The sequence below is a fragment of the Poecile atricapillus genome, chromosome 3 (genome assembly GCF_030490865.1).
Source record: "Poecile atricapillus isolate bPoeAtr1 chromosome 3, bPoeAtr1.hap1, whole genome shotgun sequence".
Lineage (NCBI taxonomy): Eukaryota > Metazoa > Chordata > Aves > Passeriformes > Paridae > Poecile > Poecile atricapillus.
In genome coordinates this window covers 57,329,303-57,400,211 of record NC_081251.1, presented here as the reverse complement: position 1 = coordinate 57,400,211, position 70,909 = coordinate 57,329,303, and the positions used below count along the sequence as shown (strand labels likewise).

Genomic DNA, 70,909 nt, shown 5'->3' with positions numbered 1-70,909 from the left:
GAAGGAAGGAAGGAAGGAAGGAAGGAAGGAAGTGGCGGAAGGAAGTGTCGGAAGGAAGTGGCGGAAGGAAGTGGCGGAAGGAAGTGGCGGAAGGAAGGAAGGAAGGAAGGAAGGAAGGAAGGAAGGAAGGAAGGAAGGAAGGAAGGAAGGAAGGAAGGAAGGAAGGAAGGAAGGAAGGAAGGAAGGAAGGAAGGAAGGAAGGAAGGAAGGAAGGAAGGAAGTGGCGGAAGGAAGTGGCGGAAGGAAGGAAGGAAGGAAGGAAGGAAGGAAGGAAGGAAGGAAGGAAGGAAGGAAGGAAGGAAGGAAGGAAGGAAGGAAGGAAGGAAGGAAGGAAGGAAGGAAGGAAGGAAGGAAGGAAGGAAGGAAGGAAGGAAGGAAGGAAGGAAGGAAGGAAGGAAGGAAGGAAGGAAGGAAGGAAGGAAGGAAGGAAGGAAGGAAGGAAGGAAGGAAGGAAGGAAGGAAGGAAGGAAGGAAGGAAGGAAGGAAGGAAGGAAGGAAGGAAGGAAGGAAGGAAGGAAGGAAGGAAGGAAGGAAGGAAGGAAGGAAGGAAGGAAGGAAGGAAGGAAGGAAGGAAGGAAGGAAGGAAGGAAGGAAGGAAGGAAGGAAGGAAGGAAGGAAGGAAGGAAGGAAGGAAGGAAGGAAGGGTATGAGAAAGCAAACTGGCAACTAGCAATAGGTTTGCAGTTTGGAACTGACCCTGTTCCAAGACTTTAAAATGTAGTTAATTGCAAGCATTTATTTTTGCAGTCAGGTCTTGAGACTGTGAGTGCTCAAGAGGTTCCTAGATGACACATATCAATCACATACTTACTGCTGTGCTCAGACAGGGTATCACAGCTGCACAGCACAAGGTGAGGTGTGGGACCATCCCTGGCACCTCACCAGGCTCAGAGCAGGACCAAGAGTGGTGGCAGGGGTTGAGGCTGTCCTGCAGGGATCAGAGCAGGGGTATCCTGTTCCCACCTCTGCAGGTCTCTGCTCCCCATGCTGCTGCTCTGAGCAGCCTAGGAGGAGTGAAGGTGACAAGGGAGCAGCACATCTTATTACTGTTTCCATCATCAGGGGGCTCCAGATTCCTGCTTTCTGGAGGTCTGGCCTGGCCTGAGCCTTTCTCCACCTCCAGAGTGGGAATGGCAGCTATGCAGAGGTGCCACACTGGGAGGGGGAGACAGGGGTGCTTCTCTGAGGGGTGGGTAGCTGGCTGAAGAGGATGGTGACCCTCTGTTTCATCAGACTGGTCTGCTGCCAAGTGTCCTGGCCATGGGAAGACGGACAGGAACAGGGGGCATGAGGAGAGACTGCTCTTCTCCTTTGGGACCAATTGCTCACTGTCAAAGTTCCTTAACTCATCTCTCTGCCCTGCCTCAATGTGTGACAGTCCCCTTTGATTCCTCCTGCTTTTGGCCCAGCCCCTTCAGAAATCCTGTATGATCCTTGAGACAATGGTTATTGGGCAAAATGCCATTAACCAGAGAACTGGGTTGTCTAAACCAGGATAAAATAGAATAAAGGGTGGTATAACACTATGAGAACTGATTTTTCTGAATTTCTGACAGCCGTGCTCCTCATATATATATATATATGATATATATATCATATATGATATATATATATATATCATATCCTTGCATATCATCATGCATTACTGGTGTGAATGTGGTCTAATGAGAGGCAGGCAATTATAGAATTCCCTCTATATCTTCTGGCACCATAAATTGCTCTTTAAATGACAAAAAGCCTGGAATCAGACACAAAACCCTGAACAATAAAGCAGTTAATACTGATATAGAAAAATTGTAATTGGGGATGAATCCAAATTAAGCAAAAGGTTTAAGAAAAGATTTCTTGACTCTGGGTTTGAATATTTTTTTTTTCTGAATGCAAAAGGAGTTCAAATGTATTTCGCAAGCTTGAATCTTTGGGGAGTTAAGTATCATAAGCACACAGCTGTGATGCAGTTTGTCAGTGTTTGTTTATACAATTGTTATTAGACTGGACATTTATGTTTCTAAAAGAGCTTTCTGCTCAGCAGGAAATGAAGCTATTTCTTCTGCACAAATTGCTCTAAAAAACAGTCCTTTTGTAGCTGAGAAACAGCACATTGGCCTGTGAGGTTTCGTGTTTTAAGCCTGATGCCTCTGACATCCAAGGTGTCTGGAAGTGATGTGCTGCCCCAGGAGAGGAGGAGGTATCCAACACTACTTGTCATGGCAGGTGCTCCAAAGTCTTCCCTTCAGGACAAGCTAAGAGCTCTTGCTCTCAACTTTTATTTTCAATTCTTAGCCTGTGTTGTAAGTGTTTGGGTTTTGGTATCTTGTCATTTGGTTTTGCAAACATTTGGGCGTCTGTCTACACTTCTGAGAGGTAATGAAATACACTGATGACACAAATCCATTTGCAGCTACAAGTGAGGTAATACAGACACAATAAATAGAGTTTCTCAGGGTTTTCAAGGGTAAAGAAAACCACCAAGGAGCAATGGCAAGAAGGTGTCAGTAGTTTAAGTCCAAAGGGAACATACAGACCCAACATTTGTAGAGAGGTAATCAATCTTTGGTAGAGAATTTGGACTGAACTCTACCAGCCCATCATGAATGCAGACAGCCCTGCTTCACTTTAGTCCCAGGACTGCTGATGTTTCAGTGGGACTAGCTAAAGTACACTAAGAGAGGCTGGTCAGGGAAGTGAGGGAGTCAAGCATAAGGACTCGAGCTAGCAGGCAAGTTTGAATCCAAACACATACCATGAAATAAGAAATAGAGACCAATGTTTTCTGCTTGAGTCTTCCCATGCTAATTGCTTGTCTGTGCTGCCCAGTGGGCTTTGGTGTTTCCCTTCCTACGGTAACAAATGCCTTCATAGTGGCCTCCAGGGTAAGAAATGAGGCAGTGGGAGGACATTAGTGGTGGAAGAAGCAATGAGACAGTCACCACCAGATATCCTGTTTGGAGCATTGGTAGGTGAGAAGAAGCTGCCCACATGCTTCAGTGAGATGTGATTCTTGAGCACCATAGGCCTGGACAGCTCTTCAACAAGCAACTTTTGAAGTGAAATATCCATGGGAAAACTGAGCCACTTTACAGCTAAGGGAGTGGGTGGAATGAGATCACTTAACTTGGCACTTTGTACGTTTGAAAGATAAACCCAGCAAGGGGACTCTGCTGAGCTGGAGCAGGTCCACTTTTGACTCGGGAGGATTTAGCTGAGTGAAGGCAGGGGAGCTCCATGTGGAAGAGCCACTCTCAGTGGACTGAAACTAAGGCATGAATTCAAGCAATTGACTGCTGAAGCTCAGCCTGTTAATCAGATCAAGACAAAAATAAGGACAAAGTGTCGGCAGCATTCACAGGAGGGGTTGCAGTGGAGCAGCAGCAGGTCCCTGTGTGTGTGCACATGGGGGCGGTGTGTGTGCAGGGGGAGTTTGCAGGTGGTGGCCAAGGGGCTCCCCGTGAGCTGCATGGCCAGCCATGCCCACAGCAATGGTCCCACTCTGCTTTCCTGAGACTGAGGCTGCAGAGCTGGCAGCACAGGCAGTTTTACAATGTTCTCAAAGGAGCGATTTTGGACTGAGTGACCTTGTAAAATGTATGTCCTGACTCTTCTATGGAGCAAGCTGCCCATTCAGTACAAGAGATTACTGATAACTTCTGAATTACTGGGCTGCTCCCATAAATACGAGAGTAAGTGGACTATGAGCGTATAAGGAAATTGTGAGCCTAAATTGTCATTAAATTGTCTCTCTGAGTCCCTAATGTTGAAAGTGGGTGGGCAGGATGGTTAGTCATACCTGCGGAGACCACCCAGGTGAATGTCTATTCTTAGATACACATGTAACAAAGTATGTAAAACACAAAGTATGTAATACACTTACATAACACACAATGATGTATGTAATACTGTTTGGGCCAGGTCATAGCTATGTCACAGCAATGTTAATATTTAACTGCATCTGTCCCTTGGTTAGAGCAGAAGGCACTGTGATCTCAGCTTTCCCTCCTAAATTCAGGGTGTGTTTCCTTTGAGGCCTGCAGCAGAGTTGTCCCATACCAGTGACACCAGTGCTGGTTCTCAGTTCAGACAGCATTCAAAACTGGCCTGAAGCCCAACTCCCATTTCTGTCAAATGAGTACAGAGCACAGGATCTATGCCAGCTCTGCTTTTACATCAGTTTTAAGGCCAGCCCCAGCACTACAGGTCATACCTGTAATAAATTATGGTTGTATTAAAAATTCGGAGTATATAAGAAAGATATGTTTTGTAGAAACAAAACAAAATATAAAGCATGGAAAAGCCTCTCCCCCCAAGTGGGATGAGGCTTTCTGCCGAGGAGTTGCTGATTACCAGCAACGCCCAAGATAACTAACCAAAACCGGCCCATCAACCCAAACAAACACACAGGACACGGATCATCAGGAAAACAATGACACTAGCTCGGGAAATTATCTACCTCCGGATCCAAGCAACGCCCTTCGGATTCCAGTGGGTAGAGAAACTGATCAATCGAAAAAGACAAGTTCTAAAAGAAAAGCTTCGCCAGACTCAAACATCTCTGTGTCGAAAAAGCAATCAGGGGAAACAAAGGAGGAAACCCGGCCAAGATACTCATCGGCACCAACCCGGATTCCACCACCCTGTCATGAAAAACTTAACTTTGCAACACACAGAGTCTCCTTTGCATAAGAGGAGATTCTGGCCGGACACAAAAATAATGTCATCATTCTAGGTCAGGAAATCCATTCACTGGACAATCAAGGACACTTGGTGAATGGAACTTGCCTGGAATTTTGGCCTGAGGACTTAAAAATCCTATAAAACCCCAATCCTGAGGATGCTCAGACGTGGATTTGGGAAACCTATACCTCCGGTATAGACCCCTGTCCACCCAGCGCTGCGCTGTTCTTTTTATTGTGGGTTTTTATCGCTGTTTCTGATTATTATTGTTTATTAATAAATTTCTCTTTGATTTTATCCCAAAATTGCCTTTGCATTTATAACATACCCAACCCACAGGTAGAGAGGGATCTCAGCCATCACATACACTGTTAGGTCCCCTCAATACTTTCTGGTTAAACCATAATCAGCTGAGCATGTTTATGCATCCTTTTTACCCAGCTCTAGAAGCCTTACAGCCACACTGACAAGAGATTCTGCCTGATATTGCTGCTGGTAGTGCATGGACACTCCCGTGCATCAAGCACTTCTGGTGTGTGGGATATAGGTGGTTTCACTTCTTGTTTTCTTGAATGCCACAGGCCAAAGGGAGTAGCAGATAGAAATACACCCATCAAGGACAATACCTGTGGGAAACAGTAGAGGCAAGAAAGCTTTCAGAAGCTGTGAAAATGGGCCTCAGAAAAGAAAAAGCAGAGAACTTAGAGCTAGCTGCAGCTGCAAGGCCTGAAAGTAAAGAAGATACAATAACACAACATGCAAGGACATAAAACAATAGTTGAGTTTTTAGGCTTGGCCAAGATAGACCTTAAGACTGAAGAAAAATATGCTTTCCAAGAGAGTAGAAGGTTTTAAGTTTAAAAACAGAGTATTGTGTATTGTTAATAGAAAGCAAACGAGCCAGCATTGTTTGAAAAAGGTGTACATGCATTTCGAGTGATTGGATAGAACAATTGTCTGTAAGATTTAGCAATATGCTGTTGGCTGAAAAACACATAAAATGTTCTGTAACAAAGAGATTTGGAAGCTGCTTGTGGTAGACGTGAGCTTGTGCCCTCTCCTGTATCTGTAGCCAAGACTGGTGCCCAAAACCAAAGCTCATGATACATCAACCTGGCAGTCCTGCCCCGTTTGTGAGAAAATGAACTTCCAACAAACACCCAGCAGGAGTTTCAGTGAGTTTGGGATGGTAGAGCTCAGCAGAGACTCCTTTCTCAGGGTGGATGTACTGTGTGGTAGTTCACACACGGGCTCTGTGCTTCCAACAGACAGCAGAACCATCCCCCATGCAAAATAAATCTGACAGCTACTGAGCAGACTCCCAAATTCTGACCTTATCAAGAACATGCTATAACATTTATGTGTGCTCTGAGATAATTAAAGGTGGAAATGATTAAGAGGAAAGCTTTCAAGAAAGTCATACAATAGCACAAAAAACTTTATTTAAACTTCAGTTTGTACTGTGGTTTTCTTGGAGTTCCCAAGAACAGTGAAATCTATGAAAAAATAATCCTAATAAATAGCTCCTAGGTCTTCCTAATGAAACTGCTGCATAGCAAGTGAGAAGCTGAAACCTGTCTGAAACTTCTCAGAAGCTCCAAAGGAATGAGCCAAGGTTTTCTAAGCGGGCACCAGGAGTGATCAGAGACAGTGGCTGAAGGAGAGGGTTGGGACAGGAATGCCTCATCCCTAGAGATGACATATGGAGGTAGTGGCAGTGTTAATTCTGCTGCAGCTGTCAACAATGCTGAGTTTCAATTTTATTTATCTGTACTTGAAAGTGACAGCCACTGGATGAGCAATTGTGCTTCCCCTCACTTCTGTGACCTCCTTAGTCCCCTCTTGCTATTTGGCAGTTTATAGTTTGCTATATTTGGCAGTTCTGTACCTTTTTTTTGCACATACAAAGTATTTTCTGAAAAAAGCATAAGAAAGCACGGGTGAAGTCAGAGAAATCCAATAGCCTTTCCAGAATAATGGCTTAGCACAGGTAACATAGACTGCTGTTGCTTGGAGCTTTGCATGGAAAAAGAAACAGAATCATCACAGATTGGATGAGATTGAAAAGCACTTGTGAAGATCACCTGCTCCAGGCCCCCCTGCTCAAGCAGGGCCACCTAGAATAGGTTGCCCAGGATCACTCCCAGATGGCTTTTGAGTATCTCCAAGCATGGAGACTCCACAACCCCTCTGGGCCACTTGTTCCAGTGCTCAGCCACCCTCATGCTAGAAGAATATATCCTGGTGTTCAAAGAGAACATGCTGTGGTTCAGCCTGTGCCCATTGCCTCTTAAAACATGCTTCTTAAAATGTGCTTTAATCCTCTCCTGGCAAAAATTCTGCAGTCTCTGCACACAGAAGTCTGGACACAGACTTGAATTCATGAATCTCCAGAAAATCTTGGCACAGTATGAGCTACCAGGGATCACAGCTGGGACTGTGGTTTCAAGGCCTGAGGCCTCCTTATGTTGGTCACAGGGCTAGAGTTTCCTCCTGGATTTTTGACTTTATGGAACAGGAGAGCAATAGGAGGAGGAATTTCTCATATTGTACACAGAGGTTTTTCAAGTTTCTGGTTTTATCCAGGAGCAAACAGGACTTTCCCAAAAGGTTCATTCTCAGGGGAAGGAAAATGGAAGTGGAGCAGAATAATAAAATAACAAAATATTATGTGATGGGAAAATCAAGAGAGAAACTTCCCTGGATATAGAAAAGTCAGTGATGGATTGGCTGGGAACATCTTAGACTTCCAGAAGATAAACAAGGATCTTCCTTGTGGAAAGCTGACAAATTGCTTAGCAGAGCCACCTGTCTGAGCAAAAGCTGTTACCAGAGAGAATGTGAACGAGGTATTCCTGGTACTTTAGTATAAATTCCCATTTTAATCATGCTGCTGAAAGGAACGACAAAGAATGATTTTGAAGTGGAAGGAGGCTGGTGAAGTTGCCTTTAAACCTCCCCCATGTTGGGATGAAGGCTGGGAGAGTGACAGTCAGCACCTGCCAAGCATGAGGTGTGTGACAGCCTTCCTGAGGTGCACAAACTGCTCCAACATGTGTATCACCTTGCATCCCTGCTCTGCCACCCTGTGCTGGATGGGCAGTGAGTCTGGGATAGGCTCTGCTCCCCCTCACCCCATAGGAAGGTGGTGAGGTCTGCAGTCCTGCTGCAGGTGATGAGAGAATGAGGTCCGTGCTGGTGCCTGCTTGCTATGCAGGAAATGAACGTCTCCTTGGCTCTGCTGGCCCAGGAGCAGTGTGCTGCTGTAACACAGCACTGGAGGAGGATAGTAGTTTGAAGGGTCAGGAGGGTGCCAGCTGCTGGACTGATGCATATATGGAAATTGTACAGTAACGTTGCTCTTTTCATTTATTAAACAAACCCAAAGTAAATAATTTTCGTTTTTCTTCAACTATCATTTTGCTAAAAATACCATATGAACTAATCCTCTAAATAATATTTTCATAAAGTTCATCTCTGAGTCAGTCTCCTAAATGTAAGTTCCAAGGAGCTGGCAGTTAGTCCAGGAACTTCTTGTTTACTGAAATTGGTCCATTCCCCATCTCCTCATCTCGGTGCAGAGGAGCACATATGTGGGACTGGAAACCCTGTCTCCCCTAAAGGATGGATGGTGGGCCTGCACCCAAGGAATACTACCCACCCTAGCAGCAAATGGCACCATCCCAGACTTTACAGGACCTCCCTTTCCACTGCAGCTGGCCAGCATGGAGCTGGGGGAGCAGCGGTGCCATCCCTTGTCCGTGGTTGATAATGTCCCTTCATCATCCAGCAGCCTCAGCTCTTGGCTACTGCATGTCTGCAAGGGCTGAGTCAAGAGCTGCACTCCTTCTGCTGAGACCTGCTGCACCTTTGCAGCATGAAGAACAGTCCCTTCATTTTGCAGATCATGTCCTCCAGTTCCCAGTGCCCAGGGCTGTTCGCCTGCTGCACCGTGGTGACACTGCCAGGCACCAGCTCTCCAAGTTTCCTGGTCCCTGCACTCCCCTTACACAGGGTCCTCTCTCCAGACCTGGGTTTGGTGACTGAAAGCTCAGCCTAGAAATATAGAATTCATCTCAGGGACTTCCTTTGCCACCTACAATATTTTGCCTGGGCCAGCTCCCTGTGATACAGGAGTTACACTTTCTCTCTGGTCACTGCATGGGAAAATGGATACAACTGCTGCACCCTTTTCAGATCCACTCAGCTTGAGAGGCCTTTGTTTCAGTTCACCTGTTTACCCAGGATTTGGGGATCTTAGACCAATGTAAAAAATTTCTTCATTTTTGAATTTGTTGAACCATTCTTGCTTTGCGTCTCCACAGCAGATATTTACATCTTTTGCTTTTTTTTGAATACACCCAGGAACATTTGCTAGGAAGGGAAAATATAATAAATCCTGTGTAATAAATACACTGACATTTAAAATCAAATAAACACTAAAACTTAAGTACCCTGTGGTAGGGCCACATACCCAAAAATGTCCATTTTAAGTAGTGTGTTGAGAGCTGGATCATTAACAGAGAGCATGCTCATCCAGCTAAGAGGCCTGATGGGAGTAGTCTGGTCCCTCTTCCTATTAATAAAGCATGCTAATAAAGCAAGAGGTGAGAACCCAGCTGTGAAAACTTCCTTTGGGTTGGTATTGTGCAGTCAGAACAAAGGACATGATGTTATAGCAGAGATAAACTACAAAAATAGAGTGACTATAAATAGATTGTAACCTCTAAGGGTTTCCAAAAACAACGACAGAGAGAATAGAGTAAGGCACTGAGAAATTACCAGTTCCCATCCATCCTTCTTGGATGACCTGAACTTTTGCTGGTCCATTTGGAGTGTGCTGGGTCTCTGCTGCTGCTCTGAACCCACCCTGGTCCTGCAGCTTTTTTCGTTTCTACAGAGCTGTTTCTCAGTTCTTTTTCAGTGGTGTTAAAAATAATTTGCTGTTGTCTTGGAAAGATAGAAACAAGAAATCTGTTGAGATTAGATAATTTTTCACATAAATATGAAATGTATATTTTTTCTCCCATGTGGACTTTGATCAACTAAATGTTAAGGCTCATGGGGTATTTTGAACCTGAATTCTCTTCTACATCAGATCACACTGCTTTTACCCAAAGCTGCCCATAAGATGAACAGTAGTGGTCTAGGGGAATTGCTCTGTTACTTTCTTCTCATATATATAAATACTGGCATTTTTGTTACACTGGACACCTGAGTGGTCTTTTACATTCCTGAGAGTTCCCAGAAAAAAAAATTCAATAAAAGGACCAAAAAAAGAAGCTTGTTGGTAATACTGAATATGAAAGCAAAACTGAGAAACAATATGAAAGTAGATAATAGAGTCCAATGTTAAAAACCCTGCAAGGGGTTTAATGTGATTTTTTTCTCTTTTTTTTTTTTTTTTTTAATGAAATTGTCCTTTCAGAAATAGATAGTGAAGTATAGCTAGAGAGGGGCACCCTCAGAACTCTCCATTACACTGATGCCATCCTTGATAAGACTTCAAAGTTTCATCTTTATTCTCATAAAATGGATCTAGAAACGTTAAAGCAAAGTCCTTTTATTAGTATTTAGAAATGTTGGCTTCCAAGGTTAATGGAAACTGAGTCATAGGGGAGAGATGTGCAACAATGAGGAAATCATGAACAGAACTGATGTAATTTTTTTCTGACTTTCCAAGCAGAACTTGAAGCATGTGCAGCTGAGAGAAGAAGAAACCTTGTGACTTACACCTGTCTAACAACATGAGAGGAAACATTTTCATTTTATTAAGTCTTTACACCCATCTCTGGAGATAGACCTTGTTTGTTCCGTTGTATAAAATGTCCTCTGGTGAACTTGGCTTGTCTTATCTTATGGCTGAAATGCTTGCTTTTTCTGAGTCATTAGCAAGGATCCTGATAAACATGCTGTGGAATTATTGCATATTTATCTGAACAGGAAAGTAGAGCCTGGTGTAACCTCTTCACTAGCCTCCAGGGTGACCGGGAGAAAAGAAAAATGATGAGGGAAGCCACACATAGACTGTGAAAATGGGTATGTAGGAATCCCTTTTTCCTCTGGCTGCCTTTCCTTCAGCTGGCCCTGAGGGAACTGGTGAGCCCTTTCAGTTCCTGAGCCTGTCTCAGATCCTGAGCTGAAATCCTGGCAAGCAGGTGTTCCCACACCAGTGTGCAGAGAGACATTTCTGCTGCTTTCCCTCAGTCTGCTGAGAGCCGGGCTATCGTCTGCAACCACCATGGGGGTGAAACAGCACTGGGTCTGGGTGATAAAGCACAGGCCCAGCAGGATCCCATTCGCCTTGAGCAGAGACTGCTTCACCCCAAGAGTGAGCCTGTGCAAGGGAAGGTGTGGGGTGTCAGGGAGGGAGACCTGGTGGCTGCAGAGGGGATTAGCCTGGGGGAGCCCCGGGGCTGTTGGCACTTAAACCCCATATGACCCCCACCTTCTGCACCTTGGCAGTGGGAGGAGAAGCTGAGGGTGTGAGAATAAGCACGCACTGAAGATTTAGGATGGCTTCCTCAAAATGACAGATAAAGGCTCTCTTCAAAGTGGTCACTAATGGTCTGATTTTTCCTCTCCTGTGAGGAGAGAAACAGGAACCTCTTTGCTACTGTTTTGCTTTTCCTTTCACTGTCCACGCTTTTTTCACCCCCTCATTTCGATTTTCTCTTCTTTCCCCACGTCTCATTTTCTTCTGCTGTTTCAGCTGCTGTCTTAGCAATGAGTACAGATTCCCCTGGTTAGTGTATTCTACAGTTCCAAGTACTACATTTATTTATATTTGTTCCTGGGATTAAGATGGTAAAAATAGCTTACAGTCCATGGAAATACTGAGGGAGGGGAGTGTAATGTATTGTGCATTGCTTTCATGAATTGCCAAAAGGTGGAAACCCTGTTGGTTGGAATTGACTTTTCCCATGTCTCAAATTCAGCCTACAGCTCACTAAGTTGATCTGGAGGCCTGGGAAAGGACATATTTCAGTGAATACATTTGCCACCTTTTAGAAAGGAAAAGAAAATCTGGAAGAGGAAGAGGGAGATAAAAGAGGAAGATGAAAGTGGATGTGGGAGGAAGAAGAAAGATTATTAAAGTGAAGGGAAAAAAGCCAACAGCAACAAAAGCCAAAATAGGGGAACTGTCAGAGAAAAAGCTACATGTAATTTAGTGTCCTGACCTGGAATGTAATTGTACCACGTGTGGGAGAGGGGAGCCTCAGCATCTCTAACTGCCTCATAAAGCAGTCTCACTCTGATCTTAAAAAACCCACTATTTATTTAATCTCCAAAACTGAGCTCTCCAAAACTGAGCCTTTCTAATTCTTGCCATCTTCTGTTGCGCACCAAGCCCTAGCATTAACATCTGTGCAATGCACTTTGAGCTGCCACTGCCTGGTTCCCTGTTGCAGTCTCTGCTGTGGGGTCTCCAGTGAACAGAGGCTCAAGTAGTCCCCAAATGCAGGGCTGTGGAGATCCCCACCCTTTCTCCTGGCATGAAGAGTGGAAGAAAAGGCTGGTGTAAGCAGTCTCCTGGCCCTGGGTGTGAAGTTGACTGGTTTGCACACTTGCTGCTTAGGGCTATCTAGTCTTAGCAGTTTTGTCTGAGGGACAAATATTTGGTACAATATGATGCAGCATCAAGTGAGACAACAAGCAGGGTGGATGATTTCTGCCCAAGCTTGTTCACAGGTACTCTTTTATTCAAAAAGAGGAATGTGTTTGTATGGACCTTAAGCCTGGGTCATGGTTTTCTGCAGAAGTTTATCATGGAACTACATAATTTTATCACTGCTGTTATGTAGGATGGTGCCCTCAAGTTCCTGCAAACTGGGTGATGTCACTGCCCCACTCCTGACTGTTCTAAAAAGGACTTTGAGCTTTTAAACTTATCATCTGAGGCACTGGCAGAGGTTATCCAGGGTGTTGCAATAAAGTTTTAACTTTCCAGGATTCAGTCAGAGGAGGTATTATCAAAATGTCTCATGCTGTCATCCAAGCATGTATAAATGGTAGTCTAGTGCCACATGTGTACAGGGAGTGTATGTGCCTTCCTCTCTGGACTACATGGTTCTCATTCCATGTCCAAAATAGCTGTGACATTTGGGCTGCTAAACAGAGCTCCAAATGAAGATGCCTGTGATTGTAATTTAGTTGTACTTCTATATCACTTTTTTCTCTGCTCCCTTTCATCACCACTTCTGCATCTGTTCTTTCCCTGCTCCCTTTACACTCTTTCCCCTCCTTCTTTCTGTTCTCTCCATCTATTTTTACAGCTTCTGCTCTTCTCACCAGTCAACATCTTCCTTGGCTTTTCCCAGTAACAAAGAGCATAATTTTTTACTGTATGCGTAGGATAGAATGTTTAAAATGATGACCCAGAGATCTGTTCTCAAAAATGTAAAGGCATTCTTTCATGAAGTTACAGTTACAGGCTTTGTGTACAAACCCCTCATCTTCCTGTCCTTAGATGTGCTGAGCACTCACAGCACATGAAGCTGAAATTCCAAAAAAAGAATGCAGAAGCCAGGAATTGCTTGCTGTAGAATAAATGCAGTAGTGCACACTCTCATGCATCTGTTCCTGTGATATTTTAGATTTCTTTGACAAACTGGAGTCTTGCAATACACTGATATGGTGGCAAATACTGATACACTGCTCTTGGACAGAGAACTTAAAATACAGGTTAACACTGAGAAACCAAGGTTGCCATGACATCACATATGCCAGGTGGTGGAAATGATTTTAATGAATGAATCCTTGCCTCTATGACCCGAGTAGCTGCAGGGAATGTTAGGGAGAATCCCAGAGGTCCTCTGCCTTGACCTCAGCACTAGTCTCTCTCAGGTTTTCTGGCTTCTGCTCCAACAGACTGAGGTGCATGTGCTGTCCATGATTACAGCATAATGGACAGGGATGGGTGAAATTTTGACAATGGGCTACTAGAACATTCTTCTTTTAGGGAAGAAAGCAACTCCAGAAGCAAGGTTGCAACAGTGAACTGAATTCTCCCTCAAGTGGATCTGGTCTAGCTCCACTGATTAGCAAAGAGGCAGCACAGTAATTACAGCAATGGATTTCTGAAATGGGAGGAACCCTTGGTTGGACCTGTGAGAGCAGCACACAGCCTGATTATCAGGCTCTGTCCCTATTTCTTGTCTTTATGGTGTTCCCTACAGGACAATCCCCTCCCAGCCACTGGAAGCTGTTGGAATAAACATTATTGCCTTTTACATCTCAGCACAATTGACTTTCCAGTTAGTCCTGCTGGGATAAAAGAACTTCTCTTGTTTGAAATCGGCCAACAGAGTGTTCCTCATCTCCACCTGGACCCAAAGGCGAGACATTCATGGCCTCTAAGCTTGAGTACTACAAAATAGCTTAACCAGCCATCAAACCAAATTCCCTCAAAAGCATATTCTGTACACCCACCTAGAAATGTACGTCTTTGCTGAGCTCACACCACAGCATCAGTTTTCATGCCAGCTAGCCTGTATAGTAATCAAAGACTTCCTTGACTTGCACCTGTTTTTAAAATTGTATTTTGTTTCAAAACTGTAGACACCCATAGTCAAGGCTGTAACCAAAGGTAACCAAAGACAAGGGGCTGTGGGAGACATCTCTGATAGATGCTGTCTCTGACAGATGCTCCTTCTCCCAAGAGAATAGTTGCCATGGACTTCATGATCCTGAGGTTCAAAAAACCCACTATTGAATCTCTGGTTTGATTCATGTTGTTCTGCACAAGATATACTCATATGCACACAAAATGCACCCTGGACCTGACTCCCCTTCTCCCCCTTCCTCAAACAGCTGAGTAGAAAAGTGACATGACTTGTTTTCCATCCATTTTTGAGAAAGAAACACTGTAATTTCTCTTTTAAATATTTGAGAGATTTTGTGGAACTAAATTTAACAAGGTCAAATAAAAGCCTCCTTGAACAGGTAGATCAAACTTTAAGAAAAAAACTTGGATTTTGGTCTCTTGTACTTTGTGGCCCTCACTCTATTTTTGCTACAGAAAGAAAAGGCCCGTGTGAATTAGGTGTGTACCGACGCTGAAGCAGTGCCTTGGAGAAGTAATTACACTTTGCCAGAGTATCAATTTCTATTTGTGGAAGGAAAGACTATCGGTCTTTTGAAACAACTTTCTTTCTGCCCAAGCCATCCTGCAGAGAGCCTGCATCACTCGCTGATGCTTTTTGCCACACCTCCCGTGCTCTTTCCCATTTAACTCTGCTTTACCCTGGCACTTACTAGTTTATCGCAGCCGCTGCGGGGGCTGGCCTTTGCGGCTCGCCCTTCCCGAAGGAGTTAACCGGCTTTATTACACAAGCTCTTTAACATTCGGGATGAAATGCGCGCCCCTCCTCTCCTACGATCTGTTTGTTGGCTTCAGCTCGCACTCCTCCCCGGCTGGGTGCAAGCCCGGTGCCCATGGCGGTGCCCTGAGCCTCCGTGCCCGGGTGTGTGCCCGGGTGTGTGCCCGGGTGTGTGCCCGCATGTCCGCCCTGCCCCGCTCCGGCCCCGCTCATGCCACCGCCTGCTGTCCGTCCGTCCGTCCGTCCGTCCGTCCGTCTGTCCGTCTGTCCGTGTGCGCACACGAGCGGAGCGGAGCGAGGGGAGGCGAGACCGTCCCGTGTGTAGGAAGCGCCGGCAGCCGATGCGAGGTGTGAACGAGAGCTCCGCCGTCTCTCGGGCTGCTGCAAGCGGACAGACCGCCCCGCACAATGCCGTCTTTTGATGAGGTTTTGAAGGAGGCTGGGGAATTTGGAAGATTTCAAAAGAGGGTCTTTTTCCTCCTTAGCCAGACAGGCATAACTTTTTCTTCCCTGTTCGCCAGCGTAGTTTTCCTTGGGCGAGCACCAGGCAACTTCTGGTGCCGGATCCCCGGGGCAGCTGAATTAAGCGAACGATGTGGCTGGACACTGGAAGAGGAACGAAACTTCACTGTCCTTCCCCTGCACCTGGGGAACGAGTCCTTCAGCGGGGAGTGCCAGAGGCTGGATGTCACTTGGGACACCTCTGCCAGCTGTGCCAGCCCGCTCGCCCGCTCTGGCAATCGCAGCGCGGGCAACCTGCCGCTCGTCCCTTGCCACCGTAACTGGGTCTATGAACAGCCCCACTCATCCATTGTCAGCGAGGTAAGGAAAACACCCACCCTCTAATCAGCGGTGTCTATCCCTCGGTGGGATTGCAGCAGTAAAATGGGATTGCCAATGTAAGGATTGTTGTTTTGCTGGCTGGTTTCCTCTCCAGATTTATTTAATTTTGAGTCACAAGCAAGTCCAGACAATGAGTATGATCAAGTGCCGGCACCAAACTTTTAGGGAAAGGTGAGCTGATATGGAAGATGGCTGTTCAAAGCCAAGTGCCCACGCAGAGTCAAATACCCTGCAGAGATATTGCTCTGTCTCCAGAGGAATTTAAGATTAAAACAAAGACTTAAGTCTTTGCAGCTGAGGCTTCTGGTGCTCAGTGTCGGGCCAGCACCTTTGGTGGCATAAACTCCAAGTGTGCTCTATGACCAGGATCAATGTAGATTATCTCTTCTCTGTATTTCCAGTATTGAATATGTAAGTTTGCAAGTAATAAAAACAACAGGTGGCAGGCTGCCTATCTGAAATCTGGCAGAAGTCAGCAAAAGTGATTGTGCTTACTAAAGAAAAAAAAAAGAAACAAACAAACACACATTTTTGTCCAAAGCTAACATTCAGCTTTTCCTGAACATCAGTGTCAGAGAACAGCAGGCTATTGTCACTAGTGGTAAGTTCTGGCAAATGCAGATTTTTTTAATGAGGCTGCAAAAGGCCAGTGAAGATGCTTTCCTAGGAGGTCCTTTGTGTAATCTGTAATTGTGCTGTGGGTGTGCTGTGGTCTGGCTCCAAAATACAGTTCCCTACACTAGGAGTGTGTATTTTAGGGTCATTCTGACCGTAACTGTCACTCACACAGTGATGAAAAATATGAAGTGTGCTTAGAGGGATTGGATCAGAAATAATCAAGGTGCACTGCAAAATGTGTCAGCACAGCTGAGGGCTCTGCTTCCTCTCTGTCTCATGAGCCTTCTGCTGTGCTTTTTAATTTGGTGCTTGCACTGGAGCTGTGTCCTCCAAAACAGGGAGCAGGGCACAGCAGGCAAAGCCCTGAGCAAACACTGACAAGAGATGCTCATCCTGTCCTTCCAATTCCCTGTCCTTCTCCCATCCAGCTGGGTGTGCTGTATCCACTCTCAGATCTCGGGCTGTCCAGGGCAGCAGCTTTGTTCTCTGAGCAGCTTTAGCCAGGGTCTGTGCTCAGGAGGAGAGAAACCAGAGCACCTGACTGGCCCTTGAGCAAAGGTTCAGATCTGGCTTTCGTGTATGATTGGTGAAATCAGAGGGCTGCAAATGACATGCAGGTGTCAGACTTGGGTCCTTAACAATGATGTGTCTCTGCCCACATTGGCAGTGGAAGGCAGGGCTGGGTGGGCAGGGAGGGAGGGAAAATGGTGTCTGGGAGCTGCAGCCTGGCTCTGGAACAATCCATAGGGCATGGAGGTGGTAAGAACTTTATGCTGCTCCTCCAAGGTACCTCTGCTGGGGGACTATGAGAAGTTAGACCTTAAAATAAAATACAGAGATTCTTTTTCTGTTGTTGTTCCTTTTTTTTTCCCCTTCAGCCTTGCTATAGGTGACAGCATGTAGGCTGTGTCCCTAAGATCATTCTCAGAGTTTGTTTATGGCAGCACTTTGTGTATCTAACAGAGCCACTGTGATTTTCCAGCAGCAATGGGTACAGCTGTAGGAAAAGGAAACCAGCATTTGTCTTGCAGCAATAAATGGGAGTGGAAAGTTCAGCGTTCTAGGGCAAATATCTCATCCATCTTCACTTTTTTGCTCTTCTCTGCTGGGGAGACCCTTCAGGGACAGTGAAGGGAGAAGGGATGATCAGGGAAGCACTCCCATCTGTGCTCCCGAAGGTGAATATTGGGAAAACCATGGAGTAATAGCCTGCAAGGATGGGACTGTCTCTCCCCTGTGCCAGGGCAGCAGGTCCCACCATTGGTGTCACTGTGACTCCTAGAGGCACTCTTGCTGGCCAGGTCCAACTTAGATGGAGGCTACTGGGCTGTGACCTGTGCCACTTGGAACCTCTTCCCAGTTTTGCAACATTTTCTGGATAAATCATATCCCACAAGACTCAATTTCTTAATCTAAAAAGGAGGCTTGTGGCATGCATGTCCTGACTGAATTGCTCTGAGATTAGCTACTAAAAGGGGCTCAATGTCTTGTTAATGAGTTATATACGCAGTAAAGACAATTTATATCCCAGATTTAATTTAGTTTCTTTTCACCCAGCTGAGTCTCTAACAAACCATGACTCAATTTGGGCTTTGTTTAATTAGCTCACCAAAGACTTCTTTTCTTACCCATCTACTTGTAAATGCTTCATTTTGTCCATGTGTGCAGAAATGGTTCCTTCAGCTAAAGATTTCTGGCACGTCTTGTTGAATCAGCAGTGGAAGTGACCAAGGAGACAAAGTTAAAAGGATAAGCTACAAAATAGTCCCAGGATGCGGGTTCAGGGAGAAAGAGAGAGGAAGGAGAAAAAAGTCAAAGTACTGAAGGAGTTCTTCCAGGCCTATGGTAAGCACAGGTCCAGTGTGGATTTGCAGTGTGACAGGGGATTTGGAGGGCAAAAGCAGGCATATAAAGCCTTGTCTGTGAATAGATTTCATATTACACAGGAGGTCTGGCAGCCAAAGCACTGGCTATTGCAATAAGTTCTGAGCACCGTTCAGAAGCTAAAAATCATGTGACTGATTTGTGAGGAGTTGTGAAATGAATGACATTGTGGTACCTGGCTTCACTGCTCATGTTGCTCACTGGCCATTCCCTCATCTTAGATAGTTGTCTTATGCAAAGGTGCTCACAGTAACATCAGCAGAAGGAAGTGAAGGAAAAAGGGGAGTGTGGATTGATACGAAGCACACACTTCTTTGTAAGTATTACTTGGGGTGCCTCTGCATCACCTGCTGCTGCAGGACTCACAGGTCTCAGTGCTGGGTTACAGTGAGGCTCTGGGAGAATGTACAGGACTTTCCTCCTTCAGTATTTGAGGAGAAGAGCAAATTGTATTAAGAAATCATCACAGAAGCAACACTTGGCAAAGCCAGTTACCTTGTTCTACTGATGGGCACCACAGTATTGCTAAAGATTCCCTCTTAAGATCTTTTGGTTCCCAATGGGCTCTGAGAATAGGTCCCTACTTCTGCAGTGACTTAGCCAAGGGTCTCTGTGCTCTGTTGCTTTAGATCAGCCTTTTCTGAAGGCAATTCAGATTTGAGAAAGAGGTGCTACACATACAAACCTGCACTGTGTTGGAGCTGAGCAAACAAGACCTGGGTTGACATAAATGTTTTGAGCTATCATTTTGAGACACAGCTGTGTTGAGGTAGTGGAGCTGTGCAGAGGACCTTGGCACAGTGCAAGCAGCTCCAGTTTAATTGAGCATATCTTGCATATCTCCCTGTGAATCTGCATCAGCAGCAGGATGGGAATGCAGTGGCTTCTCAGATTTTTCTTGGAGAGGGAAGCTGACAGTGTGAATTATCAAGGTAAATCAATTCTCAAATCAAATCAAAACTCAAGACAGCTAGTGTCATCTGAAATGATGCTGGTCCCAGCAGGTGGCTGGCACAGCTCAGGAGGGAGGGCTGGTGACAACAGCAGTTTCTCAGAGGGAAGGGGGAAGGGAAGGACTATGTTTCTGTGCAGCAGATGGAGAAACAAGAGGTGTGCTGGGAGGCTGCAGTGGACTGGGGGGTCATGGCCTCATGCTTTGGCCCAGGGGTCTGGAAGGGAGCCCAGGTCACCCCATGAGCTCTGCAGCACTTGAAACAGAAAGTATTTTGCCTGCCACGTTCTGCTGGGTGAGCCCTGTGGCCCTGGACCCATGTATCCAGGATATATTGAAGTCAATAAACCTAACTTTTCCAGGAAACTGTGCTGAAGACGGGGTCACTGATCTTTGAGACTGCTGGGCTTTGGCACTATGTACTATTATCCCTGAGAGACAAACCCAGCACTTTGTGAGAGGGCAGCTGGAGAGAGTGTGCAGAGAACCATTTTCTTCAGACATTTTTGTTGTTGGTGACTCCTCCAGGCATGGCCATGAGTTACAATTGCTACTGCAGTGAAGTGGCATGAGGTGGTGGAGGAGAGGAAGAGGGAGGTCTGTGTGGTCATCAGCAGCTACAGCACAGATGGGCATATTTTAGACAGCTTATATTTCAGCTTTTGTCAGCAGGAGTTGAGCAGAAGGGACAGATTTCATTATGTGCTGTCTGCAGCAAATCTGCACAGAGTATACCATTTTGAGACCTAACAATACTTTGTTGCCGAAGTGTGGGGTCTGAGGTGGACAAATGATCATCTGAATATGGCCTATTGCACCTGCTGGGAATTATCTTCTTAATTCTCTGCTCACCAGCCATCTCAGAAAACACCAGTCAACATTTACAGAGAAACCTGGAAGGAAACAAATAATGTTTGTCTCATGGTTTTTACAGTCCCTCAGAGAAGGAGATGTCAGTCAAACTCAGGGTGGAAAAAACACAGCTGATCCTGCTGCTATCTTCCTTCAAGGGAATAAACAACTCAATTTACCCTCAAGTTGTTGATCTAATGTGACTGTTATTATCGGCATGGCAGCATATCCTGTCTTATTTTCACTGTCATGGTGGGATTAATATTAATTAGGGGAGGGAAAAGGGCACACAGAGAGCAGAGGGAGCAACAACCGCTGAATTTCTTGATACTCTAAGATTTCTCTGTATGAGAGGGGCTGGAGCAACTGCTTGCAGGGGTTATGCCAGTGGGGCTGTGTTTCTTCCACTCTCACCAAACCCACTGGTACTAGTCGAGGGGTCCATTTTTTTCTTATTATTTTGAGGACCGCTGCTGCTTTCCCCTATTATGAGATGAATTTCTCTACCTCCCTCTTGCTTTGGCCCTGAAGAGACAGAGAAAAAGGAGAAGTACAGAGCTGGCCTTTTGTGTTAGGACACTCAATAAATGAAGTGATCCCAGTGGCAGGGACACAAAGTTCATGGGCCTTCTGTCATGCACAGGAGGGAAACTTTACAAAGCTTTCAAAACTAACTTGTCCTTCAGGCCCTGAGCCCCAGTGCCGTGCCCACAAGGTAGTGACTGACTCCTCTTATCCACGTAAATGCTTGAAACAAGACAAGGAGGACAGCTGCTTCATCCCTTGGCATTCTGCCAGAAACATTGGCAGAAAGTGAAAAAGAAGATAATTTCTCCCTTTCCACTACAGGCACTTGCAGAGGGGTTTGTTGCAGTAAGAGTGTGGGAAAGATAGCAGTTTGAAAGGGCAGTGGACAAGAGAAGAGGAGAACTGCTCAGCAACAAATAAGGAACATGCAGCAACAGTCAGCATCTCCCCAGGTTTCCTGAAACTATGAATATCTCACTAAACCATTTGTCACTGGGAGTGAAAGGGTAAACCAAACTCTTTTTGTCACTTGTATGAATGCCATTTAAAAAGTGTGTCTGGGCTCAGGACATGCTGCTGCAACTGGGCTGGAGAATCACTGTAAAATTCTTTATTGACCATAGAGTTTAATCCATTGTTTTGCAATTTAATTGTAACAGGCAGTAAAGCTCTTCAAAACTCCTCCCCAAGGATGCTACATTTTGAGGAGCTTTTAATGGTGTGCTGTGATTTAAAACAATATATTTCTACACCGTGTGCTGAAGTGAATAAAGGTCTCTCAAGTACCAGGAATTACAAATTTGTGGTTAGTAGGTCAAATTAAATGGAAAGTGAAATGGAAAATGCTTGCCTTGTTCCAAAGCCATGAAGAAGTGAGAAGTTGCCACAGTCCTATATTTCCCAGTCACTAGTCGCATACAAGCTCATCCAGTTGCCACTCCTTACAGTGATTACACCACTGATGAGCTACAGGGAGCCTCTTCCTTCACCCAGAGAGATCTCACTTAGGTGGTTTGCTGCTCCTTTATAGATCAGTGAAGCACCCAGAACGTTCCTTCCAGTCACACCACTGTTCCTGTAAATCTGAGCATCCCCTTTGTGTCCAAGCCTCAGCACATATGCAGGTGCTCATGATAGGGATGTATTTGCAACCAGCAGTGGATGGCTGCATGGACTGTAAGGCTGGCAGGGAGGACAGAACTGTTTTTCCCATCTGTTAAGGACACTAGAGAGGAATGTCTGGAAGGAGCTGGTCCCTGCAGCCTGTCTGTGATGGCAGCACCTCATTTCTGCTTACAATGACAGCTCGTTGGCAAGGCTAAGAGAAAAGCAGTGAGGAAGTGGATAGTTTCCCAATTTGGGCAGCTTTTTAGTCAGCTCCCTAAACAGAAAGGGTCTGTGCTCAGGTGCACAGTGGTTTGTGTCCTGCAGTGGATAGAAATCCTGCAGGTGGGGTCAGGGCTGAAAGCAGAGGTGAGTTGCAGGGCTGTGCTGGGTGCCTGCAGTAGTGCACTGAGGGGCTTGGCTGAGAGCACGGCCAAGCCTGGAAGAGGCTGTGTCCTTAGCTGGAGCTGGCAGCTGGGCTGGGTCACCTGCTTGGTGATTACAGAGAGGAGCCAGCTCGCTGGGCTCCAGCAGGGTCTGATAGGGTGTAGCCAGAGCTGTGCAGAACAACAAACAGGCTTAAGATGAGGGGAAGAAAACCCTAAGGCTTTATTTTATTTTTTCATATCCTTCTCCCCCTGCCCTCTGGCGCTGCAATAAATTCTTTAGCATTTTTAGAAGTGCGAACATCAGGCGGTGCACGGAGGGGTGTGTGAATGTTCAGAGACAGAGAGGAGGTACCGTGCCACCACCCTTTGTGGAGGCTGCTAGCAAGGAACATGGGAGGTGTTTGGGAGTGGTGCCATACAGGAGGACTAAGGACTAACTGGAGGCAATCTGAAAACGTGGGTAAACTGTAGCAGATGATTTTATTCGAAGGGATGAATATAGGGATAACTTTCATGCACAACCACCCCGGGTCACAGCTGAAGCAGCGAAGTGAGTCTGGCAGGCGGCTTGGATAAAGAAAAGGTCTCTGCAGGGTGTTCAATTCTCTTTTAAATGTTACATTCCCCTCTAAAGGTTATGTTTGCAAATGAAAAACCAGACATTAGCAGGGTGATGACTTCAATGCTAGGTGCTACGTCAAGCAAACAGAAGTGCTTATCTATATCAGAATTTATTTAAATACTTAGGAAATGACAAAGTGCAGCCCTAACTTAGAGAACAGTTAGTGTATTTTCAGTAATCTTCAGAAAGGGCTCATAGCTCCTTAGAAGTTTCCTGTATGTTACTATTTTCCAGAATATATACAATATTTGACTATATTGTTAGTGTAGAGATAGTTTTAGCTGCTGCATAAATCACAGGAAATTGCTGTACAGATGAAAGAATCTTCTCTGTTAAAGATATTTTCCCCTTCCTTTCTGGCATGCATTTGTTCTCCTCCTTTCATGATAGTTTATTCCTTGCTTCTTTGCAGTAAAGAGAGATCAAATAATTTAAAAATAAATACAGTTTTTGAAAAGGGGTCAAGGAGAGTCCCATCCTCTGGCATCAGCATAGGCAATTGCATTGTAATTTAAAAAATCTTCTTTCAATGGTCATTCTCATAAAGCCCCACTGTTTTCCAAAGATACATCTTTTGATACTATTTGCTAGCATTGTCATAGCTTCAAAAAGCAAGAGGTTAGGCAGCATTTGAAATCTGAAAGTGCTGCTCCATGTTCAATCTGTTTTAGGAAAGCATTGCAATTGCCCTTGAGTATGACATCTGAGAGAAGGTTTTATCCCTCTCAGAGGTTTCTGCAGCTCTTGTTCAAGATTTACAGAAGTGGAAGCCAGGTGCTCATAGCTTGACTTGGCTGAAAGGTGAGCAGTCAGGCTCCCTGGAGTAATGGGATTGACATCAAAACCGTAAATTAAAGTCAGTGGAGGTGGGATATCTACCGGGTTGGAGACCTGTGAGGTGCCCCTGGTATGTCCTGTGTAGGCACCTCTGAGATCTCAGGCCCAGATAATATTCTGGGCATTACAGCAAGCAGATGGGCTGGGATGGAGCTCAGGCACACAGCACAAAAATTTAGGGTCTGGAGAGCTGTGAATGGCTGAATAGGCTGCTGTCTCTCTAGCCCACCCTGTGCTTACTCCGATCAAGCAGAATGACTCCACTCATCCCCACTCCCATCCCTGCTAGTAGTGCTAGGGAGTTACAGATGCTGCAGTATAAGGAATAGGAAAGTCCGGGAAAGCTACACCAAGAAAATACATATTCAGTGTGTCTGAAATTGACCTGAAATCTGCTTTCAGTTTCCTCAGAGACTACATGTTTTTGCTTTTATCTAGAAGGCCCTAAGAGGAATAACTAAACTGTTTCTATAAGATGCTGTATTCACTGGCAATAGCTGGAACAGACCCTTATTCTGCACCAAACAAAGTCAGGACTTTGCCTTGGCACCACATTTAACAGCATTGTTTGCAGAAGAGCAATTTGCTTTCCAAATCTGGACAAGTGATATATGAAAGGCAGCATCCTCTTGGCAAGGAGGAGCTCTCTGTGTTCATGACCACTTTAAGAGTGCTTACTATGGGCCCACTGATGCTTGTTATTGAGCAATCATTTTTGAGCTTCTCCTTCCCCTTCCTTTTCCTCTTCCCATGTGGACCTTTGCAGTTCTGTCATGTTTTGCCCTGAGGTTGACAAATGACCGGTAACTTTTCTCTAGAAAGTCTTTTTTCTGTTTCTTTGTTTCTGCTGCATCTCTTCTGTATTTTTCTTTTTATTCATGGATTTCTCAGCCTCCTTTGGACTGAATTCTTTTGGGATCCTCCCTCGTGGGGAGCCCTGCTTATCTCAGTCCTTATGATTCGAAGAAAACTCCCAAGCTTGTTAGAATCTTGTTTCTCGTGTTTATTAACAGGTGATCACAAAACTTAACAGGTCTCTCCAGGCTGGTTACACAAGGTTAATCTTTGCAATTTGGTACATTTCTTTCTTCTGATGGTACAAACAAGGCCTTGTGGCACACTTCATGTCTGATACACAAAATGGCCCCGAACTACGCAGTTCTTTTATCTTTATGCCTATTTTTACCCAATTAACAACAGACACGTATATTATTTTTCTTAATGACCCAATGACCCATCACCTCTGTGATGCACTGTGGCATTTTCTATCCAATCACTTACTCTTACCCAAAAACCTCTAGGAGAAGAACATGAAGAAGAAAGAAGAAGGGACAAGGGACAACACCCTAAATCCTCCATCTTGTCTCCTGTTCTCTAAACTAACTTTTTCACCCAGTGATTTAAAAAACACTTTCTAATCTACACACACTTTTAGTTTTTTCATCTAACTTTAACATTTGTTTTCATGTATCACCATGAAAACATGTTCATGAATTTCAGATTATATGAAATTCAGTGTTTTTCTAGATCTTATAACTAAGTATCAGAAACAAGGGCACACACTCTGTATTCCAGACTCCAACATGACCCACCTGGGTGCTTATGCCTTTCCCTTGTTCCCACAGTATGATCTCGTGTGTGGCAATGGCTGGATGCTGGATCTCTCACAAGCCATCCTCAATCTGGGGTTCCTGGCTGGAGCATTCCTCTTGGGCTATGCTGCTGACAGGTACAGTACGAACTCTGCTGTCCTTTGGTTTGTTGGGAGGTGGAACCACCCTCAGTATCACCTGCAATAGCCATGTGTCAAGATTCTCCAGGTTTTATTCTCTTTGGGTAAATATCCCCAAAATGAGTTAGCAAAACCCAGCCAATGTAATTTTTGCTTTTATTCGGGCTGGAAACTTTATGCAATTGTACTTACTGGTCCTGTTTGGACCTTAAAATGCCATGAAATGAGCTTTTCTTGTGGTTTCCAAAGTTTTCTGTGCACATCTGGATCCAGGAAGGGCAGAAGGACACAGAAACAAAAAGGGAAGCATTCAGAGGAGCTTTCTGACTGATGTTTACTGAAGGATGTTCAATAGGCACCATTGATGAAGAAAGCTGTTACCTGAGGAAAGAAGGAAGGGGCTCAGTGTGATAACTCTCTCCATTCACAGGCTGCACTCATGCTTACCTCCGAGGTCATAGCTCCTGCCAACCAGTCCTCAGCCCTGTGTGAGCTGGATGAAACCAAGGGAAGGTCCCTCTCAACCTCACCCATTCTGTGATTCTGTGAAAAGGTGTGGGTGATATTCAGGCTTGAGTAGCTAACCTGCTCCAGAGTGGGGAGTTCCCACAAGCTCTACCTTGCTCTGGAAGTGAAGAAGAGAGCCTAGTTTGTGCTTTGTGCTGCTATTTAACAGTAGTCAACCTGTCCATTGGCTGAGAGCACCACTGAGGGTTTCAATGACAGACCATTTTATTCAGTTTGTAAATTACTTTCTGCCTGGTTTATATTTTCTTTCATATCTGTAGTAACAATAATAACTTAGAGTATGATTTCTTCATAGGCAAACTTATCTGTAATGGCATCTCAGGTAGAAAATTTTGAATCAGCAAACAAAAGCAATTCCAAGGAAAACCTCGTCTTTCCAAGGGATATAATAATAAGGGAAAAAGCAAGGAAAAAAAAAGCCATGGCACAGACTAACTTAAGATATCTCTGCTCAGTGTCTGGCCAGGCAATTGTGATACTAGCACTACAAAACTGTGAAAGAGCAGAGATATTACAGCCAATTATTAAAATAAAACAATACATCTAGGAGTGCTTGTGTAGTAAGCCTAACGAAACTACTGTACAGCTGTGAATGTTTTGACAGAACTGGGGGAATGTGCTGCAACCAGATAATTTCACTCTTGTCTCTTTTTGAGTGCTCAAAAGAATGGATCTGACTGAAAATTTCTTGGGTTTTGTCCTGCATTAATTCTTTTCATTAAACCCTTTGAACAAAATGAACAAACAAATGCTGTTGAAAATACTATATGGTAATATAAACAGCCACATAATTTTTCACAGTTTCTTCTTAAAACAACAAGAACAGAGAAAATATCTAGTTGCGCTCCAAAGACACAATTCCATGAAACTACTGGAACATTTTTTTAAAAATTATGGCTTACCTTGGGCACATAATTATGTTTCTTGTTGGAAAGTGAAACTCCTGAATACATTAGGCACATTTTGAAAAGAAGAGATTTAAACTTAAACCAAGCCTATAATAAATAATAAAATCACATAGAGTAATTCAAGCAGAAATTACTTTCACAGAACTGGCTGTAATTATTATTAAAACACTGATTTGTGGAAACAGAAATTCCCAGCAAAAATTACCTTTATCAAAAACCTGATCAAATTAAAGACCTGAGCTGGAACATATGGGCCGTAGTTTAGGTACAAAAAGATATTTTGTTTTCTAAAACAAAATGGGGGTTGGTGAGGACATCACAAGTTTTGAAATTAGTGATGTAAAGACAGTGATACCTACCACAGAGAAAAGAGTTCTGTATCCCAAGGGCCAATACTACAAAGTTTCAGAGAGCCACCTTTTGGGAAAGAGCTGATCTCAAAAAGGCACTGTCAGATCTAGGATTAAAATGAAATGTTGGGGGAAAAAGAAAAGTCTTTGTGTCTTTTCATGATTTCCACTTTCTTTTCCTTTTTCAACAGATATGGCAGAATCCTCATCTACCTGCTCTCCTGCCTTGGGGTTGGGATATGTGGTATCATAGTGGCATTTTCACCAAATTTTACTGTATTTTTGATCTTCCGTTTTCTCCAAGGCATGTTTGGCAAGGGAACCTGGATGACATGCTACGTGATTGGTGAGAGCTGTTACCTTCTTTTTGTCTTGGTTAGGGAAAGTGAGGGATTTTTGGAGGACAAAGGCTCTGGCTGCATTTACTTGTCATAAAATTTTTTCTTGGGAACAAAGCACTGGAGTCAGCAAACAAAGAGTAACCCAAGTCCATCCTAGTTAATGCATTTGTCTTCCAATGACTAAGAGGTGAAGGAATGGATCATTCATATATAAAGGCTTTGTTATTATGCAGAAGATCACCAAGATGATAAAAATCTACAGAGCAAGCCCCAAATAAACTGGATACAGAAACAGGGACGTGGTTTATTTTGGCAGAGTCTGAATGTCTTCCACAGATGCTCAGAGGAGTTAGCTGCTTCTCACCACTGGGAGGACAGCTTGGCTGGCTGCTTTCATTCTTTAGCTGGGACACTTTTCATAGTGTCAGGCTGGGCACCAGGGTCCATATTAGGATTAATATTTTCCTGAAAAGGGAAAAGAAAGGTAAGTTTTGTTATAAATCACATCAAAACTGCAGGGATACAGAATCTTTGGTAGATTATAATTTATCAGTCTGTATATAGTCTATAGCAATGAAGCTCCTTGCATAGCAAGCTTCCTTCTGACAAGGAGGGGATATTGTTGTGGTGTCTTGAATGGCTGCCAGGTTCAGTAAGGCAGTAATAAAAAATGAAAAGGCCAGACATTGAGGAAGGCATCCTGAAAGAGATGGGATGTCAGATTTACTTAAAAATAAAACCAGCCATTTGGTGATCTATTGTTATAAACCAAAACATAGTTATAATATTGTTATATAGGGCAAAAGCTTGTATCATTGCTGTTGTCTATGAGGCCGGTGACAAGTGTTTAAAATTCCTAGTGGAATTTAGATGAATGGGAGTGAATTACAACCAGACATAAACACTTACAAGGGGACCTGGGAGTACTGTGGTGATGAATGTGCAAACATACCAGTCTAGCCCTCTTAGCATCTAAAGCCAAGAAGAACCTTGTTTTTCTGGGCTGTTACACTGCTGAGCAGCTCCTGTCCAAGATCCAGTGAAAGGACCAGAAGCTGCTTTTCCTCTTACTTTCATGCACACGGCTTAATTTTACACTGAGATCTTATCTTGAAACTTTGGCAAGTGCTCTAACTAGCAATATGTTTTATGACAGACCCATGGCTTCCTTAAAATGTCCAAGCTTTAACAGAAAGGAATGCTTTTCAATGCTCAGATCAGGCTGCCTGACTTTGGGGGAAGATTCAGAGATCCTCAGGTACACTGTATTACTGCAGACGTAAGCAAGGTGCCTAACTCTTGGAAAGAGTGATTCCTTTCAAATCTCTTCAGGGATCGACTCTTGTCTCTTGAGATCACCCAGAGTATTTTCCAGCCTAACATCTTTTGAGAAACATATACAGATCATAGGCTTGTTTGCACCAGGAGGTTGGTTGCTATCAATACGTTTCCAAAGCTCTTGATGTGTGCTTCAGGCTGCCCCAATAACCTCCCTTTGCTTCTACATACAATCCAGCTCTTTTGGGGGCAGTGCTAATCAGCTGTCTTCAGGCAACAGAGTTGCCCCTGAGCTATCCAGACATGATGGATAGTCAATAAAAATGGTCATGCTATCATATTTCTCTGCATTGCCAGCCAAAACAAATTATTGTTACTTGTAAATTTGTGCCTGCTTTAGAAAAATAAATTAATAAATAAATTTAAAATAAAATGTTTTCTGTGTGCTGCAAAAAGCAGGGTAAAACTCTCTGCTTTTACTCTGAAGGTTTTGTAGTGGAGACAGTTTTGGAACAAACAGGAGACACTTTTTCATGCATTGATCACCTCAGTTGTGGATGTCATGGCCATGGGATATTGCCTGAAAAACGAGCATAGGTTTCAGAGCTATTGGACACATTCACAAAATAAAAAAATCTACCAAATGATTAAAAAAACCCCAAACAACAAAAGCTAAGACTTTCCTAATAAATAAACAAACAAACCAGACTGGATCATACCTTACTGTCAGAGCAACCAGCATGATATGGTTAAACTCTCTTCCCCACAGATACCTTGTCCATATTACCTGCTGGTTGCAGCCTCTGCCTGAAGGATCCCTTTGGCTGTGCCAAAACTGCACCAGTGAGAGTGCTAAGGATTTCCCACCAAGCATGATCATGATGCAGTCTCAACCCCCTCTTGTGGCCCTGTGGGACTCAGTAGCAAACTGAGTTCTGCAGTCAGAAACCCCCCTGGCTGAAGAAGGGTGGGTGAGTTGATGAGGAGATGCCACTCATGTTTGCTCTGGACAGCCTCAGTTACACGCCTGTACTGCTGAAGACAGCATGCTGAGCTAGACAGACCTGTGGCCTGATACAGCATAGCCTTCCTTACATTTCACCTCTAATAGTTTTTTTTCAAATTGGGCTTGTTTCTGTGTTATTTATTTTGGCTTTGTTTCTGCTCAGTGACGGAGATCGTTGGTTCCGATCAGCGCATTGTTGGAATTGTGATTCAGATATTCTTTACCTTGGGAATTATAATTCTCCCTGGAATTGCATACTTGATTCCCACCTGGCAGGGGATCCAGCTGGCCATTTCACTGCCCAACTTCCTCTTCCTGCTCTACTATTGGTAATGTTGCAGTCATTGTCATTATTGTTACTGCTATTTGAGCACCTTGAGAGTCCTGCTGTGGCTCCAAGTCTCCAGTTGTAGGTTAGGGAGAAGATACTTGCATATTGTTGACTTTGTAATTTGTAATTCCCTTTTAGTGAATCACAAACATACATTACTTCAGTTTTTCTGCCCACAGTTTGCCTCTCTGATCAGCCACAACTGGCCCTTCACAGAACTCTGCTCTGTTTATAAGGTTAACTTGACCGAGGTTTGTTTTTCCCATCAGCCATGAGACCCCATTTCTGCCTCCCATTATGTACTTAGTTAAAGTCTGACCTTGCCCTCAGGTCCCCTGAGCTGGGCAGTACAGCTGATGAGAAAGCAGAGCTCCAAGCCATGGTAAATACCTGTCTCATTGCAGCTGTCCTGTGGAATGGATCCAAAGAGACAAACCTACAGAGCCTCCTCCTGAACATTGCTTCCTTAAACGCTGTCTGCAGTGAACCTTAAAATAGTGAATGATCTTAACTCTAGGCTAGCAGAAACTGAAACACCCATCAGTGCTTTGTGTTCAGTTTATAAAAGAGGTATATATTTGTGTGTGTGTATCTTACAGTGATGCAGCCAGAAGCTCCCTGATCTGCCTGTATGTGTTAATCTACGTGTTTAGTGTTGGCTTTAATTGCTGCTGTTCTGCAGGAACCTTCTTTGCTTGTAGGTTATACTTTTGATAACCATTGTGCAGATACAACAGTTAGATTTCTGATTTTTCAGCTTTGGAGGGTATTGATGTAGTCTACTTTCTTCTTTCTTGCCCACTACAATCAAATAATTTACAGAAGGCTGACTGGAAAAGCAGTCCTCAAAGAGTTTTTGTGGCCCAAAGTCTGAAAGATCTGTGCTTTGTGTTAATACAGGGTAAAAGACAAAAAACTTAGGTTGACTTATGATGTTACAAGCTTTTGCCTTATTTACAACTTCTGCTCTTACAGGGTGGTTCCTGAATCTCCACGTTGGCTCCTGACACGCAAAAAGGGAGAGAAGGCATTAAAGATCATGCGCAATATTGCAAAACACAATGGGAAATTTCTCTCACCACATTACTCAGAGGTACAGTCATATGTTTGAGCTAGAGGCTTTTTCTAAGCTTTCTTAGGCTTTGGAAGGTTCAGTGGTGTTAGAATGTGTTCTCTTTAAGGGATGGATGACACACTTGAAGAGTCACAGCAGAACAGTTTGTTGTCAGACACACAACTACTTTGTTAATTGCAAGATGGGAAAAGTGAACTGGCTGGAAATGTAGGGGCTGAAATAAGGAATTAGGTTTTCGTTTTGTAACACTACTACTTTAAAAACTTGTGGGAAGTATCAGAAGCTGACCTGAGGGGCAATGGAATTTCATAGAAGTTGCCATTTTATCTGACAGAGTGAGTGGAGATAGCAGGATGTACTTTCCTGACTCTTCTTCTAGAAGTTCCTTTCACAACTCTAAGAGAAAAAGAAATTGGATTTTGAGTACGAATTTGCTTTCGTCCCAAAAGGGAGAAAATGCACTGCAAAATTCACAACTGAGGAAGCTCTGTCTGAGATCACTATTCACAAAGGATATGTGTTACAATCCTTTGGCCAGTGGTCGTGACAGAACTTGAAAGGACTGATGCATTTCAAATAGTGCTGTTGTGACATTGCAGCATTTGGCTTGTTCTGTGCTGGTAGCAAGTGTCTGGCTCTCAGACCATGATTACTGCAGCATTGGACTTACGGTTCAGTGAGAAAAGCTGTGGTTAACTGGAATGATAATTAAGATCCTTTTCAACCCAAAACATTCCATGATTCCTGTTCTGGGACCCCAGAGCTGGAGGCAGCACTCCAAGTGGGGTCTCTGCAGAGGTGCAGAATCCCCTCCCTCACCCTGCTGCCCACACTGCTTTGAATACAGCCCAGGATAAAATTGGCTCTCTGGGATCCAAGTGCACATTGCTGGGTCATGTCCATCTTTCATCCACCAGAACCTCCCAGTCCTTCTGGGCACGGCTGCTCTTGGTGTGTTCATTCCCAGCCTGTGTTGATACCAGGGATTGCCCTGTTAAACCTCTTGTTAAACCTCATGAGATTACAAAAGGACATGGAGCTGCTGGAGTAAGTCCAGAGGAGGGCTGTGAAATGATCAGAGGGCAGGAGCACTTCTCCTATGAGGAAAGGCTGAGAGAGCTGGGCTCACTCAGCCCAGGGAAATGAAGTTTCCAGGGAGACCTTAGAGCTGCCTTCCAGTACCTAAAGGGGAGTTACAAGAGAGCTGGAGGGGGACTTCAGTCAGGGGTGTGAAGGAACAGAACAAGAAGGAATAGCTTCAAACTGAAAGAGGGCAGTTTTAGATTAGATATTAAGAAGAAAATCTTCACTGTGAGAGTGATGAGGCACTGGAACACATTTCCCAGAGAAGCTGTAAATGCCCCATCCTGGACAGTGTTCAAGGCCAGGACAAGGCTTCGAGCAACCTGACCTAGTAGACAGTGTCCCTGGCCATGGCAAAGGAGCTGGAACTAGAGGAACTTTATTGCCCCTTCCAGCCCAAACCTTCTATGATTCTATGAATTATTGTCTTTTGCTGAGGTATTTACACCAGCGTGATTCTCACATCCAGGTCAGAATTAGGCAGTGCCGCTGTTCCCCAAGTAATGCAGCAGGAAGTTTGTGCTGCTTCAGTTTCCCATCCACATTCAGCCCTGCATTCCTACACCCACTTTCTCTCCAGACAGCATTTTCAAAGCATCATGTCAGAAAGATGTGTCTTTCCTTGCTTTTTGTTTTGAGCTGTATTTTTATTTTTTTGCAAAAGTATCCATGCTCATGACCTTAAGCCACTCACAGCTGCAACAGATTAACCTCCACACACCCAGATTTGTGCTGGATCTGTTCCCAGGACCTTTTTAATATAAAATCTGTCATCCTTTGTGCTGTGTTACACACATAGGAAAGAGAGCATCTCCAGGAAGTGCATGGGTAATGGATCAAGGGTATTTCTCACATTAACTGATATCAAACTTCTCTTTCATGAAGCAGCTCCAGAATTTCAGGCTGTAGGTGTGGAGGCTCAGGGAGAGGTGAGAGGCATTATCCCTCAATGTACTTGGGCTCAGATTTTCCAGTATGTCTGCATCAATTTCACTCGCCAAGTCCCTTACACAGCTCTGGATGTTGCAGCTTTGTGTTTTTGCTGGCATGCAGAAACGATAGATGACCTTTATATGAAAAAGGATAAACATTTGCTGCTTATGCTTTGTGAATTACAACACTGGTATAGGTCAACCCAAACCAGAACTCATTAAATTAACTGTAAATTTTAAACTCTTTTTTTTTCCCAATTGCTCATATTTATCCTATTATGGAGAGTTTTTTCAAACTAATTTTCTAATTTTTAGTCTCTGTCCAAAACCAGAATGAATTGCAACTCTTTGATTAGGAGCTGCTTCTTAAGAGAATTTTGGATCAAAACCTGTCCCTTTATCTACAGATTTTTTTCTACCCTATAGAACTTATCTAGACATATGTATTTCTTGCATGCATTAACTTACGTATGTAAATTTTATATACATCCATGTATGTATAAACCTGCATGGTCCATGGAGAATTAGCATGCGTAGAACTAAATACATAAAAATAATTGTGGGAAAACATATGGAATTTTTTTGGAACATGAAAATATGAGAGATGCTATAAAACTTCATCCAGGGTTTTCAATTAGTGTATCTTTGGAAACATGGGTCCTGTCATTGAATTCCTGACTGCACTGGTATGAATAGCAAAGCTCTCCTTGACTTCAAAAGACAAAAAGAGGATTTTTTTCCCCTGCAAAGTGTTGACTCTCCATAGTGCTTTTTTTCTTCATCTATAAAAGGGTGCTCAGCAATGCTTGGGGTTATTTTGACTTTATTAAGACATAAAAATACAAGTGGCAGTTGTGCTGAATTTATCTTTAGTCCTCTGGAAATCTAAAACCGTATTTGCACAAAGTCACAACTGATGGCTGTCAGCCTGTTCTTATAAACAAGAGACATGGCAGCTTTATAACCATACTATGAGAGAGTCCAAGAGCAGTGCAGAAACCCAGCAACCTCAGCCTGCTTCACTCAGGACTCTGGCATGCAGCACAAGTGGCAGTGCTTTGAAGAAAACCTTTGGCTCTGGTTACAGTAGAAAAGTGAGAGGGAGTATAAAGGAAGTTCAAACAATTGTGGGGTTTCTCTGTCTTACAAAGTAAGTAAGACTGACTTTGTGTCAGTCAGATATGAAAAAGTTGTGTGTAAATACATCCAATGAAATCTCACCTAAAAGCAGCTGTACTACCTTATGACATGATAAAACAAATGAAGGATGAAAGCTTTGGGCTCAGCCCTGGCTGAGCTGATGAGACCCTCAGGCAATGCCTTTGGCTTTACCTGTGTTCTCCTCATGGATCTGCATGTTACCTCGAGCTTCTCTGTCTTTTCACTCCTGTCTCCCCTCTGGCCTGGGCCCCTGCACCTGTGTGAACAGAAGGTGCTGTGGTAATAAAGAGGGGTTTGCTCCCCTCTTTGCCCTTTTAGGCCTCCCCTCTCAGAAGGAGTCAATAATGGAGAGTTAAAGCAGCAAGGCTGCCTAAAATCCTCCTAAAAATGGCACAGCATGTTTAACCCCATGTTCCCCACAGCTGCTTTGAGAGCTGATAGCAATCCCAGCTGTGGCTGCCAGTTCTTGGGCAGTATCATGGTTGGTCCCTGCCTAAGACTGTCTCTGCATTATCTTCCTTGTGCCTTCTTTGTTTGCCAAATGACCACGTGAACACAGGGTTTCCACCTGGCTTGGACAGCATGGTTAAAAACTGCTGGCCAGAGTTAAAAACAGCCGAACGTTCAATGTAACTAATCCCTTTTTGGCCCTGCTAGTATTCTGGCTCTCTAATATCTACAGCAATGAACTACAATGGGTAAACACAGGACAGTGTGAAATTCTGCTCTTTTCTGTTACTCTAGCCAGTAATTTCATTGAGTGTCTCATTGTGATTGTTTTGGAGGCAGCTGAGAACAGATTTTTTATACTTTGTAGGCACTATGAGATCATTAATTCATACTTACCAGTTGTTTTTTTTTTTTCAGAGTGAAAGCCATGTTCAGCACAGTGTGTGTGTATTTTAGGACCCTCTGAATTTCACTGGTTGAATATTTTGTAGCACCCAAGCACTGTCACAGATCTGCTCTTTCTTCTACTCCCATTTCCTTCCTGCTGCCCAGCTGTGCCACCAGTGATGTTCCCAAGCCCACAGGTTGCTGCTCAGCCCCTCTGTCCCTTCTCCCCTCAGCCCATTGCTTTGCCCTGTCTTCTCCTCTCTGCCACCCCTGGCAGAAGGCAATTCTGCCCAGTGGCCCTGATGTGACAACGACTGCTTATTTCCTTCCAAGAAAATCCAAGCCAGCAAGGAGGAGAAAATTTTTCCATTCACAAGTTAAGACTGGGGATTTTTTAACTGACTTTTGCTCAATCATCATTAAGGAAAGCTCACAGCCATATCCAGTTATTTGCTGTTCCAACACCTGTGCACTGCTCCGGAGTGCTGTGAGCAGCAAACTGGCTTGTCAGCACCTCTGCTCGCTGGACTGGAATATTGCTGATCACTGTACTTACCCAGAAACTCTGTCCCAGTGTCTGCCTGACTCCTGGCAGCTGACTGCTGCTCACTTGTCTCCTCAGATCACTATTAGCAACGAGGAGGTCAGCAACCCCTCCTTTCTCGACCTGGTGAGGACTCCCCAGATGAGGAGGAGCACACTCATCCTGATGTACGCCTGGTGAGTGCCCATGTCAGTCCAACTTGTTACCTGGGAGGTGGGTTTTGAGGAAAGATTCCCTAGTGACTCTCCAGCTGCTTGCAATCATTTGTTTGCCTCTCAACACTTTTCCCCCTTTGCTGTTTAGGTTCACAAGTGCCCTTATCTACCAAGGGCTTGTCATGCGCCTGGGAATTATTGGAGGAAACCTCTACCTAGACTTCTTCATCTCAGGAGCTGTGGAGCTGCCTGCTGCTTTCCTAATCATAGTGACAATTGATCGCATTGGCCGGCGCCTGCCCTTCGCCATGAGCAACATCGTGGCCAGCATCACGTGTCTCATCACTGCCTTCCTGCCAGAAGGTGATTCCCTTCCCTGTGTCAGGCTCTGCAGGTCAATGGCTTCCCTCTGAGACTCCCCTGAGCAAGGATAGCCAGACACACAGAACTGCAGATAAAAGTGAAAGCATCTGGTGATACAAGCAGCACCCAAGTGTCATGGAACAACACACCTTATTTGCACATAGATGGCCCTGGGACATGGAATAGCCATATCTTTGATGGGTTATGAACAACATAGCTACTGGGAGTAGTCTTAGAGAAAAGGTATATGAAGGCCTCTCTTTAAAGGCAAATGCAAGGGAAGAATATACAAACATAACGGGAAGATGCATTCCCTGATATGGAACACACTTAGTGATCTAATAAATCAGTGATTTTGGTGAGTCATCTTGGTAGTATTTTCCTTTACAAATAAAACAATGCAAATCACAACACAATGTAGGGGCTGTGGTAAGCATCACAGAGATTGTTGCCTTGCTCTCTCTTCCAGGGATTTGGACAATGCTAAGAGGCTGGGAGAAAGATACGTCTTTTGATTAAGCCATTCTTATCTGGTTTCAAGGACAGCTAAAAGGTCTCATATTGTGCAAAGGCTTCCCAGAACTTCTCTCCTTTCTTTAAATTGTTTGCCCTACCATGTATTTCTGGGATTGTTTTGTTGGTTTTTTATTGTTTTTTTGGTTTGGGTTTGGGTTTGGTTTTTTTTATCCCTAGGGAGGCATTTGGAGGTGCTTTGAATTGTATACAACCACAGGATTATGCTTTGCCTTACCGTAGCTGGGGACCAACAGTTCAATGGACATGAGAAAGGCTTATTCCTCCCCAGAACTGTTCCTACCAAAGTGAGGGACAGTCCTGGCCATCCAAATAGTTTTAGTTTCTCAAGGTATATCACAGGGCTGCCAACAGCCTTCTCTCAGTAGGAGAGGAGAGCCTTGGGATTAAGATACTTGCAGATTGGACACTTGAGGTCCAAGTCCTGTTTTAAAGAAATCTGTTTATCCAGATGGAAAAAACTGCAGCTCTCAGCTGTGTTGCTCACACAGTTCGAGTCCCCTGGCAGAGGGAGGATCCACATGGACGTCACCATCACCTTGGGAGTCTGATGGACTGAAGGGGTGCCATGGAAATGATGTGGATTTGTTTTGTTCTTTCCAGTCTTTGTTTTTCTTATATGTTTTTGAAAACAGGACTCTTCAGGGCAAAAGCAATATCTTGCAACATGGGATGAAGTTTGATGGTGGTTTGTTTGGTTGTTTTGGAAGAGAAATAAACCCAAGTGTCTCATTTTTGGTTCAGAGAAAACTGAAATGTTTTCTTGTTCTTCCACTGAAGATTTGAAAAAACACAATCACTGCCAGGGTCCTCTCCAGTGGCAGAGCTCCCCTTGGTGCCAAGTTCAGGCTTGTTGTTTCACTTGCCTCCCTGTGTGCCTAGTCATGGTTAGACCATGCAGGAGACTGTCCTCTCCCAAGAGCATGACAGTGCTTGTCACATTCCCTGTGATGCACTTCCAGAGAGCACCAGCTCTCCAGAGAGGGGCTGCTCATAACCACAGGGGCAGCTCTGTCCTGCTGTGTGTGGGTGAGCACCACACCTCTGCTGATGTACAAGGGCTTCCCACTGATGTATTCAGGGCAGTAGCTGCTCACCAGAGCTTGAGTGGAGCTGGGAGAGCTGGGCAGAGCCAGCGGGGCAGTGTCAGGTACAGCCTGTGCCAGTTGTGTCAGGTGTGGTAGAAAGGGAGGGGAGGATGATGAGGAGTAGCATGATTAGGAGTGTGTCTAATGTGCAGTGGCTAGAAAAATTACAAAGGGTGGGTGGACTGCTCTAGGGAGAATTATTTTACTGCAGCCTTCCTGGAGGTTTTGATGAGATGTGTAAATGTGGCACTTAGGGATGTGGCTTAGTGGTGGAGTAGCAGGGTTGGGTTAACAGCTGGATTCAGTGGTTTTAAAACCTAAGTGATTCTATGATTATACGCAGCTTTAGAGGTACCTTCCTTGTGGTCAGAAGGCTTTGGGAGGTGACTCAACACTGTTTCTTACAGCATAACTCTCCTGTATAGAAAAATACTCCTTTCTGGAGCACAGTTTGGATGTGGTCATGGAAAAATATTATTATTATTATTATTATTATTATTATTATTATTATTATTATTATTAGGTTATTCTCCCATCCATTCTGTTATGCCCCACCAGCATCTTGAATCAATCAACTCTAGTGATTTCTAATTCTCCAAAGCAGCCTCGCATGATGTTCATATGCAATAAATGCCAGCATAGATTGATACCTACAGCAGTGGTCTTTCAGTCTGATTTGCAGTGTTCCTTTGGTGCAATTTCTGCTGACAGGGCCTGGGGCACTCAGAAGTGCTCTGCTGGTGTGACAGCACTTCACACAGAAGTGTTTCTTTTTGCCTGAACAGATATCCCATGGCTCAAAACAACAGTTGCCACGCTGGGAAGACTGAGCATCACAATAGCTTTTGAAGTTGTCTACCTAGTGAACAGTGAATTGTACCCTACAACACTGAGGTATGTCAAAAGCTCACAGAGATCTTCATGCTGTTCCCTGTGCTTTTCCCCATTTCCTCTTTCACTGTCCTTTAGTTAAACTTGGTTTTTCCAGAGTTTCCCAGCTGAATAAACACTGCTTAATGTGGATGCCACATACTGAAGAGATAATTTTGGAGCTAAGTCTACATTCTACTCCTTAAACTGCTGGTTGTTCTGTTTGGTAGCACCTCCCTAATATTTGGTACTTTTTGTCTTTTGCAGGAACTTTGGTGTTTCCCTGTGTTCAAGTCTGTGTGATCTTGGTGGGATCATAGCCCCATTCCTGCTTTTCCGACTAGCAGCCATTTGGTTGGAGCTACCTCTAATTATTTTCAGTAAGATTTAATTTACAATATACTTTTGGTTTAAATATCCTAACAGAGCTTTTCTTTTGGGATAAAAGTAGTATGTGGCCTTATCTCCCCCTCAGACCAGTGCCTTTCCACCTTTATGCCCAGAGCAAGAGGCTGAATGGCAAATGGTGAAATGTGATTTCTTTGTGCAATGTGGAAGAGCTTAGGTCTGCTTAGGTAACTGCTGAAGGAGCAGAAAAGAAACTATGTGAGGTGCTTTAAGACTAAGAAACCTTACAGCTAGGATCTGTAATTGCATGGGAGTCTGTGGCTAAGCCAGACTTCTAGGAGGTAGACGTGACTAGAAAAAAATCAAAATGAAAAGGATAGAATAAGAAGGGAAATTTGCACCAACAACTTTAGCTGACAACAAAATTGGAAAGACAAAAGACATCTTAAAAGATTACCATTATTTCAAGGAAAGACATAGATAGAATTACAGTGTTCACATTATCTAATTATTAAATTCTGCTGCTTCTGAGGGACATATGAATTCCCTTTGTCTTAAGTAAACAGCTACAAAATCAGAGAGGATCAGAGTGAACTGTGCAACAGTCAGGGAACAATGCTCTTATTTATTTTGTATTTCCTCAATATCTGTCATAGGTATTCTTGCAGCTGTCTGTGGCCTCCTAGTATTGCTTTTACCAGAGACAAAGGGAATCTCATTACCAGAGACAGTAGAGGATGTGGAGCAGCTTCCAAGGTATGAGATGCATTTTCTTACTTATACTTGGGTGAGGTTTCCTGGGGATATTTTCCTCCCACTTTACCAACTGTCATAAAGTATTGACGTTTTCCAGTGTCCAAGTAAATTCCCAATTAGGCTGATGCTATGAGCAGGTGTTCTTTTCCTCAATAGAAACCTGAACTTTGCAGTATCACTATGGAAGGCTATTAAAAAAAATGTATGGTGATAAAATGTGTATTTTTCTCATAGAGACACAAAGGTGTCCTATGCATGTCTGGGAGCAGAAAGTGATAGTGGACAAGAGAGGTGCTGCAAAGCATAGCCTGTGACTCTCTGCTCGAGGAAATCAGCCATTATCTCAGCCAAGGCATCCTGTGAAGAAGGGCCCCTTATCATGGATGCAATCCCACAATTTGTGAAGTCATTTAAAAGTCACATATGAGATGGATTTATAGCTGTAAGAGTTGTAGGCACAGCTTTCCCACTCCTGACACACAGCAAACCAGACTCTTCATTGCCCTGCAGATATGTGGGGAATATTTACACCTTGGCAAAATAATTTGAGGATTTAGTGCTACACATTAATATTTCAAGGGGAGGCTTTGGATATTATATTAGCAACTTTTGCCTGATTCAATGTAAAAACTAAAGAAAGGAAATTTTCTATGCAAAAAAAAATAATGTTTCAGTACTGCAGCTTGGACTACAACATGAACTAGTGTATTTTCCTGTTTTTTCACATTTACGCTCCTCTCTGTTTTAACAGTCATTTTGGAAAATGTGGCAAGAAAGGGAAACATCGGGACACCAGCTCTTATATTTGACTTTTGAAGGACAGCACTGAGCTAACAGCTTTGTTCCCATACTGGGAATTTGTTCTCTACCTGCCACCACTTCAAAATTTGCTGCAGAATATGGATTAAACTTCATGTTCTCCTTCTAAGCACAAGGACATTTAATACAAGTAGTGTATTTTTCTATGAATGTGGAATAAATACTTTTTTTTCTGAGTACACTGTTTGCAAGAAGAGACTATGGTTCTTCATAGAGAACAGAACAGCTTTAAAAGTATGGAATGTCCAGCCCAGTGACCTTGTATTTATTTCTTTATCTATTTGAGACATTTGTTTATTGTTTTGTTAGGATTTACATTTGTGTGGGAAGGATTTCAATGGTAGTACTTTTTTAAGATTTAGATGACCTTGAGGGGGAGAGGACGACTATTTTAACCTGTCCTCCTTTGCCCCTGGAGTATCTGGACCGACAGAAGTTATGATGGCTAAAGAAGTTGGGTACTGATCAGGTGACTCTTTTCCTGGTTTAGAGGAATGGAAGTCAGCAGTGTGCATCAGAAGAACCTCTCTCTGGTCTGATTGTCATCCACAGGGACCCTTTTCAAAAAAGCCCTGTTCCCTCCTTGTTCAATGGCTTTCTGAAATGTGGAAGCAGTCTTCCTCACCTTTCCAGGGCTTTATGTAGGTGTCATAACCTGCACAGGGCATTAGCTCTGCAGGACAGGTTGTCCTGCTGCCCCTTTCCCCAGGCACAGCTGGGGTTCATGTAACCCCTCATATCCCCAAGGGAAGGGCTTCTGCCTGCTCTCCTCTCCTGAATGCTTTTCCAAACACCTCTTTCAGGAGCATACTGGTTTTTTGCTTTGTAAATCATGCTCTCTGCCCACCCCTATGAACAGAATTCCTTCACCCTCACCACTTCCAAGATGACCTGCACTTTCTGTCTTCCGTTCATTATCACTGTCATCTTTCTGTCTTGGGGATATTTTCTGGGGGTTGCTGACAGAGATGCCAAGATGTCTTGGGCAGGGATGAGCCAGGGGCTTTGGCTATGGAGGGAAGTGTTAGTTGGTCCTTTGAAGCTGACACGCAACAGAATCAACTCTCTGGCTCTGCAAGCAGCTTCCAAGGACAGAGTGCCTTTCCTTCCTCCTGTATGACCTTCGTCAAGAATTGTGTCCTGGCCACTGACTGGTGAACAATACACTTCTTGAAAAGATGTGGCATTCAAAAGGTATCCTGTTACCAACAGAGAAATACATAAAAGAAAGCCAGTGAGATGTTGTAAAGGGCCTTATAAGCTCACTAAAAAGAAGCTTTTGGCACAAGCAAATACAGGACTGAGTTTGGAAGGTTCATGCCACAGATCAGTAGCACTATATTACAGTCAGTGAAAATGAATGATCACTGCTCCAGTCTCACCATCCTATGAGTGCAGGAGGATTTCCTATGGTGAGGAATATACTGTGCTTTCCAACAATTCCCAACTTTCACTGCCTTTTCCCAGCAACCGCTCTTATCAGCATCCCTTCTGGAGGAAAACAGGACCTTTAACAATAATCCCAGCCTGATGTTTGCACACTGTAGGCAGTTAGTGATAAAGGCCTGTCTTTCAAGGCTGTTTCTAGCTTACTCAGAGGCATGGTAAAGGTCAAAGGTATGCTTAGGAAAAGTCAGTAATGACTTAGAGATACAAATCTAAATGAACATCTCACAATATAGACAGCTAAACTAGAAGACACCACACAAAGCTGGAGCTACTGGTATAAGGAGAAAACTCCTAGACCAATACAATTTTGTGTGGATAGCTGAATGCAATAGTCCAAGGCTGGCTGGCAGAGACCAGCCCTGAACTGGGGGCTCTGGGCTTGCACTGGCTGGATGTGTCTCAGTGCAGGGTGGAAAGCGCAGGCCCACAGCCACAAAACTCAGCCCAGCCAGCCCCTTCTGAAGGCACCTTGGAGGACCAGGGTGAAGTGATGCCATGTAATGCTGGATGAGCTGAACCACCCTCTTCCATTTAGTGTTTCTTCTTTGTTTGAATTTTTCTTTTTTTAATTGGTGTCTTAAACACTTTAGCAGCTCGAGAAAGACTGCAGAGATATTTTAAAGCTACAACTTTCCAAATAAATGTGAATAACTTTTGACAGCTTCCTCAGTTTGTGGACAACTAAAACACGTTGAGAAATGAGAGATTCAAAGACTTGTCTCCTCTTTTTAGATTATGCTTTGCTTTCATAGCATTATGTGTTGCTCAAAAGATAATGTAAGTGATAAATTCTGGAGGATAAAATGGCTTGGGGCAGTGTCAGAAGTCTGAATATATTAATTTCTTAAACATTTGTTTTATGACGGGCAGCAGAAAAAAAGCCTATGCATGTGTTTTGACTTCTAAGCTAGAAGTGCTTAGAAGCTTCAGGTGGAGTTTGGTATTTGGTAATTGCTCCTGAGCCAACTCTTATCCTTAACAGGGACTTTGTAAATTGATAAATTCTTCCATCTCTGTGAGACTTTGTGTTGCCTCCTGGAGGTGTGGTGGGTGTGTAGTGCAGTGTCTGACAATGGTGGGGTTACACACTTGTGGGACAGATGAGGTGGTGGTACCAGACAAAGAGCTTCAGTGAGGGAGAACCCCAGGCTACACCATATGCATGGAGTGGGATGTACCTGGGCATGCAGACCACAGGACAGGCTGTTTGTTTTAAGAAAGAGTTATTCTAAATTCATATGTGCCTCAAACCCCTTAATACTTACAGGGACATCCCACAAGCTTCTCAGAAGCCACGGCAGTGTTCTCTTAAGATGCATGTGTTGACACCAGCCCACTCAGTAAGAGGCACCTCTTCAGTGAGGGCCTGAAGCTATAATTGTCAGCTATAATTGTCCTGCATGTGCATCCTCCAGAGGCACGGTGAGAGATGTGAGGTACACAAGAGACAAATGGTCACTGTACCATCACCAAAGGCACGCGAACAATGTGACCTCAGAAACCCAGCTGTGTTTTTGCTGCTGGCAAAGAGGTTTCTTGGACCAGCAAACAGATGAAAATGCTATTTTGGGTCAAATGTGCCACTGCCACCACACGGGCTAGGTTACTTTATCCAGTGTGTGCAAATGGTTACCACAAAAAGTAGAGATTTTTATTGCCACTGACAGTCTTGAAGGAGGAAAAGATCACAACTGGCACTGTTTGAAGGGTTATGAGGTGGGACTTTTGTGGCCTCTCAGGCATATCCAGGCATTTCTAGCCAGTTTGGCAAGGAGAGCAGGGCCAATGGTTTCTCTAGCTCCAAGCCAGGTATTAATCATGACTTCAGGAGGTCGCATCAGAATAGCTTAACAAATCAAAGTCCAAGCTGCAACACAGAATTCCTGTTGTCAGGGAAGCATTGTACAAACCTCTTGGCTGGCTAAATGATCAAAGGTGATATATAAAGAAAATATGCAGGAGGGTATTTGTGCTCAGTGAATCCCTCTTACCAGATGGGTGCTGTTTGCTTTATCAGAGCTGCTCCTGCCCAGGAAGGCAATGCCCTGAGATTATTTCATCTCCCAGAATCAGACTCCAGATGTAGAAGCTTCAGAGATCACCCTGCCACCTAACTGTGCTTACTAGCTCTCATCTCTCTTTAAGGCAATGGGAGAAAAAAACAAACCAAAACTCCTAGGATGCAACACAACCCTTCTGCATGTGCAAGCATACAAAAAAATTAAAGACAATTTTAAAATGTCATGCAGCTTGGCTTGTCTGGGAGTGAGGAAAATGGACAAGACAAATCCCAGGAAGTAGCTGAGTTACTTGGAATAGACTCAGCACACCCTGGGGATGCCAGAAGGACCCCATGCAGAGCTGGGGGTCTCCAGACGCCTGTGGGGAGCTCCCTGGCTTATATGCCAGAGAAGCAGGATGTGAGCAGGAGTTTATAGTCAGCAATTGTTTCACTTTGGCAAGCATGAGTCAAGCTTTCCCTGGGAAACATTTCAAAAAGTTTAAGCTTACGCTCCCTATAACCACATATGTACACAATCTTCTTTTAGAGGAGAAAAATGTACATCTAACAATTATGTGGTCAGATAACATTATACAAAGAAATAAATGAGTCTATAGAAAACACAATTTTATAATATGTAGATGTATAGATGCATTGTCACTATTTGTGGTAGCTGTTGATAGCTATTTTCTTGTCTTTACTAGAGACTAACTTCAGGGTGAGGCTGGTTTTTTTATTCACTGTTTTATATCATTGATGCAGCATTTATACTTTTGCTGACACATGTATTTCGATGACGATAAAAAATACAAAAACACAAACCAAATGTGTTTGCTTCTTTTTTTTCCCCATCCCATGTATTTAATGCTATTAAATATATCTAATAAAACTTCACAGGCATGTAAGACATGTACTGTGAGATTCTTCTATGTTTTGTAGCATCAAATTGGCAATAGGTTCAGACAACTCTTAGAAAATAAAAAGTATTCCCATTTTTTCATATGTTAGAAGCACAACATCTGTAAAATGATGACCTTAAAAGAAAATGTCATTGTAGAGCTAATAAAAAATTAAAATGAAGGTGTCCAGTTACAGTTAAGGCTGGCATTTTCAACACATATTTCAGAGGTGGGTAAGTCTATTGTCAGACAAACAAACCATAGAAAATATAGAAAGAAGGTAACAGACTGTCAGCTGGGCTTCTTGGCAATGACTATTAATTTATAGCAATTTAAAATGGATGATCATATTTATTTTGCTTTCTTATGAATGATTGTAGCTTTAATATTGCACTTGGAATCTTGTATGTCTGGCGTGCATGCTGCTTTCCAGGAGAGGGCAGTCCATACCCAGGATCAGTTGCTTTCCATCACACTTTTAATCCAAGGAATATAGTTGGAGACTCGAACATAAACACCAGGTTTCATGGGTTGAGCACAGCCAAGGCCCCAAGAGGTGACTCCATGCTGGACAAATTTATCTTGGTCCAGACAGACTAGAGGTCCTCCACTGTCCCCCTAAACAGCAAAAGAACAGGATGATTCCTTCTTGGACAGACCTACGTGGCCTTCCCCCAGGAGGCACCAAAATAGAAGTACCTTCTACATGTGAAGGATGCAGTAATTATAAGAAACACTGGAATTCTAGCAAGGCAAGAGTTCTCTATGCATGTTGTTGAACACTTTTGTAAAGTACTCTTCATGTCACACAGGCATTACATTTATTTATGAAGTAAGGGGTTTTATTGAGAAAGAAGCTGTTTGCTCTTGCTAACTTAGACTGTGCTTCCTCCCTCAGCCTCTTTTCTGAGGTCTTCATGGGTTCCTGTTGTTAGTAGATGATCCAGTGGAACTGATACTTGGAAATTCATAGCTCCTTTGGCCCTTGCTTTGCCTGCATGGCAGGCTCCACTGCATCCTTCCTTGACTGTTAACTGAGATGCTGTTAACTGAGCTAGCTTGGACATTGGAGGTAATCTGTTTGGGGCTAGCAAGGGGGTCTGGGGAAAGAAAGATGACCTTTTGTCGTCCTAAGTTGGCTTCCATACACCTGACTTGTGCAACTGTGTGTTACCATGTGCTCTGGAGTTCAGGCTTATCTGGAAAATTTCCCCATTTCCCAGCAGCAGACAAGGGAGCAAGGAAAAAACAGAATACATGGGCATTTTTCAGCTCAGATACCACGTGATGTGGTAACATCCCCAGGATAATACTGGGCCTCTAAAGGCCAAAAACCAATGCCCTATTTGATTTGAATGTGCTTACAACTGACTCTGACGCTCACAGACTTTCTTACCTGGCAGGTATCTGTGCCACCATGAATATTCCCAGCACAGAGCTCGTGGTTTTTAACTCTACCATTCAAAAATTCAGGGCGGTTGCATATTTTATTCTCGATTACAGGAAAGCCAGTTTCCTTTAAGTAGCCATCACCACGAGTACCTTTGCAAATAGAAATGAAACCAAAAAAGAATTAATGACAAAGGCAATTATCATAATTACCTCTACCACCCACCATTGACCTTCCTGTTCTCACAGTACATCCCTGTGGATCCAGTACCCACAGACACTTGTGGGAGTCATTTCCAAGCCATTTTATTTCTCTATATCTGAATTTTCCGTGGAAGAAATTAGGTAGGAAGCAAACAGTTGAAAATGGCATGATGGACAAAGAGACAGAGAAGGTACCAATGCACTTCTCAACCAAGACAGAGTGGGAAGTTTTGAAAATGAAGGTTTTATTTGTGCGAGAAGCAAACCAGCTTGCTTGACAGGAAGAATCACTCAAGAGAATGAGCAAACTCACATTTATGTGATTAAGAAATAACCTAAATCTAGAAAAACTCTCCATCCCATCGGGTAAAAGCCCGCTTTGGGGAAAACCACATGGACTGAGAGAGAATTGACTCCTTATCTCTGCTTCTCCTCTTCTATTTAGAGGTTTTCAGTTTACTTGGCATTGAACGATTTAGGAGAATCAGTGTCAGAGAGAGAAAGTGGAAAGTTTGGCAGTACCTGATGAATTTTGATGAAATAACTTTTTTATCAATGGCTTGTGTGGAGCACAAGAGAGGGTACAAGTATGTACCAGTCTGCAAATATGGAGCTTTTAAACATGTTAATGCTGTCTCACCTCTTGTATCCCCCCAGCCTGTCACATAGCACTCCTCTCTTCCTCCTAACACAGAGTTTTCTTTTGGTAAACAAACTGGGATTACATGATTATTAATGACTGCTGGTCTGAAATGAACAAAGAGGAACAATCATTAGCACAATTATACTTAATACTACCTTCAGGTTTCTAAAAAGATTATATATATATTTAGCCTTTTATCATTTAAATCCTTAGCTTCCGTCAAGGATTTTTTCTGACATGCAAAATTGCTTTTTAGGCTCTAAACCCACAGAAAGTGATACACAAAACAGAAAAGTCTGAAATGGAGAATGACATAAAAATAACCAACAGTAGTCCAGGAGAATGCTTGGACTTGGGCTAATGCATAGCCAACAGAACCTAAACAAAAAACTATTACAAAGGGTATAATATAGTGGCATTTAACACCTAGGTGTTAGCTTGCTTTTTCTGCATCCAGTCTGATTTTAAATCGATTTCTATCGGGATACTTAGCACACAGCAAAACCTAAGTCCATCTGACTTGCCTTGGGTACAGCTAAAGCTCATTTAGAAGACCACCTTTTTAAGTTGACCCTGCATCTGTTTTGGACATGCACTGCAGCCACAGCAATGAAAGCCCAAGCACTACACATTCACATCTGCTTGCAGCTGCATGGACAAATTCTTTTTGATTGCACAGTTCCAGAGAGCATTTCCGATGAATGAAAGCAGATGCAATAAGGGCCATACTGGCATTCCATCAAACTCTTTGCCTGACCACTGGCCAGCCCTGCTGGAAGAGGAAATCTCCCCACCACAGTATGGAAACAGCATAGAGTGCATCCTGCTAACACTGTAGGTTTCAATCATCATTATCTTATCAAGGTACAGGTGTCTGAAAGGCAGCCTTTCCCTTTCTGAAACCCTGGAGCTTCTGCAGAAAGGGAAGAAAGAGAGGGTCTCAAATCACTAATTGAAGACAGTGTTGACAGAAACACTCATTTCTGCAACACCAGCAACCACATTTTAGTCATCTTGTCCCGTCAGAACAAAGGAGTGCTTCAGGTAAAAGGGTACCTGCTCAGTTTGAGCAGAGCAATATCTGCTCTGCGCGGCTCCTTGATCAACCTCTCTACGTCACGTATTTGTACTGATGGCTCTGTTGCTAGCTCTTTGTGTAATCCAAGGTACACTTTATATGCAGCTGGTCGTGAGGACCTGTTGGAAAGAATTGCACATGGTGAGCTGATGAATTCACACCCAGAACAGAGACCACTTACAATGTTATTGAGCACCTTGCTCTAGCAAAGCCAGATAGCCAGCTTTGGAGTAAACTTGATCCCTTATAATGGCACATGAAAGCAAACCTGGCAGAAGTTATCACTGTCACTCTGTTTTACAGTCAAAATTCAGCTTTAATGAATGACAAACCAACTTGGCTCAATTCTCAACAGCTGGCAAGCTGTTTGCAACCAGCTTGGCTTGGTTACTGGGTCTCTAGTTTCTCCTGTTATTTTCTATCTCGTGTAAGAAGTTGCTGGTGCAGACTATAACAGATACTTACTTTTCTAAGCAGTGGGCAGCAGTAAGAACCCATTGAGGATCTATCAGAGTTCCCCCACAGAAATGCATGCCATAACTGTAATAGAGCAAAAAAAGTCATGAAAAGAGTAGTTTAAGATGGGGAAGTTAATCCTACTGTAATTTTTCAAGTAATATTTCTAACATGTGCCTTTACAAACAGAAGACTTTATTCCACAATTTCATTAAAATATGTTTTGGTTTCCTTGAATAACGTTTCTTACAATGACAGTAGGGTTCTGTGGACATTTTTAGGAGGCCTTGTATGAAAACACTTAGATCTTCATTCTTAGTCAACATTGCTATTACTGGAAAAGCCTGTGCGCAGTTAAGTTCACCATTTTAGAGACTTTGACTGTTTCTAGCTCTAACCACAGTCATAAAGCTCTGCAACTGCCCTTGACTCACAGTCTTATTAATAATTTTGCTAGTAGGATCAAATACTTACATGGAAGGACTGATCAAGAGGTGTACTTGTCATACTGTTACCTGTATTCATTGGAAACTGATTCTATTGTCAAATATAGCGAGAGATATAAAGTTATTCTGCCTTCTACTGAAATTGTTTTTGAAATTAACAATTAACAATTGACCGTCTTGCTATTTGTCACAGAATGGAGCATTCTTGGTTGTTCACATAACCTTCTTTAAGAATAGCACACACAGTGTTTAGCCTTGAGCTATTTGTAAATTAAAATCAAGTTTACAATGCTTAAACCACTTACTGTAACATTGTATGAGAGGCAAGGTTTCTTTGCATGTAGAGTCTAATGCAATGGGGAATAAGCATACCTGGTACGGAGACTGATCTGCCAGGGCCAGGAGTGTGGATGTGAAACACAGCCTGCAACAATCCTTTGAGCACACAGTTTTGGTCTGAACTTGGATTTTCCACATTCATACTGAGGAGGAGCTTCAGAATAAGAAAAAAACATCACCGTGAGGAACTTTAGCGATTTGCTATGCATTCACTATGAACTCAGTAAACTAGAAGGTGAACCTGTTACATTTGTCACTTCAGCTTCTGATTCTCCTCAAGGAATTCTATACTATACATCACATATATTTTGTTAGGTTACCTTCATCTGGAACACCTAACATGTCAGGTAATTTTTTTTTTTTTTTCACATCAGTTTTCAGTGGCCGGCAAATTACACGAGTGGATTTACAGTCTGATAGAAAAAAAAAAAAAAGCCCAAAACAAAAACAGAGGGGGAAGGAGAACAAAAGCAAGAGAAAGAAGAAATAAATTCTCACAACATTCTTAAATGGACTCTCATGGATGTCAGCAGTGCAGAAGTTGCACTGACAGATCTTTTAAACTAATCTTGGTGGCACAGCATGTGAAATTCTAATGCTGTCTCTGAGGAACAAAGTTTTGTCAACTCTTACCTTAGGATTATTTGGCACTTCAGATGTCTCTGAGTTATTAAAAAAAAATAGTTCTTATTTGGCTTTGGTGAACAGACTCATCAACATGGAATTTAGAATTTTATCAGCAAAAAGAGCTAACAAATTAAATTAAAGGCTAAAGCCGTGCTTCTTCTGTACTTTAGATTACCATCTCAACAAAAAGACAGTACTAATTTAAAGAAGAAAGGGATCATCAAAATAGAATACAACAGTCATGTGAAAATGTGATTTTTTCCCTTAAGAGTCCCAGCCCAACATGTTCACTGCAGTACTACTTTCACAGCACCAGCGTGTATACAACAACTTTCTTTTTCTTGTTTGCTCCATTTCTGGGTTTTGATCTGAGCACATTTTCTTCTGTTCACTGCTGAGAGGATAAAGTAGCAAGAAAGTCACCCTTCTTTAGAGAGCTACGTCTCCTCCTAGCATAGTTTTTGTTGTTGAGAGATATGAAAGGACTGGAAACCAAAATGTTATAAAACTTTACCATTGTACACTTTTTTTTGCACCACCTCATTCAGAGCTTGATTACCACTGACAAAGACAAAGGGCATTTGGTTAAATATTTAGGGTCTGCATTTTGCAGACATCAGATATGATACAGTATCAGAGAAGGGACAATCTGGTTGTCATTCAGAACAGAAATGGAGCCACATGAGTAGGGAGTGCAAAAATTTTGCTGGTCTAAGAGCATGCCTTGTTCAGCAAGGCCAAACACAGAGTTATACCAGGAGTTTAGGCTGGGGCAGGGAAAATTTCTGCTGGAGTAGCCCATTTTGAAAGACATGGAAAAAACCCATGAGCTTCAGTGGCCTCCAAATCTTGTGGTGCATTTGGGGCTTTCAAGGAAAACCAATCTTAAGTCTTCAGTCAGAGACCTTGAACATCACTTCCCATGAGCCTTAATTTCTAATCTAAATCTATTGCACTTAGATCAGTCTTTCAGACTAATCACTGAGTAGTCTCCAGCTGTTATAAAAGGTACAGGAAAGGGAGACACTAGTCTTTAAAGGAATAATTACGGCACTTGGGAATGTCACAGTACTCCCAGGCTTTTCTCGGGTCTGTTGTGTAGCACCAAGGTCCATTCACATCTCCATCAGGATTCCTGCAATACTGTAACAAAGGAAAAAGGCACCAGCTATTAACCAGGGAATAAAAAGGCCAACCAATTACGGTTTCAAAATAAAATAAAATTAAATTTGAGAAATATTTTTTTTATTTACATTCTTATAAGTGATTTCCAATTCCTTTTGTCAAAATTTCTTTCATTTTTCCATTTGCTCTGTGAGCTTGGAAAAGGATAATAAAAATCAGACTTCTTCAAGAGTCTTCAGACAGTAAGCCTCACTACGGCAACCTCAGATCTCTGAGGCCTCAAAAATGAGGAGATCTTGACTTTGGATGAAACTTTCCAAATCACAGAAAATATCTACTCCTGCTTTCCCTGCAGTTAATAGGAGCAGTAGGATCATTCCTGAGGTCTTTTCACATCCACTCTGGCTGCATCAAGGACAAGTGAGTGTTGTGTAAGCTGTTCTTGCTCAACCTGATGATGCCTGTGGTGATGCAGGGCTGCAGTGCTCACCCTTATGCAGGTGCTGGTTAGCTGAATCACTCTCTAAGTTTTTCCTGGGCATACTGACTGATCTCTGCTCAGCACAGCCACCTCACACAACTGTATGATACCAAACATCTTTTCTAGTTCCCTTCCCTATCCTGAAATATATCCCATGTCAAGGAGAAACATATCCCATGTCAAGGAGAAAATATTTGCTATTAAAAGACCCTGACAAATGCAAGAACCAAGAATTTGTGACAGGCAGATTTTCAGAAGCAGTTTCCCCAGTCTGAGCTGGAATTCAACACAGGGTATATGATGCCATCAAAGAATTGACTAAAGCAAGTTCTAAAGTAATCTACCTAGTAAAAAAATAGTTCAAGCTGTCAGCATCAAGCAAGCTCTTTATATCAGATGCAAAGCTTGTCACAAATTAGGCAAGTACTGTAAATGGGATGTTACAAGTCTAAAGAACTAGTGATGAGTACATTTGTCAGGACCAGGGAGATGAAGGTTAGAAAGGGAGATTGCCTTCCAGAATAGTTAGGTGCACATATAGCCCTGAATAATGGGCTGTGGCAGAAGCTGGAGGGATGAAGGGGAATTACTGGGGCATGGGGGCTACAATCCATCAGCTATATATCTCAAGGAACTTGCACCGAACATTGGACTCATCACCATCTTACCTGCCTCTGGTACTACTGAAATCTATGACTCCAGGTGTTTTTTCTGCCAGAGGAGACAGAGGCACTGCCCACAGACTGACTCTGGTTAGTCCTCAGCAGTGAGGAGAAGGCAAGTGCCCACCTGAAGCCCCTTGGATGTGCTGCAGAAGCATTCAGTAGAGCTTCTGGGCATCTCTGTGCCCTACAATGACCACACTGATCATGTCAGCAAGAATTATCATGATCATTATCATGATCATATTTTGGATTGAACTGAGGAAAAGAAATTAACAAAGGCCTGTCACCAAATGCTCTCTGTGGGACCCTGAAAAAGTCAGGCAAAGCTCAGTGACGACAAAAATTAAATGAACAGTTGTTTACATTTTTTTCCAGGCCCGCTCTTGGATGAGTTCTGGGAGTGAAATAGTCATGGCTATGAGGTTTCTGAGAACTCCACTCTTGACAAGTCCTGCCTCTTGCAGTTTTTGCCACTGTGCCACGGTAGTCTACACCATTTTCAATAATGCAGTCTGTGAAAAATGGAAAAAAAGGAAATAGTTGTTAGATGTGAGCTTTTGGGCCACAGCCATACTTGACTATGGTGAAGCAGAGATAAATTTGAGGAAATACTACTAAAATTTACACATCCTACATATTATGTAGATGAGGAAAGAAGTGCTACATAGTGTCAAGAATGACTAACATCGATATTTTAATTTCCTTGCATCTCAGAAGTTTTCTTCATGATCACAAAAGTCATAAGTCAAAGAAGCTTACACTCAGTCAACCCTTCATAACCCTTCCATAAAAAATAGCTTCCTAGCTATGATCATTCCTGGGGAAGTTGAAAGTATTCTCACCAGGGTTTGTTTCCAGTGTTGTCTGAGGAGGCTTAGGCACAGTCTGTAGCCCTTGACCATCACACTTCTTCAGGTCACAATACTCCCACCTCACACTGGGGTCGGTGGTGTAGCACCATGGACGGCTGTCGGCGTCCGGGTTTCTGCAGTAATTTTGGCTCAGGCCCCTACAAATGCAAACATGTTATACTATATATATATATATAATATATTCCTATCCATGCCACTGCCCTGGGGAGGGCTCAAAAGTATATTTTAGAAAGCAGATCTATTACAGAGTTAGCATATGTCATTTATCATGTACATTCATGGCCACTTAAAATTGTTTTTGCAGCAGAAAGAAATCAGGACACATATATGGAACATTTAAATATGCCAAATAGTTATTCACTGACTAACACTTATAGTAGAATATAATTTAAAAATCCAGATAAGTAAATGCATACATGTATAGCAAGGATATAATTTTTTTTATTTTTTTCAAAGAAATAGCTTCTAAAAAGGAATAGTTTTTTGCATTTTGGAAAAAAATAAGTGATAAATATTAGGAATAAGAAAACAATCTATCCCTTTCTCAAAGTTTTAATGACTTGCAGACTGGGAAGAAAAGACTTTAATTCATTAATAAATTAATGCATAGAAACTGTTCATTTCAGCATAAGAGAAAATTTATAATAACTATTAATCACCTTAGAAGCAATGTAGAAACACACAGTTAATTAATCTAAAGTATAATAGTGGCAATTGTGGTTTCTTTCAAGATGAGGTTAATAAACAATGTTTCCATGATAAAAAAAGAAGAAAAGGAAGGGATTATTTTTATCAAGTACACTCCCTTCCCTTTATAATCATTGTCATGCAATGATGATGCAAATAAAAAAACATTCATGAATGACCACTGTCCAATGAAACCTGGAAATGGGATATCCACATACGCATTTGGGAAGTTCTCTGCAGTTTTGTTGTGCCGGTGAGGAGACATTGAACTCCAGGCTTGACATTTCTTCCCTGTGACAGTGAAAGAAGCTGTACCACGGTAAGTCACTCCATTGCCCTGATAGCACTCCTCAGTAACTTCAGCCTGCTCAGGCTCATCAACAGCTGTAGTGAACAACAGAAACCAATCTCTTGCATCTTGATATTTTGACATTTATACTTGAGCACAGAAAGACAGCAGAAAACAAGCCAGAGTGTTTAATTGACCACCACAGCATGCTCTCTGTAACAGAATCCTTCTCAGACAGTAGATCAAACGCAAGATTTCAAAAGATGTTTGCAAAACTTTCATGATATGCTAGATTAAAAGCACTTGTACATAATTTTACTGTCACACATGGGGATTTATTTCAGATAAGCCAAATAGTTAACACATGAATCAAATTCTTTTTCAGGATGGAGGTTGTCTGTGTATTTGCCATAGACATGTGTGTGGAATAAGACTACCTTGTGTAACAAGAGTTTTCTTCTCAATATTTTCTGTGGAGTCTCAGTTCACAGCTCCTAAATTATCTTAGGTTTTGTTACAGATTCAGATTTTAAGGAACATGCATGTAAAGCTAACTAACTTTTCCATGGAGCATTTAAAAATATATCAGTAACCACCACTGGACAAAGTGAAAAAACTTCTGTTACTGTAATACTTCCTGATCCGAATCAGTAGCTGACCTCAAAGCTTCTGCACTTAGTGGCCAGACTGAACACACCAGCCTGGGCTCCACATCAGACCCAGGAGTTCAACTAGTCATGGCAAGGCCAACAGTGACAGCAACAATTATACCACTGAGCAGAGTCACACAGGATTTTTGAAAAGACACCATGAAGACCCTTCATTTCCACTTGTCTCCTGCTCTTACCAGGGTCCTCTGGCTTGGCACTGTCACAGGAGGGGATGTTGCAATATTCCCACCGGGCAGTTGTGTTGGTGGTGTAACACCATGGCCTCTGCTCACCATCGGGATTTCTGCAGTAGTTTTCATCTAAGCTCCTAAAACAGAAAACTTGACTGATAAAAGTATCTCATGGAAATCTTTTAAAGGTTATGAACAAAAATAGAATCTCTTTCTGCCTAGTTTACTGTTTTATATACTGGTGTGTAACTGCAGCTCTCATTTACTGATGCCACCTGTTACATGAATATTTGCAATTCACTGGTGTTTTGGATGTGCTAAACCAGACACCTGCTTGACTGATGGATGAATTAAGAGACTGTAGTACTTTGAAGTCAAGAGTAGCACAGCAGAAAGAATCTAGGGTGAAAGAATCTAGTCCCAAGCAAATATCATAACTGTACCATTCTTACTCCGCATGGTTTCATCTGAGCAGCCATACAGTAAAAGGATGAAATGAGGAGGGAGAAAGTCAGACAAGCAGAGCTTGAAAGTCAGAAAAGGAGACAGCAGTATTCAAGAACAAAGAAGTAAATAAAAAGGAATGTATGGAAAAATTGTAAATATGAGGTCCAGCAGGTGATGAATGCTCATGTAACTGAAGAACTTTGCAACATAGATGAAGAAAATGGAAGTAATTTTGAGACTTGGTATTTCTCAAGGACACCAAATAATAGAGGGGTTTCACTTACTGGCAGGGATAGTTTTCAGGAGTGCGAGCGTGTCTGTGGGGAGATTGAGAACTCCAGTGCTGACAGGTATTTCCATATTCAGTAACAGATATTGTGCCTCGATAGTCTTCTCCTCTTCCTGAGAGACACTGACGTCCTGGTGCAGGAGGTGGTGGGGGTGTTGCTGTTACAGAAAAAGGAAATTAAATTAATCAGTGCCTTCTAGATATAGTAAAAAACTAGCAAACTCTCTGAACTTTACAATTAAGTGGGCTTTTTAGATTTCTTTGCAGGTAAGTTCTAAATATCAAAATCCTTGAAAAATCTGAAAGGCAGAGAAAAGATCTAAAGATATCTTTCTTAACTTTTCCTTCTCCCGTTTTGAGTTCTTCACAAGCAGTCAGGCTACCAGAAGGGCATTTGCATCTGCCCCTTTACAGCAGCCAGGATACAAAAGTCAGGATATGAAAATACTAGCAGCCTCATCAGAACAGAGCTGGAAAGTGAGCAAGTGGTAATACTGTGAAGAAAACTGGGATGAAAGTGTCAGGCCCATCAGTGATACAGATAGATGCACATGTAAAATAGACAATACTCTGACAGCAAGGATGAGGTCTAGTGAGAAGTCACAAGGAAAAGTATAATGGCAAGGACAGGCCTTTAGGGAAAAGAAAACTGAAAAGGTTGAGAATTGATTTGGAAGAGCAAAACATAAGGCAAAGTATTTTCAGAAAGAGTGAAACTTCTTGGTATCAAAAGAGGAACATCAGAAGAAACACCAGAAATGCCTGGTCATAGAAAAACACATCAAGGAAGGGAGATGTGCTCCAGACAAAACCACTAGAAATGCCTAGGACAGAAATGTCTAGCCTGAGTAAAGCTATCAGAGGTTCATTTTAAAGTGATTAATTTTTCCTTGGAGATAAAATTCAGCTCTCTTTTATACTTTTCTTTATCTTTGGGACCTCTTCTGCTTGTTCTAGATCCTCGCACCACTCTGACTGGGAGAAATCTAGAAGTCAGACTCACTGCAACGAGGAATGTCACAATATTCCCAGCGTTTAGTTGGACTGGTAGTGAAACACCAGGGCCGAGGTTCTCCATCAGGATTACGACAGTAATTGTTCTTCAGATCCTTCTCTGGAAAACTGAACCAGAAAAATAAGATTTTTAAGTTTTAGGTTTTAAGGTATGCTACTAATAGCTGTAACAATTATCCTGTCTGGCGCAGGGTGGTCTTCAGCCCACCACTGATGATAACAAGACCATCACAGAAGATGACTCACTTTTCTGGGAGGTATCCATGAGAGTGAGGTTGCTGGGAGTCCCAGCGCTGGCACTCAAGCCCAGACACTGTTGTTGCAACTACTCCATGGTAGTTTTCTCCACTGCAATGCATGCACTCTACTGTAGGAACAAGGCAGAATAAGGACAAAGAGAGACAGAAAGCCCCTGGTTGAACTGGTCCAAAAACATTCCCACTCATCTCACATGAAGCACAAGAGCCTGACCAGAGCACAAGGCTGAAGTACAGCCATTTTTTTGGCAAAGTAAAAGCTTATTTTGCTTGATAAGATGACATTAACTGGTTGATTACATTTGTAATAGTCCATGAAAAAAAAAACCCTGCAAACCGACATTAGAGACTACAGGCTTTAAAAGAATTAAATTGAATCTATTAACATATAATTTAAAATCTGTGCTTTGCTACTGTCACATTTTATTGAGTTTTGCACTAGCAACTGTCATTTGGTTCAATTCTAATTTTATGATATATGAATACATCCATATGCTTTTTTTTATCTAGGGGGAAAAAAAAGACTTCGTATAGCTGTTTTCAGGGTCTTTTGATATCTTCCTTGTTGATGTTGAAAATGTTTTGGAAAGCTTAGTGTTGAACTAAATTCAAGTTTGAAAAAAATTGTCAATTGAAAATAAAAGTATCTAAATAACTTCACATTCTTGAACACATCTTGCAAAAAATGGCAAGAAGTCAGTATGTGTATCCTAACCTTCACACTCAGGAATGTTACAGTAGTCAAATCTGGTATCAGGATCTGTTGTATAACACCAGGGTCCCTTTTCATCCTCATCTGGGTTTCTGCAGTAGTTTTCCTCCAGTCCTGCATTGGGATATTTTTCAGGTGTATAACTGGAACAGAATAAAATGGGATTATAGAATAAGGAAAGTGTCACAATTATTCAGCTGAGGACTCTAAAAATAAAATCACTACTGAGGACAATTTTGTAGATGTTGGTCTTTAGAGAGCCCCTAATTGTGACTGTATGCCACTGCTGAAGCATTAGAAGTGCTACAATGATAGACTTCAGGAAACACAGTGCCTCTGTGGCCAGTTATGCCTTTAATACATTCATTTTCTTTAGCTATTGGTTTCCAGCAATTATTGTTCAGTCAGGGTATCATGTGGCATGTAGTGAGCTGCTGCCTCTTGGTTATGCTCCCTGGGACATGCAATGAGAATGTATTTCTGAAATGTGAGGGTCCTCTGTAACCTGAATGCTATAGCTTCTGAATAGAAGGCTACTAAATAAACCCATTTAGGTATTTTTTTTTTATTAAATACAAGAATTACTGCCTTGTTAATTGTGTATTCACTGATAAAATGATGCACCTCTATCTCATCTGCCAAATGTTTTACTTTTGGCCAGGAGAAGAAGTTCTTGCGCTGGTGAGATTACTGAAAAATTCTGATTTCAGAAGAACCAGATGTTTCCCTGACTAGTGTTTTGCTCATGTAAAGACCATAAAATTTAAACAGGACTGCCAAAGCTGACAGTGTCTCTGTATTGATCATGTAGCACCACTTAGAGGTCTGAGTAACAACTCAGAGAATTATATTATTCTTGATAGGTATAGAAAAATATTTTATAAGGAAATTTCTAACACCAAAAAAAATGCTTACAAGACAAATTAGCATATATGTATGCTTGACAAAACTTCAGAATAACACATAAACAGATACAAAAAGACCTTACTTTGGTTTATGAGGGGCATTATCAGCCCACTTCTGGCACCGCACACCTTTCTGAGTTTTGGCTTCTGTTCCTCTGTAATTCACTCCTTTTCCCTCCTTGCATTCTAGAAGATAAACTGAAATGATATGTGTTTAATCAGTATCATGGCATATCCATTCGATTCTAACATATACAAAACCCATTTTCAAGCTAACACACTTAAATATGTTTGATCACATTTTGACTTTATGTTCTCTAAACTAGACATTTTACATTGTAAAAACCTGCTAGTCAGCTGATGTCTAAGTTGACTTAATTGAGACTGAAAAACATATGTGAAAGCAAAACAAAGTTCTATACCAGAATTCCAGAGAAATGTGTAACAACCCAGTTATTTTGAGAACATGCCTTAGTATATTTAAATAACAAAATATGCTTTAAACATTTAAATAGATACTATAACAAAATAGAAACACATTTCCTTACATTCTATGAGATTATGACAGTGATACACAGCAATTAAAATCAAATCTTTTAAGACAATCTCCTGAATTCAGCTGAAGACAAGACAGCTGCAGTGTAGGGAGAGTCACTGTCAAGAAACATGTCCTCTGGCTCAGAAAACTGAGTAGGAAACTAATTTACCATTTCCCTAGGGAAGCAATCTCTCTTTTAGGTTGTGACCTGTTTTGTCTCAGTGTGAGTGTCCAAACCTAATATTTGTAGAAACCCAGTTTTGCAACAGTTTTTCTCAGCACCAAAGTTGTAACAAAGCTGACATACAAGCAGAAGATAAACAGAAATCTGGAGAAATAATGCCATTTTACACAGACCTGTCTTGCCCAAAGTGAAAAGAACTAAAACTTGAATCCAAAGTATGGTTCAGGGCTGATAGTTTAGTGGGCTGACAGTTTAGACCTGAATTTATAGATGCAGCTTTGGGCATGCTTTTATTTCAATGTATATTTAGAGGCAAGTTTACTCTAGAAACTTTAGCTGGAAGCCTTTTGGATCTCTCAAACAATTTTGCAATAAAATAACATTAAACCCCTCAATTACTGAACACTGAATCAGTCAAATGCTGACTCTTCTTGTTTGTGTAAACTTTTGACCGTTTATATAACCTTTAGGGCTTTTCCTTTCTGATGACAAATGACTAACTTTGATCCCCAAACTCAACCCATGTCCCTTGGGTTAACTATTTACAAACAGATATGTAGGTAACAATTCCCAAATGCAGCTTTAATTCTTGTTACTTTTACTGTAAGCCAGAGAAGATTAACTTTCTCTTTTATAGCACATACTAGAGAAAAAACAACTTCTGAAACTGTCAGTTTTATAGTAATTGTCATCCTTTGCATTGAACACAATGATAAATAGCAACTAGGTCTCATCAAGTAATTGCTTCAACTGAAAAAAATACTGCAAATAAAAAGATGGGCAACACAGACACCATCTGACACATACACAGCAGGTTGTGGTTTTGATATTTATGGTAACAAGGTCCATTTTTTGGTTTCTGCAGGCAGAAGTGCAAATTTTTTGAAATTTTGGTTTCATCAAACAACAGATTTTTACACTTTTACTGTTATGGTTCTGTTATTTCAAGAAACTAAAACACATGTCTATGGCCTCAAAACATGTAGTAACAAATCCCCAATGAGTATTTCAGGACCAGGTTCTAACCTCAGTAAATACAAGGGTTGTCTCAAAAATAAACCAAAATCGCAATCTAGCTCATGAACACAGTAAGCAAAACCAATATAATTATTTATATATAACTTACTCATTCAGTCACTAAGCTTTGTTACTTGTTAATTGATCCACTCAGTTTTCCCTCTAAATAGGAACTGTAGAAGATTTCTTAGCATTATTTAATTGTGATTTATGGAAATTCCCACCTGCTTCTGTTTATAATGAAAGAGACAATCTTCTAAATATTAAATTACCTACAGAAAAAATGCAGCTGGCCAAAAGCTTCAAAAAATATTAGGTTGAAAGGGACTCTCAGCTGTCTTTGGTCCATAGCAACAGAAAAAGCACATTCAGGTTCTAAGGAGGGTGAGGCTGCTCAGAATTGTGTCCAGTCAATATCTGCAAGGGTGAGAGCTCCACAGCCTCTCTGGGCAATGTGGCCCAGGACTTACCCATCCTTCTGTGAATAATTATTTCCTTATATTCACAGTGCCTGAACAAAATCTCATTTAGATGTTTGGCTGCAATCCAGCTAAAGCTGTTGAACTACTATCTAAAATCTCCCTGTAGCTGCTATACACACAGCATTGTCTTATCCCTCAGGGAGGGATAAGGGCAGCTCAGCAGAGAAGTAAAGATGCAGTTCTCTGGAGCTCATGGGTATTTACTGTCAAGTTATTGAGATTATTGCCTTTTGCTTAGAAACTGGCCCATCAAAACCACTTGATGATTTTCAGCAGCTGAGAACCTGGTTCATTTTAGCTGTTGCTAAACCTTTCTTTGTTGGAGGAGACCAAAGCCTTGAGATAATATAGCTTCCAATTTCTGAATATTTTCAAATGTATTAATATTTTTTTCAAAGTTACAAATAAGCAAATGGTCAAACACAATGTTCATTAAGTCATTTAACACAGAACAGAAATAATTCTGTTCAGAGTTTACCACGTTATCTTATATCTGAATGATCCCTAAGGAGATCTTCCCTTATATATTACTAAAGTCTGGGAACAGCACAAAGAAATTAATGTTTCATTAAAAATAAACCACATTCCTTCTTCCCTGTGTATGGCAAGGGCTCCATGCTCAATAATCTTAAAAATGCTCAATAGTCTTAAAATCCAATTGTTTCCTTGCATCTGGCATAAAGTGATAGTTTTTGAAACAGGATAAAAGCATTGGGTAGCTGCCATTTCTCAGAGACACACTTCTTATTTTCAGAAAGAATTAGAGATCATTTCTGTCAAATAATCCTCACCTATAACAAAAATATTCATAAATAAAATATGTACAAAAGGGGAACACAAAAATTCACCATGTTAGTGAATTACACTATAAAAATAAGAATAGGATAAAAATGTCACCAAATTAATTAACTGAAGAGTATGAACATCTTACAACAATATACAAATACTATGAAAATATATAATTTTTATCTCAACCACAGTCCAATAATATAAAAAAGATATAGACATACTTCTTTTTTCATAAAGGACTGCATTTGCTCTTCTGAATATCATTGCTGTTTTGGTGTTCTCAGTCAATGTTAAACACTGTTGGTCTTTACTGGTAAATAAGAAGGCCCTGTTGAAATTAAAAGGAGAGAGCAATGTAAGAAACAATAGTGAATATCTGCTTATTTTCCTGAAAACACTTTTGAGTATTCAGTTGTCATTTTATCAAACACTACAGTTCAGTGATACTTAAGACAGAAATATTTTCAAATCACTGAGTATTGCAGCTCACATTTGCAGTGGTGATTTTCACTTCTAAGTGTTCATACCAAACTTAGGTTGAAATGGAGCTACAAGAACAAATTATAACAAGGGATAGGTTTACAACATGCCAGAGCTTCAAGAGACCATGTTGAAGGGGATATATACACAATACACCTTGACCTTATTTCAAAAATATTAGCGGTCATTCAAGGAGTGAGACATTCCACAGCAAGCAGCAGTTACCAAGGAGCAGGTAAAACACAGTCCAGGACCTTAAATTATCTGGCGGTAACCTTTCTGAGAGTACACACCTTATAAGTCATAGTCCTTTGTCTTTTCAGCAAGTGCCTAGGCTGTAAATTGCAAAACTGAAGCAGATGGTGTAGCTTTAGGATAGCATCTAAGGAAACCTTCTGACAGGCTAAGTAATTCCTACAGATGGCTTTTCTGAACCAAAAACAGCAATAGCAGCATGGCATTCAGTGGGCAGATCCATACCAGCTAAGCCAATAAAGCTGTCAGAAATGTTAAATTTCTAAGTAGCGAAGTAACTAAGGAGCATGGCCCAATCCACCTCTAAGGTGGGATAGCAAGTCTGAAGTATTGATCTGAACAGATTGGTCTGAAGCATTAATGTGAGGGTGCTGCAGTGCTGGACAGGTCTTAAGCTGTAACTTACACTTATCTTTCTTTCCTCAAATCCTTCCTGCCAGATAGCACCTGTTCTTGCTTGATTGTAACAGATCTCACATAATTAATTAAGGAGGCATTAACCCGATGTCATTCCAGTGCCAGGTGATGGCAGGCTTAGACCCTGGGGCAGAAGCAAGGGAATGATACTGTGTCTGAATATGCCTCAAAAGGGAGCATTAATTCCCTGCAAACTGTAAATATATAATCTGAATATACAGACTTTCCTGCTCTGCCTTCCTTCCTACTCTCCTGAACCACATGCTTCTGCAGCTCTGACCTCTTTGTGGTTTTCAGAGTGAAGCTGGATCAAAAGGAATTGGTGGTATTTCATTCAGTCAGCAGACCCCTGTCATCCTTCAGGGTTAGACCTTTTTAAAATAAGTCTCATTTTCTCTTTTGAGTTAAAACACAAAGCTACAAAACACAATTAAGAAGCTCCAGTGAATCTCTGCCTTGAATAAAAGCATTAAGGAGAACCAAGTGCTTGAAATAGCATTGCAGATAATAACTCTGTTGAGTTCAAAAATGTGTGCTACAGAAGTGGTAGTTTGGAACAGAAAACCCATGTCTGGACTGCCTCCCACTGCAGTAATGGACATCTCACTGCCCTGCTTTCCTGCTGGAGTTCAATGGGCTGCAAGGCTTTGGCACAGGAGATCCAGAAGCCTTAGGGTCAGAGCAACAGGCTCCAGTGGGGCAGAAGGCTGAGCAAAGAACAATGATACAGGTTCATCAACACCTTTCATGTTTTCTAACCCCTTGAGCCTGGTTAAGGCAAGTGTAGTGAAAGAAGGGCTGAAAGAAGAGTTTAGAGTCATTAAGGTTTAGGTGGCTATCTCTTTCTCAAAGTAAATAGAAGTTACTTAAGTCTAAATTCTAGTAAAATTCCAGGTAGTGAATTTAAAATTCCAGATAGTGGATTTATCTGCAAGATAGCCAATGAAATGAAAAAAGCAATGCCATTATTGCTGTCCTAAATTTCCAATAAATTAATTATGACTCCCTGTTGCAGAAGTAGTGGAAGAGTCTTGATAAAACCATGTCAAGTTGGTTTGCAACGTCAAGCTGTGCATCAAGATATCATAACGTTTTTCAGTAAAAATTCAACATAACTTTCTTAATTTCTCTGTTTCTTCTGTTTTCATCTATAAGTCCCAGGCATTCTGCTTCTACACATTGTTTTTCCAGCAAACCTCAAACCCCCACATAGTCATAAAGGAAACCCTTGAAAGTTCAGACTGCTGATAAAAAGGCATATTGTTCCATCACCTGAAATGAAAGATATATGTGGGAACCAGTGGAAACTACCTGCAAGCAAACTTATCTTCATTTTCACATTTCTCTGCACATTCTTCTTCACTATTTGCTCTATAAACTTGCTTCATTGGGTTCAGCAACCAAGCTCCCTCTGTTCTCACGTAGCCATCTAGGATGCTTCCTTGCACTAAAAGGAAAAAGAGAGAAAGGAGTGAAAATGGGAATGATTATTTGATTTATTTCAAGCTGTCACATTAAATTCTTTGTTACCTAGTCATGTGACATCACCATTTAATTGCTGGAATAATCGGATTAATATTGACAAAATATGGGTAAATCTAAAATGCCTCCCTGGTACGTTAAAAGGTAGCATCGTTGAAAACCCAGGGTCAAGTAGGACAGAGAAATGGCTTGAACAGTGATAACACAAATCCACCCTATAAAGCAATGAGAACACAGAAGACAACCCAAGGAGCAAAAAAAGGTGAGGTGTTTCAGAAAGAAAATATTGGCCATGCATACTTTGGACAAAGCAGAGGAATGGGATTCAAGAAAGATGCGAAACATTTGTCCATTGCTGTCCATCTAGTCACATGGAATGACTTCAGATTTATCAATCACCTCCTTTCAAAGGCTCCTACTCTTAAAAGAAACCAACCACCCTCAGTCACTGGGGTTGTCAGATGTTCAGTTTGTCATTTTTGTAATAACTCGAGTACTGAACTTACTTAATAATCAAGGTAGCAGTTGTTGCTCTCCATTGCAATGAATTAACACAAGACACTAAACTGGTAAATAAATTCACCTAACAACCTCCTGGCTACAGCTGCATGTCAAATATATAGAATACCAAAATGTACAGCTATGTTTAATGTTAAACTCAAAGAGTGCTCAAGAACAGTTCTCCTTGTAAAGGACTTTGGCATTTAGTATTTTCCTGTTACAGCTCTGCAATCTCAGAATTAGTGCATAGCACAGTGACTTTCATGACTTCCAGCTGCAGGGTCATGGATTTGCATGAGTCCTATGATTTTTACAGTTTCTTTATCAGTGGAGCATATGACTCTTCTGACGAACATTTGGCTCTGGGAGAAACATGTTATGTACGGTTTCAACCCCAAACAGACACCCTGGCCCCTGGTCACTGCAGGACATCTCAGTCCTGCTCTGTGTTTTTGTGCCTGGCCTTAGGAAATTGCTGAATAAAAGGCAGACAAGGGATGAACCAGACCATGACTGGAATCTCAGGAATAACAGCCGTGCTGCAGAGAGGAACTTCTTCACTTTCTCTGACCCCTGTCTGTCTCAGCCATGGCCCAATGCCAGCAGGAGGGACAAAAACCTCCTTGTCCCACTCAGACCCACGGCCTGTCAGAGGGGGCTCCATTGGGTTGTTCAGTGATGTCTTTCCAGCTGAGAAAGGCAACAGCTGCTCCCTTTCCTGAGTAACACTCTTTGGTGGGAAGCAGGATCATACGTGTCCTACTATTAAATTCCTTCACCTGAGAAATAGCTCAGCCTGCAATTGGGTATTTTTTTAAAGATCATTTTGCATCTACAAGTTGAAGCAGGTAAAACAGGGATAAAAGCCAAATTATGCTTCCTCTCATACAATTGCAAAAGCATAGAAGTTACTGCAGGGGTTTTTCTGCATTTAGACAAGGGAAGAGCTCATCCCTAAGGGGTGACAGTTACTTTAACAGTATGGAAGAAAAGGATAGCTGCTGGAAAACAAAAGAAAAAGTGAAAAAGAGTCCAATGAAATTTCCATTAGCTATTTCAAAACAAAAACATTGGGAAGAAAGGAGTTTTGAGACAAAACATTAAACTAGGTTAAGACAATATCATAGGGATGCTGCAATGCTCTCCACAAGGAAAAGAAAAACAAATAAAGAATTTCTAGTATGGTACAGCTTCCATGCAAACTTAATTCTGTTCTGTTTTGACATTTTGCATTATCATTATTATGATTACATTTGATTTTAGAAATATTGACAGGGTCATAATTGATTTGGGTCATAAAAATATTTTCCCCTTTTCTGTTATAGTTACATGTCAGGGCATAATACTTTCAAAAAAAAAAAAAAAAAAAGGAAAATATGCAGTCTGAATAAAAAATAAGTAAATTTTCATGCTACCATTTTCCCTATATCTATGGTGTTTTACAGTCTCAGAAAGATGTATTACTATCTTATTCAGAAACGTAAATGTTTAGTACCATTTGATAAAAGATATGCAAAACAAAGTATAGTATTTTGGATGAAAACCCAAACTGTATATTTTTCTTGCCCATATAAAATTCTTACTTAATTGTGAATGATATTTGATTTTACTGAGGCTGTTCTTTTTCAAAAACAAAGCTTAGAAACTAGAATTTAAACTAAGATAAAAATTCTTAGCATTAAATAACAGATTTTTTTTTTTTATGCTGGGGCATGTCTCTAATATTTCCAGCTAAATTCCAGCTAATTCCATATATTTTCCTAGCTGTTACCATTTCTTATGTTTTAAAACTGCACATGTAAAATGTTTATTTTACTGCAGCTTTATATATGCATTAGCACACTCATAACTATTTTTTACTGCAATCACAACATATTGTGAGGTTATACAGATGCCTGTAAGAAGATGTATGGTCATAATCTGACAGTTCATTGGATTTTAAGGTTTTCAGGACAGAGAATATGCATGTATATGAAACATGCAAAATATGTATATCTAAAGAGCACAATTCAGATCTTGTGCGCTCCAAAATTTTTGTATCACCTTCCACAAAAACATCTTTTCATACCAAAAATATTCCAGAAACTAACGCTGATCAGATTTCGTCTTCCTATCACATGAAATGAAAAATTCACTGTTAAGAATGTGGTTATGAAAAAGACAGAAACTGTAGTGTGTAGAACAAGCTTTCCTTTGTGATTCTGTTTTGCACAAGGATGAACAAACTTTAAAGCAATCAGAATAAGGATCACAGAAGCTGTCAATAACACAGAAAAAGAAATCCCCAAACCTAAGATAAAAGGCTGCTGAAACCAGAGGGAGCCATGCCTTTGTACAAGCCTCTGCCAGGCTGCTTCCCAAGGGTGTCCCTGTCTCTGGCCATAGGAAATGTTTCCTGGGAGCCATTAGCTGCCCGTGCAGACACCAAAGCTGCCCCTTTTCTGGTGTCTCTAATGAACACAACCCTGGAGCAACAACAGCTCTCACTCTACTCAGCAGCAGCTCTTGCTGTCCAGCAAGCCCCAAATCCATCATCGTCCAGGGAAGGCAAGCAGAAGGCAAAGGACTCTTACCTGAGCCGAGAAAGAACAGGAGGAGAAAGGCAGCTTTGCTAATCCCCATTTTGGGCCAGCTTGGAGGGTGCTGGAAGTTGTGTGTGTCGGTGCTCAAAGTTTTATTGACTCGCACTGGAGTGAGGCAGCATCAAACAAACAAGGCAGGAGGATTAAGTTAATCATTCTCCCATGCTGCTCCCCCCTTGTCGTGGTGTGGCCGTTCAAACAACCTTGAATTGGATGGATTACCAAATCAGATTCAATCATTTCTACTGGATGCTATTAAATGAAAAGGCACTTTCTTGTTTTGCAGGATATATTTTGTTCTCAAATGGTTAGGTCTTTCTCTACTAGAGAAAAGGCAGGAATAATATTGCTGGAAAGCATGGGAAATCATGTGTCCAGGCAGGATATGAATTTCTCTTGACATTAGAGTCCCAATAGCAATTTCAGCCATGCATATCTGTATTGATTTATAAGGAGCAACTTCTATTTAATCTCATGGTAAGCATGATTATAAGATTCAGATAATATTTTCTCTGTAAAATAGTTTAACTTTACTTCTTTATTAAAGAATGTCTTTTCTGCTGTCTCCTTGACCCAGAGTTTTCTTTATTTTTTCTTTATTTTTTTTCTTCTATCTGGGGGTAAGACTTAATTTTAATTTCATTTAAACTTTAGATTTAAGAGGTAAACTATAAACCTTAAATTACGTTTAAGAATCATAGGTAGCAATTTAGTGCTCTTCCTTAGCAGACATTTCACCTCACACTGCATATGCAGAAACTCATCTAGCGAGGGTGTCAGACTTTGTTCATCTGTGTGTTATCCTGATTTCAACATCAGCTCACTTTGCATTTCCCAAGCAGCCTTTACCTTGGAAAAGTTAACTCTATGGTATTGCTTCCAAACAATTTATTGAATCAAATGTGCTAGTGACTCACCAGAGGCAGGATGAATACTGGATGTGGTGAACAGACTTGAATGGACATTGCTGGATCATGCAATTCAAGTTTCTGCAACTGAAGGCCAAAAGTTTACAGAATCATGACTTGCTTCTAAAAACTAATGAGGCTGTCCAATTCTATGTCATTCTGCCTGCTTTAAGTAGAAGTTACACTGTACTGAGGGCTTGGGATAAAGCTAGGGGTGCAAGAGTAAATATGTGAGAGAGGCATTCTAACATGAGAACAACATTAGTTTATATTTTATTGATTATTAAATCAATAAAAAAAATTAAAGTGAAAAATTTAAAGCTGATCCTGCTTGTGCTTCTATGCTATTTTTCTCCTGTTTTCTGTGCTTGAATCTGTTTTAATGCAACTTGTGGATAACAACAAAGCATGGGATATCTGTAGAGGCTTGGGATATCACTGATGTTTGTCCAGAGAAACAAAGCAGATGGGCCAAGGAGAGGAGCCAATTGGAGCTGGACTCAGCTCAGGGAAATGTTTGAAGGGTGACAGGGAGAATGGGTTGCATATAACGCAATTATATGTGGGATCAGGCTTATCAGGTTTTAGGAACAGTTACTCATTGGGAAAGGAGGGTAAAACAAAGAAACAGAACACCAAGCAGGCTTTACTAGCAAGCAGGCTTTTGAGAGCTATTCAAGTCTGGTTTGGTTCCACATTTTTAACAATCTTAACCTCATTTTCAATTCTAGCTCCAGATCCTGGTTTCTGTCTCTCCTGCTCTACAGCCCCTGACTCCCTGGCTACAAACATCATCTGCTTACCAATCTCTGTGCCTTCTTCCAGTCAGATATTACCAGATAGTGGGTCTTTTCCTTACTCCAATGCAAAATTTGTTTTCTGCTCAGCCCTACCCTCTCCAGCATCTTTGGCACCTTCCCCATTTTTCTGTATCCCACATTTCCACTGAGGTAGTCATTGGGTTAACTGTTGTGGTGCACATCTGGTGGTAAGAGTCTAAGAAATAAAGCTGCATAAATGGGTGAGTGCAGCTGTTTCTGATGCACAGAGAGGTTTGAAAGGCTGTGAGTCTTAGTTTGTAAAACTCATCATTAAATACTATGTGTTAGAGATTTCAATCAGATTTGCTTTTCCTACTGGTTTTCAAAACCAAAGAAGCTAATTCTGGTGGCCAAAGGTTTCTAACACATGTCCAGGATAGTTTGGGAAAATTTGCATGCATCAGGTAAGCAAACTCTTTTGTAGGCTTTCCTCATGTTCCTCATATATACTCCTTCACAATCTAAACTCCTTCTTTATAGTCTATAGTTGTTGCCACTTTTGGGTTTGGCTCTGGCTCTTCTCCCAGTCTCATTGTCTCAAATCAGGTTAAAATGCACCTACATTGGTGTGAATGCTCTGAAGAAAGAAAAGAACACCCATATTGCCATATCATTCAAAGGTGGTAATGCAGATTTGAAGAAATCTATTCATTTCTGTCTAAATGGATCTGATCCTGGAAAACTGGACTTGAGAATATTGTCAACATTGTCAACTGTCAAAAACAGTAATTCTGTAAGTTTTCCACAAGAAAACAACAAAACAAAGGTGTCTTTCATCTGTCACACTGGCACTCCTCACTGTTGTCTTGTGACAAGGATGTGACCTGTCAAGGCATTGTGTTTGAGAGGATCTCTTGTAAACTGTTGATTTATCCTTTTGTGTCTTTCCTTCTTTCCTTTTTTCCCTCACAGATGCACACAGTATCTAAATCTCTTCCCAGTTCTGGTCTTGTGGTGTTTGTTCTCATTTATTTGATCATTGTGAGGCCCACCCATAGGTGGAAGTTTATCAGATCTTATTTCAGAGTCAGGGTACATTAGTTAGCACAATGGTTAAAATATAAACAACAGTAGGAGGCTTTTTAAATAGAAGTTGACCCTTGAAATTGGGTGTACTGTAAGTTCAGAAAAATACCCCCAAAAAAGAAATTGCAGAAAATGTCAGAACACAGTGCACAATTTTTTAAAATAAATTTCCTTAAACATAAATTCTCTAAATTTCACAATCAGAAAATGTCAGAAAACAGACACTTGAGATATCACTTACTTGCTAGGGGGAAAGAACCAAATGAAAGATTTAGTTATCTTTAAATATCTTCAAAGGAATGGAAAATTTCAAAAGGCATCTCTAAGGCATTGCACATCCACAAGACCAGGATGAGCATGAAGTAAAGGAGTTCATGCAATTGCTCCAAAGAGTAATGCCATGACACAGAGCCATGAGCAGCTGGGAAACAAGGAAGGTATTTTTACTTTCTTTTCAAACACCACCAGAAAAAGTACAAGAGTGAGATGTATATAGCCCTGATCCACAGAGCCAGAGGGAACTTTGGGCAGCAACACCAGATGGATAATGTGGATGGCTTCTAACAGCAGGTGCTGCTGAATGTAAGGTAGGGAGGAGGAGTTCAGGAGGAGGAAAGGTAGCTAAGTTAAAAATAAATTCTGTCTTTGCT

The 70,909-nt window shown here is 42.0% G+C and overlaps 2 protein-coding genes across 6 annotated transcripts; one reads left to right on the top strand and one right to left on the bottom strand.

The window, feature by feature from the left end:
• Nucleotides 1-15,296: 15,296 nt before the first annotated feature.
• SLC22A3 (solute carrier family 22 member 3) lies at nucleotides 15,297-44,686 on the top strand. 4 transcript variants are annotated; one of them, XM_058835589.1, is made up of 12 exons: nucleotides 15,297-15,419; nucleotides 15,515-15,815; nucleotides 25,248-25,351; nucleotides 27,332-27,486; nucleotides 29,929-30,094; nucleotides 31,072-31,189; nucleotides 35,807-35,904; nucleotides 36,032-36,246; nucleotides 38,654-38,762; nucleotides 39,006-39,118; nucleotides 39,743-39,842; nucleotides 40,594-44,686. In XM_058835589.1, exons 1-12 carry the CDS (start codon nucleotides 15,415-15,417, stop codon nucleotides 40,649-40,651), a joined length of 1,542 nt encoding a protein of 513 aa, XP_058691572.1. In that variant the 5' UTR covers nucleotides 15,297-15,414; the 3' UTR covers nucleotides 40,652-44,686. The 4 variants fall into 4 exon arrangements, with proteins under 4 accessions (XP_058691572.1, XP_058691571.1, XP_058691573.1 ...); XM_058835588.1 differs by having other exon boundaries at nucleotides 15,402-15,815; XM_058835590.1 differs by lacking the exons at nucleotides 39,006-39,118; nucleotides 39,743-39,842; nucleotides 40,594-44,686 and adding an exon at nucleotides 38,857-38,987 and having other exon boundaries at nucleotides 15,402-15,815.
• A 686-nt stretch (nucleotides 44,687-45,372) lies between these two features.
• On the bottom strand, nucleotides 45,373-67,635 carry LOC131577589 (plasminogen-like). 2 transcript variants are annotated; one of them, XM_058835586.1, is made up of 19 exons: nucleotides 67,496-67,635; nucleotides 64,251-64,386; nucleotides 62,009-62,115; nucleotides 58,861-58,975; nucleotides 57,876-58,015; nucleotides 57,150-57,270; nucleotides 56,893-57,011; nucleotides 55,885-56,047; nucleotides 55,160-55,290; nucleotides 54,242-54,407; nucleotides 53,307-53,473; nucleotides 52,828-52,976; nucleotides 51,243-51,336; nucleotides 49,600-49,720; nucleotides 48,791-48,865; nucleotides 48,304-48,444; nucleotides 47,245-47,351; nucleotides 46,408-46,553; nucleotides 45,373-45,629 (listed from the first exon to the last, which is right to left on the bottom strand). In XM_058835586.1, exons 1-19 carry the CDS (start codon nucleotides 67,542-67,544, stop codon nucleotides 45,468-45,470), a joined length of 2,409 nt encoding a protein of 802 aa, XP_058691569.1. In that variant the 5' UTR covers nucleotides 67,545-67,635; the 3' UTR covers nucleotides 45,373-45,467. The 2 variants fall into 2 exon arrangements, with proteins under 2 accessions (XP_058691569.1, XP_058691570.1); XM_058835587.1 differs by having other exon boundaries at nucleotides 57,150-57,267.
• Between the last annotated feature and the right edge of the window lie 3,274 nt (nucleotides 67,636-70,909).

What these genes read in the sequence shown, in the direction of transcription:
- SLC22A3 (XM_058835588.1), top strand. Translation starts at nt 15,402, where the DNA reads ATGCCGTCTTTTGATGAGGTTTTGAAGGAGGCTGGGGAATTTGGAAGA. An exon ending in TCTCACCACATTACTCAGAG is followed by an intron (nt 31,190 to 35,806) that starts GTACAGTCATAT and finishes TTGTCTCCTCAG; the next exon opens with ATCACTATTAGCAACGAGGA. An exon ending in GATGTGGAGCAGCTTCCAAG is followed by an intron (nt 39,843 to 40,593) that starts GTATGAGATGCA and finishes CTGTTTTAACAG; the next exon opens with TCATTTTGGAAAATGTGGCA.
- LOC131577589 (XM_058835586.1), bottom strand. Translation starts at nt 67,544, where the DNA reads ATGGGGATTAGCAAAGCTGCCTTTCTCCTCCTGTTCTTTCTCGGCTCA. An exon ending in TTGTGACATTCCTCGTTGCA is followed by an intron (nt 56,048 to 56,892) that starts GTGAGTCTGACT and finishes TTTCTGTAACAG; the next exon opens with CAACACCCCCACCACCTCCT. An exon ending in CCTGAAAACTATCCCTGCCA is followed by an intron (nt 55,291 to 55,884) that starts GTAAGTGAAACC and finishes TTTCTGTTTTAG; the next exon opens with GAGCTTAGATGAAAACTACT.